At 33.8% G+C, this 72,089-nt stretch overlaps 3 long non-coding RNA genes across 27 annotated transcripts; 2 read left to right on the plus strand and 1 right to left on the minus strand.

Moving 5' to 3' along the window:
- The first annotated feature begins 34,767 nt into the window (after positions 1 to 34,767).
- On the plus strand, positions 34,768 to 43,082 carry LOC147405988 (uncharacterized). Its single transcript, XR_015176245.1, has 4 exons — positions 34,768 to 34,878; positions 39,000 to 39,059; positions 39,761 to 39,884; positions 42,578 to 43,082. It is a non-coding gene; the product is annotated as an uncharacterized LOC147405988 (long non-coding RNA).
- LOC147405989 (uncharacterized) lies at positions 41,058 to 58,638 on the minus strand. Of its 25 annotated transcripts, none has more exons than XR_015176236.1 (10): positions 58,136 to 58,607; positions 57,969 to 58,048; positions 57,254 to 57,309; positions 57,051 to 57,114; positions 55,728 to 55,802; positions 55,555 to 55,636; positions 54,718 to 54,854; positions 54,159 to 54,216; positions 52,916 to 53,169; positions 41,058 to 41,813 (listed from the first exon to the last, which is right to left on the minus strand). It is a non-coding gene; the product is annotated as an uncharacterized LOC147405989 (long non-coding RNA). The 25 variants fall into 25 exon arrangements; XR_015176237.1 differs by having other exon boundaries at positions 57,969 to 58,033; positions 58,136 to 58,605; XR_015176235.1 differs by having other exon boundaries at positions 57,254 to 58,033; positions 58,136 to 58,638.
- LOC147405990 (uncharacterized) lies at positions 43,131 to 43,976 on the plus strand. The gene is made up of 3 exons (XR_015176244.1): positions 43,131 to 43,326; positions 43,455 to 43,613; positions 43,725 to 43,976. It is a non-coding gene; the product is annotated as an uncharacterized LOC147405990 (long non-coding RNA).
- Positions 58,639 to 72,089: the final 13,451 nt, after the last annotated feature.

Here is a 72,089-nt window from a genome sequence, read left to right on the forward strand (position 1 = left end):
ATTTTGTTTCGATTTATTGTTTTATTTATTTGAAAGAGTTTGCCTAAGCGTAATGTAGGCTCTAAGGTTGTTTTGATGTTAGGGGTATTTTGGTAATTTGGTAATTTTTTAGTGATTTTTATCGTGAAGCTTCTTTTTGGTCTGCAAGATTATGATTTCTATGTTTTTGGGGTCGTATTTTCCTAGCGTAGCGTGGTTTCTAAGGTTTTGTCAATTCGAGATACCTCATCCGGATTTCTGAAACATTTCTGGTAACAAAATAAAGCAATGGAAATAACATCCATCATTGGGAATCATTGCGATCGGGTTGACGAGTTGATTAATCAGGCGGATGCAAAAATGGGGTGTCTACAGATGCCCCTCCTTGGCAGAGGGTTGAAGCAAACTAGATAGCAAATCTATTTTGGTAGATAGTGCGATATCTGAATGCCAAAGCTAGTGACAGTTCATTTTACAGCCTGATTTAGCAATTCGTCGGGGTGTTCGGATCTTTGAGGGTAAAGCTCTCCTCGAACTAAAAGGTTGTCAGGTCCTCGAGCTTGAACTCTCACTGACGATGTCAAATCTTCGAATTTTAGAAAATTCTCCCTGACTAATGCAAAAATACACGTGTGTGCAATGGTGTGATGCTTACTGAGTAAAAATGTGTCAGGTCCTAGAGATCTTCTCTCACTGACAATAATGATTCAAAATTGAGATGCACTTATGCAACGAAAACAATCATGGTACGGTTTAACAAAAATAATTGGAGTTATAACATTGTAGGAACTTCGTTAAATCCTATTTGAAATTCTTTTTAGAGTTCGAAAAAGTTTGAGTCTCATTTATCGGACTAGAGCCTATTGTAGCCACGCTTCTCGGGCTAAGGAACTTAAACAATCCTGTTAATTCAATATGATTCAAACAAAGCTGGAGTCTCGTTTCTCGGACTAACTAAGGTTTACAGAAACTTAAACAATCCTATTAAAATTAGAGTCTCGTTTTTCGAACTCGAACTAAGGTTTATAGGCACTTCAAAAAAACATATTCATTCTATGATTCAAAAAGTTGGAGTCACGCTTCTCGGACTCGAATCTAGGTTTGTAGGCACTTCAAAAAGCCTACTCATTCTATGATTCAAAAAGTTGGACTCTCGTTTCTCGGACTCGAACTTAGGTTTATAGGTACTTCAAAAAGCCTATTCATTATATGATTCAAAAAGTTGGAGTCTCGTTTCTCGGACTCGAACTTAGGTTTGTAGGCACTTCAAAAAGCCTATTCATTATATGATTCAAAAAGTTGGAGTCTCGTTTCTCAGACTCGAACTTAGGTTTGTAGGCACTTCAAAAAGCCTACTCATTATATGATTCAAAAAGTTGGAGTCTCGTTTCTCAGACTTGAACTTAGGTTTGTAGGCACTTCAAAAAGCCTACTCATTATATGATTCAAAAAGTTGGAGTCTCGTTTCTCGGACTCGAACTTAGGTTTGTAGGCACTTCAAAAAGCATACTCATTCTATGATTCAAAAAGTTGGAGTCTCGTTTCTCGGACTCGAACTTAGGTTTGTAGGCACTTCAAAAAGCCTACTCATTATATGATTCAAAAAGTTGGAGTCTCGTTTCTAGGACTCGAACTTAGGTTTATAGGCACTTCAAAAAGCCTATTCATTATATGGTTCAAAAAGTTGGAGTCTCGTTTCTCGGACTCGAACTTACTAAGTCACGTTTCTCGGGCTTCGATTTATAGGAACTTAAACAATCCTATTATTTTATTCTATGATTCAAAATCGAGCTCAAAGTTTGAAAGATCAGGCCTTTATTGGCTTATCATACATCTGGATTCATAATTATCATTGGGCTTCGCCGGACTTTTAAGCTTTTGTAAGATTTTCTTTTTATCATGTGATTAAGAATAAAAACTTTGGAATTAAATGACCTTCAAAAATGCCCCTAGTTTCAAGGTTGGCTTTAACTGGGACTTGACTACGAGACTGATAGAATGGATTACGCTTGAAAAATATGGACTCTGATGTATGACAGATAAAAGAACTGACATTCTCTTATATTTAGGACTCTTAAGATTATCATATGTGCAATAAAGAATTGATCATTATTTTTGAGAAATGCTTGAGCTGGACTTAAAAACTCCTGATAAATATTAGAATAGAAGATCTTTCTCTTCAAAGTGGTTGATGATTCTACATCTTCCATTAGCGAATACTTGAATAAGTAAACATACTTTTGAAGATCCTACAATGTTCAAGATGACTTCTGATTTTTTTTACTTCAACATTGTCTTCGTTGGATATGAGCTCTTGACTGAAAAACGAATATTGTGGCTTGAATGGTTCTGTATTTTCTAGTTTCTGCACAAGCTTCCTTCTGAATTTTTCTTTTTGATGGGACTTTTCCTCCCATTTGATGATGTCTTAATTTTTACCTAGATCGCCTCTTCAGGTTTTCAATCTAGCGAGTTTTGTTCTTCTTTATCTGAAGATGTCTTGATTTTTGCCTAGGTGGCCTTTTCAAGATTTCAACCTAGCAGGCTTTCTTTTTTATGGTTATGCCCTAAATTTTGCCTAAGTCGCCTTTTCGGATTTTTGACTTAGCAGGCTTTTTTTTTTTCTTGATGATCTTGAATAACCAATTTGACAACTTCTTGGTTCCCTGCACCTTAACCGAGTCAATTAGCATTCAGGAGGACTTAATAGGTGGGCTTAGGATATGGTTCAGAAAGAAAAGATATAAGGCTCAACTTCCCACAATGCCCCTAGTTTGATATTCTCTCTTTTTTGTCAATTATTTTGATTTTTTTTTCTAAATGTCCCTAGTTTGGCATTCTTTTCTTTTTATCAATTCTTTTGATTCTTTTTTCTAAGGCCCCTAGTTTGACATTCTTTATTTTTTAAACCTTTCAATAGGGGATTTTCCTTTTAAATGATAAGAGAATACACATATTTTTTGCATGACCAGGCCAGAAGTAACTTCTCAGGTTGCCTACGTACCCCAAATATTTCTTTTCTCTTTTGGGATCAGGTCAAAACGTAGTTCATACTAAGATTCCCTCCCAAGGTTGGTCGGCGTGGTTTAGAAAGAAAATGTTATTGAATTTTTTTTTAAAAGGCTACGAGGAGCTAAAGAAGGTTATTTTTTTCTTGGTAAGACAGGAAAATGGTTCGACCAAAAAAGGCCTCCTTTTGTGAAATACTACTCGATTTGGTCAAGGTTTTAGGAACTTGATATCGTGATTGCTCTATCGAGTAAGATGTTCTTTTGAGAATGAATATTCTTCAGTCTTCTTTTGTGAAATCGAGTATAATCGAATTTTTGTGTTCGACTATTCAACTATTCTATAACTCCAAGAAAATCTTTTATTTTCTTATGAATGAAAACTCTCCTCTTTTGAGTTATAAACATGGTAGATCCACTTGTAAGTTTTAGCGTCTTTGTTAATGCTTTCAACTATAAATTTTGGAAACTCGATTTTTCAAAATTCTCAAAATTGAAAGTGGATTTTTGGAAATGAAAGCCTTAAGCACGAGATTTGACACCATATAAATTTTATAGCCTAATTCAAAGTAACGCGAAAGTTATTACATTTTAAAAATTTGTCGAAAACATGGAAATCTACGTTTTATTCTTAAAATCAAAAATTGAATTTTTATCCTTTGAGATTTGGATCTCGAAACCATTTCTATTGTTCTGAAATGGGGGGGTAAAATTTTAATTTCATTAAAGAACTTAAAGTAAGTTACTTAAATATTTTTAATGAAATGAAGGGTGAAAATCATGTACAAGTCATGAGGAAGGCAACCCAAAAGTCAGAAGCAGTTTTGATCAAACTATTTTATCTGTGGCAGAAGCATGATTTTGTCGGTGGGACAGACAGAATGGTCTTCGGTAGGTGTCAGTGGAATCGACAGCTCCTGCCGACAGCACTGAACACATTTGCGAAATTTCTATCTTTCGATCCATTTTTCGGGTCTTTCATTCGTTCTTCGAACCCTTCAATCCACCCATGAGTTTGTTATCAAAACTTGATAAATACACATCAAATCTCTAATTCTAATCATGAATTTGAAATCAACCACAAGATTTGTACGATTTATAGATATAAACAACAAGTTTTCTTAAAAACCTAAATGTACATTTTCGAAATCTAAGGTTACTACTAAGAATTGAAAGACCCTTACTTGGTTGTGATTGTCAGACATGCTTAACTAACTCTAAAATCAAAGGTTGGCAGCAAGGACTCGAGGTTGAAACGACTTCGGGGCCCAATGGTTGGGTCAATTGCAACCTCGATGGAGGTGTCCTTCTTTTCCCAACAACGATGGATCACTCTTCTTCAAATTAGGTGGAACTCCATGTGGGTAAAATCAAAACTCCTATTGATAGTTTTTAGTGGGAGTCTAGGAGAAAGAAAGGAAATGGAGGTTGGATGGGATGAGAACGTGGAGCTCGACAACGTCGACAATATTACCTTCTTTGTCGAGATTCAATTCAGACTTGATCACGATGGGTGAGGGTGAGAATGGGTTTGAAAGCGCCCTCAATCCGCGGGGTGCGCGGATCCATTTTCGACCCTTGAGGTTTGGGAGTCGCCACCTAGTTATTACGATCTTGGAACCGATCAATGACTCTAAACAGATAAAGGACTAATCTAGAAAAGAAAAAACTGAATTTGGAGATCATGTTACGGGGTTGGAAGGTGTTAGGCACCAACCCCACCCGGCCAAAACCGGTCTCTACTAATTTCCCAAATAAGTTACATTGCTAAAAAAACCTAGATAATAATAAAATAAAAATAAGAAATTATACCTTTTCGATAGCAAATACTTTTGTTTCCTCATATCCGACAAAAATTACTCCTTGTACCGTACTTCTTGCTTCGTTCTGTCTCCGAATTTGATTTTCGATCTCCGAGGTAAGGTATCTCTTCTTTCTTGGATCTGAATTCTTTGAGTTTGTTAATGGATTTTGGGGTGTTCTTGAAGGGCTTTTAGATGCTTTTTAGGCTAAAATCGAAGAAGGGATGTTAGGTAAGGAGTTGGGGCTCCAAAACTAGGGTTTATGGGAGGTTAGGGGGGCTTTTAGACCTACTTCTGTTAGGGTTTATGATTTGATACGAAAATAGGGTGTGAGCACCCTTATTTATAGATTTTTTTAGGGGTTGATTTTGATGGAGTTAGTGTTTAATTAGAGTTATTTTAATTAGAATTGTGTTTTAGTTAGACTTGTTTTAAGTAGAGTTGTGTCTTAATTAGAATTATTTTTTGTGGAGTTGTGTTTTAGTTAGAACTCTATTATGACTTTTGGTCTTATTTGATTGACTTTTAATATTTTGACTTTAGTCTTAATTGATTGACTTTTAATATCTTGACTTTAGTCTTGCTTAATTGACTTTAATTTTGACTTTAGTCTTGCTTGATTGACTTTAATATCTTGACTTTAGTCTTTCTTGATTGACTTTTAATTTTTGGAACACCCCCATCTATTATATCTTTAATTCTTTGGACCCCCAAATGGAGGGGTCCTTAAAGAAATATCTCACGAACCCTTAACAATTTTCCATGAGAGCCCGATTGATCGATTTTTTTAGTTTAAAATTTTAAATTAATTTCATTAATGTTTTACTTTAATTATTTAATATTTTATTTATTAATTTAGAAATTTTTAATTACGAAAATTGTGAAATTATCGTTTTGCCCCCGGAGAGGACTTTTCACGTTTTAAGTAAGTTTTTAATGTTTTAGGATGTTTTAGAATCGATTTTTCATAAGGAATTCAATGGAAATATTATTTTGTGTTATTTATGAAATTTGTTGTGTGAAATGGTTGTGAACTTTATGAGGGGCATTTTCGTAATTTTGTCAAATTTTGTGAAAATTGGCAAAATAATTTATTTGGTTTCGATTTGTTGTTTTATGTGTTTGAATGGATTTTCCTAATCGTAACGTAGGCTCTAGGGTTGTTTTGAGGTTAGGGGTATTTTGGTAATTTGATATTTTTTTAGTGATTTTTATCGTGAAACTTCCTTTTGGGTTTGTAAGATGATGATTTCTATGTTTCTGGGGTCGTATTTTCCTAGCGTAGCGTGGTTTCTAAGGTTTTGTCAGTTCGAGATACCTCATCCGGATTTCTGAAACACATCTGGTAACAAAATAAAGCAATGGAATACACATCCATCATTGGGAATCATTGCGATCGGTGACGAGTTGATTAATCAGGCGAGTGCAAAAATGGGGTGTCTACAGGGTTAAAACCCTAGGTTTGGAAAATGGTGCTGATTTGATTTCTTAGAGAAGAGGGGAACAAATGAGAATAAAAGAAGTTAGCTTTCTTATATAAAAGCTGAGGGCATTTTTGGCATTTTCTCTTGTTTATATTTTCGTGGTAATTTTACCATTTGGACTTGGAAAATTTCAAATGAATATTCCATTTCGAATAATTTTTCATTACGGACCTAACGGTGTTATCAAATTTTCCTAGTTCTCGCTCTAACGAACTTTCACCATTTTGCGTCCCACTTAACATGAAATTTGAGGATTTTATAACTTCTTCATCTGAACTCAAATTCGAACTTGCTTACAGGCTAATGTATATATTATGATCCTTTTGAATCTAATGGCGAAGTTGATTTTCCTTAAAATTAATCATAATAATATTCGAGTATTTTACTCTAAGTCCCTCCTCGGTATTTTTCTCCAAATCTCACCATTTAATTTTCTCGAGATATGAGTTGAAAATCTGGGGTATTACATTGTCACATGATAACTACTTACCAGAAAGCACCTACTCCGAGAAGAAAATGATCAAGACTTTACGGATGTAGTACGAGATTATTCATACATGTCCTAATGATTGTATATTGTATTAGAGAGAATGAAAAAATAGATAATTGTCCAAAATGAAACGAGAGTATATGAAAATCGATTAATGAAAAGAAGTCGAGGAAAAAACTTTTATTGGTAAAAAATTGAGGTATTTTTCACTAACGCAAAGGTCGAAACGAATGTATAGTGTGCCATGGATTGCGGAGAATATGAAATGGCATTCTAAAGGAGGTCAAAAATAAAAAGAGTTTATGTGCCATCCAGTGGATTCATCCTATTGGAGAGGAGTGGATAGTAAATGAGAAAATTTTGCTATTGAGCCATACAATGTTCAGTTGGGACTTGCAACAGATAGATTTAATCCATTTGGAATGAAAAACAATTCATACAGTTATTGGCCTATTATGATTGTTCCTTATAATCTACCACCATCTTTATGCATGCGGAAAGACTTTACGCTATTGACACTTTTTATTCCTAGGAGAAATAGTCCAGGACATGAAATTGACATGTACTTGCAGCCATTAATTGTAAAGCTAAATGAGTTGTGGTCTACATGAATTGAAACATATGATGCCGACACTAAACATATGTTTACAAAGAGAACAATTTTGTTATGGGTTATATATGATTTTCCAACGTATAATCATTTATTGAGTTGTAAAACAATGGGAAAATTTAGATGCCCTGTTTGTAGTGAAAAAACAAATTCAATATGGTTAAAACATAGTGGAAAATTTACTTATATGGGACATATAAATTTTTTAACTAATTTCAATCATCATTTCAAAAGTCAAAAATCTCAATTTAATTTATATGAAGAAAAGGAGAAGCAGAATTGATTTATTAAATAAGTTGAAAATAATTCATACAGAGTTTAGAAAATTAACAAGTAAGAAAAGAAAAAAGTCTATGAATAATGAGACTCCATGGTCGAAAAGATCAATATTCTTTGACTTGTCTTATTGGAAAGATTTGCCACTTCGCCACAATCTTGATGTGATGTACATTGAAAATAATGTGATTGAAAATCTCTTCGTAACAATTATGAAGATGAAGGATACGACCAAGGATAGCCATAAAGCTCGATTAGACTTAAAAGAAATGAAGATAAAAAAGAATTTGTGGCTGAAGAACATTAATGGCAATGAGGTTTTACCAAAAGCTCTTTACGAACTGTCTAATAAGGAATTAAAAGTTCCTATCGGATATAATTAAAATTAGAAACAAAATATGAGTTTACAAGAAGTTCAATTGAAATTTTTTAAATCACATGATTATCATTTACTTATGCAACATTTATTATTAGTGTTGCTAATGCACGCATTCAAGATAAAAAATCAGAAGCCGTTATGTGCCACTATTCGACAACTCTCGATATTTTTCAATATCTTATGCTTGAAAAAAATCAATCGTATGGAGCTACAAAATTTTAAAGGACACATTGTACAAACAGTGCGTATTTGAAAAATATTTTCCACCTTCTTTTTTTGTTTCTATGATACATCTCTTTGTGTACTTGGTAAAGAAAGCGCCTATGTGCGGACTAAGTAGATATCAATAGATGTATTCTTATGAATGATATGTGGTGATCAACAAGCAATGAATATTTTAATTAATATCTTTATTTGTTTTATGATTGTGTAATTTGTAAAACATTATTAAGATTATGAAGAGTTATAAATGATACGTAGTGAACCAAACATTCCTAGAAGATTCTATCTCAGAATGTTATTTCATGGAAGAAGCAATGATATATGCTATGCATTACATGCCCGATGGTTTACGTAGAATAGGAAGTCATTAACGAGGCCAACATATAATTATGAATGATGACTGTGAACCTGCCTACCCTATTGATAAAAATGGGAAACGTTATATGTAACACCCCAGATTTTCAACTCATATCTCGAGGAAAGTAAATGGTGAGATTTGGAGGGAAATATCGAATGAAAGATTTAGAGTAAAATACTCGAATATTGCTATGATTAATTTTGAAGAAAATCGACTTCACCATTAGATTCAAAAGGATCGAAATATATACATTAGCCTGTAAGCAAGTCCGAATTCAAATTCGGATAAAGAAGTTATAGAATCCTCGAATTTCGTGTTAAGTGGGACCCATAACAGTGGAATTTTGTTAGAGCGAGAATCAAAAAGATTTGATGACACCATTAGATCCGAATCGAAAAATTATTCGAAATGGTATATTCGTTTGTCGTTTTTCGAGTCCGAATAGTTAAGTTACGATCGAAACTAGAAATAAGGGGGAAATTACAAGTATGCCCCTCAGCTTTATTATAAAAAGGGATCTGATTTCTTTTATTTCATTTTCCTCTTCTTCTCTAAGAAAACCCCAAACGACAGCCACTTTTCCACCCTAGGGTTTCGACCCATTTCCGTCAAGTTTGTGAGCGAACGAAGCCGAGTTGAACCTCGACGAAGAAGGCAAAGTTGTCGGCCACGACGAGGGCTACAACTTCACCACCTTTGGTTGTTCATTCTTGTTCGTTTTCTCCATCCTCCATCAAAAATCAGTCGGGTAGCTCGAGTAAACCTCCACACATTCTATCCGAGGGCTTCATCGAGTTAGGAGCTAGGTCTATACTTCATTGTAGAAGCGAAGGAGAACGTTATTGTCGGATACCTTGCAAACCCTCGCTCGTTTCGCATCCAAGTCAGCCCAACCTCGACTTTTGAGCCATCCAACCTTGAGTTGTAGTGCTAGCTTGTACCCTTGGCGTCCACAACCAAGTAAGGGACTTTCAATTCTTATTGGTAGCTTTAGATTTCTCAAATGTGCATTCAGGGTTTTTAAACAAAACTTATTGTTTGCATTTAAATCATAGAAATTGATGTTTGATTTCAAATTCATGGTAGAAGTAGGTGTTTTGGTTATGCTTTATCGAATTTTGATAACAAAATCGTGGGTGGGTCGAATGGTTCGAAGAATGGAAGAAGAAATCGAAAAAGGGATTGAAAAACCCAAAAATCGCGAGTGAGGTTCAGGCTGTAGGTGGGAAGGGTCGGTGCCACCGACACCTACCGAAGGCATTCTGTCGGTCCCACCGACAGAATGTTGCTTCTGCCACCGACGAAATCAAGAAGCCGCCGAAAAAAATTTGTTCTGTCGGCAGGACCGTCGGTCCCACCGACACCTGCCGATGTGTATTTTGTCGGTTCCACCGACAGCATATTGATTCAGCCACCGACAGACACTGTTCTGAGTCAAAAACAGACTCTGACTCTTGGCTTGACTTCCTCACACCTTATACACTATTTCTCACCCTTCATTTCATTAAAAACATTTAAGTTACTTTAAGTTCTTTAATGAAATTAAGGTTTTACCCCCCATTTCGGAACAATGGGAATGGTTTTAAGATCCAAATCTCAAAGGATCAAAATCCGAATTTTGGTTTAAAGAACAAAACGTAATTTTCGACGTTTTCGGCAAGTTTTCAAAATGAAATAACTTTCGCGTTTCTTTGAATTAGATTACAAAAACTATATGGTGTCGAATCTCATGATCGAGACTTTCATTTCGAAAAATCCGTTTTCAATTTCGAAAACTTTGAAAAATTGAGTTTCCGACACTTAGCCAAATTTTCACCAACTTTCATTATTTTTAACAGCTTTTGCCCCGTGCATCATCGGGACCTTGTTTGTGAATAAACTTTGAAGGTTTTCAATGGAAAGACCGAAATAATGAATTTGAAAGATTGGAAATGGATGGTTGATTTGAAAAGACGAAAAATGAGAATGTTGAAAGAATGGGAAAGGGATGAAACGGTAAAATGTCAGAATCACACCCGCGGGGTGATGTCTGCATTTTACATTGTATGTTGTGTGTAGGTTGGTGAAAGGATATCCAGGTTATTAATGAAAGGGTTGCATGTTTATTTCCGATTATGTTAGCGCTTGCGCTGAGTACTGTTATTTATTTTAGGCCGGGTGGCCATAGTTGCATGGTAGGAACTGGATATCCATTCTCAACCCTGTTCTGTTAATTTCTCTTTTATTTTAAATGAAAAATCATATATGTACGTAGCTATTTTGTGAGCTGTTAAAGGGTTTGTGAATGCCTGAAGGGATAGTGTGTCACATCATCCGGAGGGGTACACTATCCTGGGATGTACGGTAGGGACCACCAAACTCATACGTGGTATGGGTCGCGTATGAGAGTGGAGTCACAACTGGAATCCGGGTCCATTCCTTTCTTATCTTTACCAATGAACGTGTATTGTAAAGGTGGTCGTATACGAGTGGAGTGTCATTTGGGAATCACATGCACGCCTTATAGGCATAGACGAAGATGATTAGTCAGTGATCACTAACAATCTAGTAGTAGTCAAACGTTCTGACACATCGAAAAGAGACCCATTGCTTACGGTCACGTCAAACGGCCAGCCTGAGCCGGATAAATGGTTCCGCAAGCGTGGTAGACACGACCAGCCACAAAATCAGGAACTACGATGTTATTGAGGAATATCATGTCCTGACTGGGAGGGATCCAGTCGTGAATCCCAACTCTTTAATTCCAATACTCCACCACTTGTATTATGTATCTGTTGTTATATTTCGAATTACAAACTGAGAAGCATGTCTATTATTTTAATGTTGTCAACATTATTTGCATAAAATGAAAAATGTATAGTGAGTATGGATAATTGATGTTATGTGTAATTTTTAAACTGTTTAGTTGCTCATCCCTGGCTATATGTACCAGTTGATCGTATTTTATCTTGTAAAACCTTGCATGTATTAAAAATATTCAGTATGCTTTATTCGATCATGCTTAGGAAGGGTTATTGGTAGGAATTGGCTGTGGACTTGCTGGGTAACTTTCGTTACTCACCCTTTCCTTCCTATTTTTTTAGTTTCAGCACTTGCAGCTACCGAGACAGGCGTAGAGTCAGTATTTGAGGAGTATTTGGTCGGTCAGAGCGACGATCAGAGTTTATTGCCTGGTGAGCACTAAGGCTACATCCGTTAGAATTGCCAGTTTCATCAAGGATGTATGTAGTTTTTGGATTGAGAGTTTAGGCCTATGTTAGAGTGAGAGTATTTTGTAAGTCTGTATATGATTAAATCTTCCGCACTCTGATCTACTTACATGTTAGATGTAATTAGTCTTCCGCTGTTCATTCCCTGTATTTACAGCTTTTTATACAGGTTTTGTTATAAATGGGTTTATCAGGTTTGAGTTCCGTGAAACGTTAACATAAACAGAGGAGACCATGCCGAAATTTCGAAGTGTCACCTAGTTCCTTGAGATTTGGCATTGGGATTTGTGTTAACGTTTGGCGGGGCGCCACATTATATTCTAAGTAATATGGAGTACGAGCAAGTTTGCAAATGGGTACTTCGTCAGTCTATTGAGAATTCTCAATGGGAAAAGTATGCAACAACTCAAATTTATTTATATATCATATGAATCTAAACTTCATTAATTCATGCTGTCTTCTATAGGAAATATAATGAATAACTTCAAAGTCTTGCGTCAATGACTAATAGTCAAAAGACCAGTTCATAAGCAGAGAAGGAAATGTTATACGCTCATCAAGTTAGAGAATAACTACATGACGATTTCAAACCCTCAATCACAAAATAGCTTGTTACCGGTCCAAATGCTTCTGCAATTTCATATAATGCATATGTAGTAAATGGGTATGTGTAATGATGGATTGAGTTTTGTATTTAAATTCTTAGCTACAAAATGATGTTATTGTGGGGACAATTAGTTTTTTTAACTATCCATTATTGGATGTTTTGTATTAGTTGATGTGTGGCAGTGTTTCTTATCATGTACCCAACTCCAAAAATGGAAATGCACTCACATATACTCCACTTCTGTTATTTGTATTAGTTGATGTTTTCTTGTGCTTTTAAGTGGTAGCTCCATATAACGTTTAGTTGCATTTGTGATTATGGCTTTAGTTAAGTACCTGATTATACTGTTGAGGATTTTATTAAGTGGGACTTAAATGGTCTGTATTATTTTCTTTGGGACTAATTGGTACATGTTCTTAAAAAAGAGTCCCTCATAGTCATTGTCCCAAAAAAATACCTAAACCTCTCAAGACTTTCATTGGCACTTCCTTCCACTTTTCTCACTAACATAGATTTAAAGAAACTTCCACAAAATAAACTAAACGTCTAATAAACTGAACGATTTAGCACATGTACTGCTTCTTCATGAACACTAGGAACAATACTGATGCCATGTTGAGGAATTATTTCAGTGATTTTATCACTTCGGCCCACTTCATCAATTAGATATGGTATGCACTTCAGCATCGACCGAAAGAGATATCCTTGAGATTTTTCCTTAGTGACAACATCTGCAGAAGTTTGGACTTTTTTTTTCTAAAATTTAGTAGATCATGATTTGGATAGAGAAGAAGGTGTATACAATAATTTCTGTAAAGCAACAAATGAACACCAAAGCTAACATGCAAGGAAAATACATTGAGAAATAAAGCTAAGACTGAGGAGGGGGTATTAGATAGCTAATGAGGAAAACAATACTAAAAATGAATGGCAAAATCTATGAGTATCACCTGATTTGTGTTTTGATGGTTGGATTATTGGTTTCCAATCTAACTTGTAGTAGTTAGTTTGATGGAGCAACTACAGAAACTAAGAAAGTCCATTCATAGAGGATGAAAACATGGTTTGATAATCCCGAAAGAGAACATGAAAGGCAGTACCTAGGCATTGCTCTTTTCATTGTATTTAGAGGTTGCAGGTAGAACTTTGTATAAAATTGAAAATTATCGTAAATGATAGGCAGTTTGAACAAGCTAAAACGTTAGGCTAAGAACTGCTGCAAGTTGTATTGTCCTTTTTATTTTTCTTGGGTTTTCTTTGAGCTAATTAATATTTTAATGGGGGATGAACTTAGTGTTTATGTATCGATATTTTTTGGGTTGCAATGTGTCCATATAGCTTCCCATGAAATAATTTGGTATTATGTATAATGGGTTTCTTTTATTTTTTATCGAAACAAAAAAAGCATAAGACGGGTGGTCGGCAGCCCACAAGAATAGAGCTCTTCATCGATAGTCATACAAGGAGTGATGGTAGCACTCTCACTCCTGAGCTGACCAAATTCCTCGTCATTGATGTCATTTTTTTGGTTAAATTTTTTATTTTTATTTTTGAAAAAATTACTTGTCATCTTAATGTCTTCATTGTTTTGTAAGGTCAATTAAACAATCTTATTAAAGAAGATTGTAGCTTTGCCCATAAAGATATCAACCATGATTCTATTTACATTGTATGTATGACTTATATTATTTAATTTTGATTTTTTATTTACATATATTATATTAATTGTAGTTGTGTAAAGGTGTTTGGGAAAAATGGAAAAGGCAGAGTAAGAGGTATGAGAGATGGAATTTCAAAGACTTCATTACGTTATACAACTCAAAGTCAAAATTATACGGATAAGTTCGAAGGTGACATGATTAACTTAACTCAACTAGTTCATGCACTAATGAAAGATAAGAAGAAGAACAACAACAAGCACAAGAAGAAAAAATCATCTACATTTGAAGTTGGAGGTCCTTATACTTAGGTAAGATATAAAAACATTTTAGCTTTGGAGATTCTTCATTTAATTTTTTATTAATATTTAATTCACATAAATGATAGATTTCAACTTACATATTTAATCATAAACAATAATTTTATTTTATAGGCGGCATCAGATTCCACAGTTCCTAATAGGCGAGGAGGTAAAGAACCAGTATTAGAACCATTACCATCATTAAATAATCGTAGGGTATGCTTATTGATGAATTTTAGAAGGAATGTAATCTACGCCAAAGGAGCACTAGTAGATCTTAAGAAGCCAGCTAAGGGGTATTATTCGATTTTTATCGATAAGATCATTGACTCCTCAGCCGAGCTAATGGATAGAGTTGGACCCTAGGAGACTTTACTTGATATTCTCTATGGTGAGGTGATTAGATGGCCTAGGAGTCATTATCGTGTCTTTTGAGAGACTCATGTTTTGTTATCTTTTCTGCAGCACATTTTCACATATAAGTTTGACTTATATTACTTAGATAAGTGAAAAAAATTTGTAACATGTTAAAATTTTGTTTTAAAGTCTTATTATTCTTTGATTAGTATGGATGGGAGTGGAAGGGATGTGGATGTGGATGTAGATACATGTGATTTTTTGGTAGGTACAATTTGAAAACATTTGGCGTTTGGGGACAAAGAAATAACTTCTGATTAAGCTTTATAGTAATTTGACAACTCAAAGTCGTTGAATTTATCATTCAATGCCAGATTCGACGGCTTTAAGCCATTTAATTTATTGTTTTTGATGGTCCAAAGCCATCAATTTTAAGTATTTCATTGGTTCAAAGCCATTGAATTTATGTTTTTCGACTGTTTTCAAAGCCGACGAAAATATTTTCTATGGCTTCCAGTCGTCGAATTTTTTTTTTTACATGGCCCATTTCGACGAACAATTTTGACGTGTAAAGCAGTCGAATTGTGAAAAAATCAACGGTTGTAGGCCGTCGAATTAAGAGTATTTTCACGTTGTGGGCCTTGAATCATTTGACTAAGTAGAAAGTAAAGGACTCGACACGTAAAAGTGAAAGAAAGGCCCAATATTGGGTTAAATTATAGACTAAGGACTAAGGATGTTAGACTCTACTGACAAAATCAAGACAGTGCATTATTCTTCAAACATCTAAACGAGATTGAGATAATCTACTAAAGTTTGCCAATCTTCAAGTTGATCACCTTCTTCATCCTTGGGCCAATCTATTTTTGAAGAAGATCTCAAAACTTGGTAAATGATTGCCCATGATGTTATCAGTGAACGGTTTTGAAAATCATAATAAGAAAAATATTCTCCAACTTTTACAAAGTAGTCATTTAGTGTTTTGCGGCAAGGTTTTATCTTGATTGTATCCATAGTACAACCTTTCATTTTTGCTTTCGCCACATATCTTTTTGTTTTTCAATATTCAGCCCAGTCTTCTTCAATAGGTTCATATCCAAGTCTAAAAGTGCTAACAGTTTTTTAATAACTGGTGTGGCCCTGATTCCTTGCTATCTATGACCTAAACCCATTTTAAGAAGGAAATGCATGTTCCTAAACATATTGACCACAAAATAATTCAAGGTATCTTTCATAGGAAAGTACTATTTTCAAGGTTCATCCGATTGAACTAAACAAACCTTTTCAAATTCATGAAAAGTGATCACATGGCCTTCTTTGATGAACTTTACTTTCTAATGCAATGTATATGACACAGCCTTGATCGGATGCAACCATAGGCATTCCAACAGTAAATTGAACGAAGACTATATATTCTGAACTTATAATTCTATAGGAAAATCAATAATGGCAGTGGATATCCAGAAATGTAGAACTCCCAATATGTCCAACTTAGAGTTGTTGTAGGCCTTGACTGGTTGATTGTAAGCCTTTTGATTTAAACCCTAAGTTGACAGCAGTTTTTGAAGGATAAACATTAAGCGCACTCCCATTGTCAATCGAATCTAAGGGAACTCCCATTTTATTGCAATCAACGAAGATGTGTAGCGGCTTCGCGTGGTTTGCCCCTTCTTTAGGGAGATTAGAATGAGAGAATGATAGGATGTTATTGGCATAAGTTGGCCTTACTATGCTTGTTAACTAATCTGAAGAGGTGTCAAGAGAGACCTAAGCTTTATTTAGTGCTTTGAGGACTACTTCCCTATGAGCAGTAGAAGTCATGAGTAGACCCCATTCAATGATATTAACATTTGATTTCTTCAAATACTTAATTACTGCATCATCTTCTTCAATAGCTTTTTTTACACAGTCTAGTTTTTCTCCTTTGGCAAAGACTATGGGACTGTAAACACGGAGTTTAGGTGATTTGAAGAATCTCCCTGCTCGAGTCATATGTCTAATTTCATCATAGTCAAGGGAAAATGGTTCTCATCATTAGTTAACACGTAAGTATCCTCACCTCCGGGAGGGACAAACACTTTGGGATTCATCTGGACTAATAAGTAGTTGGAGAATGCGAAACTATCATATCGATGTAGGGATAAATAGTAGGTTTTAGAGGATAAATTGAATGGTTCGAGGTCAGTGGAGAAGGCATCATTGGTGAACATAGATCCAAAAAGAGCGTAATTAGGTGATTTTAAGGAAATTAGATGGATAAAAAGGATTGGGTCGAAAGATAAATGAGAGGTAGATACCATGTTCAATGATTGGGGAGGCTGAATGACATATGTCTAGGTATGAGTAAACACAGTTACTTTTTTCACATCAATGAGATCTTGAATATGGTGGCAAATGGAAATATAACGGTCAATGTGATGATCAAAGTTTTGATGAAATTCACAAATAGGTGGAATGCTACTGAGGGTCATCCTGAGGCTACTGAACTATTTATTAGTTTTCATCTGACGATGGGTTGGTTAACTTGAAGGTGGAGGTTAAGTAGGATCAGCGGGGGTAGCAGATGTGTTATCTAGGTGGAGTTGATTGGTACTAGGTTTGGGTTGACAAATGGCATTTTCCCTTTGTAAGGATCCTAAAATAAATGCTTCCTCAATTTGACTTCTAGCCTATAGTAAGGAATCAAATATGGGGAGATATTGAACCACAAGATGTTGGGCATAGCCTTCAGTAAGATTATTCAAACGATGGCTACATGTTCCTTCTTTTAAGGTCTATCCTACATTTGTGTAGCCTTAGTTCTACATCAATTAATGAAGTTAGTAATGGTTTTCCCATTCTTATTTTCTTGTTTATTCCAAATATCTTTGAGAAATCTCAATTTTAGTGGTATAATTGCATTGATGCCAGGACAGTTTCGACATATCCTCCCATGTCTTGACAATAGACAGATCTTGAGACATGAACCAACGTAACGTTGATCCAAATAATGTACATTGAAAGTCAAACGTCATTTGCTCATCAGTGTAACAGAAGTCGCATATTACTCACATAAACCTTTACATATGTCCTTGCACAATCCACACCGCTAAAATTTTCCATTTCTAACATTATGAACCTATTCGGTAGCTTGGCTTTAAGGATAAGAGTCAGTGCTTCGATGCCTACTGAGATTTCATTGATCCATTTTATATTCTTCAAGGTTGTTTCCAATTGATTCCTTTGACTGACTAGCATAGGATTTTCAATAGGAGTCTCTTCTTTGTTGTCAAATTTGAAAACTTCTTGTGACAACTTGATTATGCTATTTTCTACTTTCTTCTTTGTAATTCATCAGAGGGGGTTTTAATTGATTTTGCAATGCATTCCAATACCTCAACCTTACTTTTTATACTGTTTATTCCCTAGTAAAAGATGTCATGATCTTGCGTATCTCTATGAGCTTATATTTTGATGCCATTCTTGACTATGTTTTTTATGCTAGAACTCATCTCAATCAACTAGACTAATGATCCCAACTAGGTGGATGACGCTTTAACTTTATAACAATGGTAACCTGAAACCCCGTCAAAGGTAATTCGATCATTTTTCAAATTCCGGGCTTCATATTGTGTCTATTCCTACAAGGGGGTGAATAGGATAATTAAAATTTCCTTCAATTTATCAAATTTTAACTTAGATTGATAATTTGACTATGTCTTATAAGTCATTCACCTAACCTCGATTTTGCTCTCATGTCTCTAATTTTTATTTAATGTAAATACACTTGAAATAAAAACATTCATTTTGTCATGTCATTCAAAGGTCCATTCATATAAGATTTACCTATTCGACATTCATGACATCTCATGACATTCAAGGCATTCAAGTGTAAATTGTGAAATCATAAAAGATGCATGAGACATAAGAATATAATGGTTCAGCAATATGTTTACACCAATTCGCATGGCTTATCTTTAGTTTACAATGCAATTAAGGTTTACTTAGAGTCTAAACATTCATGGCATACCGTACATAACATAATATCCATTCATGGCATGCATTCATATAAGTATAAATTGATAGAGGCATTTTCACAAACACAAGACATGCAATTAATTTTATATTGGTTCGGCAGCGTGCCTACATCCACTCCCAAGGTTACCTTGGCAAAGGTCTTGGTGTTCACTAATCAGTGAGGTTTTATGATTTTACCTTGAACCATACATAAAATTTTTATACCTAGGTTAAATTTTAAAACTATAAGATCGAGATAAACACATCATCTCGAAATGTTGTAAGTTTTGTACCTCGGAAACTCACGAACCTCTACTCTTGTCAAGAATTCTTGATTCTAACAATAACTTGATTTTTTAGGACTGAACCAAGTAACCACATACAAGGTTTTGAAAATACAAAAAAAAAATTCACAAGGACTCACTCAATACTTTAAAGTTTTTCAATGGCGATCTTCATATTTTCAAGTCCTTGAGCTCACAAATACATCTCAACGATTGGATCTTCCAATCAAACTTTCGAGTTCGTTGGCTTCTTGTGATTACTCCTTCCATTTTCTCTTTTGGCTTATTGTTCCATGAAAGTACCAATGTGAGCAAGGAAAAGCTTGATGGTTAAAGTAGGATCAAATGAGATATCAAAATAGGTTAAGGGAAGGCTTACCTAATGCTAGACTCTCATAGAAGTTTCTTAAGTTTAGGGTGCATTCAACTAAGGCATGATTTTCCAATATTGTAGAGAAAACTTTCTAAAAGGGAGAGGGGAAAACACAAGTTTTCTTCGGATTGATCCAACCCACAAATGAACTCAAGCGATGAGTTTTAAAAGGCATTTGGAAAACAAAAATTACATATCGATGGCATTAGGTTAATTCCCAAGGGCGCCAATAAGCTCCAATAGCCATATTTTCAAAATTTTGGATCATTAGAGTGATTCACCCAGCGGTCTTGGTGCACAGTAGGGTGGCCTTTGTAGATACCTCGGTGGCCCTGGTGAAATAAGAAGCTTGTTGCCAAGAGTCCTGGTGAAAGCGCCCTCAATCCACGGGGTGTGCGGATTCACTTTTGATTTTTAAAATTTGGGAGTCGCCACCTAATTATTACGATCTAGGAACCGAACATTGATCCTACAAAGATAAAAATAACTAATCTACGAATTGAAAAACTATAGTCCGAGGATCAAGTTACGGGGTTGGAAGGTGTTAGGCACTAACCCCGTCCAGCAAACGCCAGTCTCTACTATTTCCCAAAGAAGATTACATTGCTAAAAGACCTAAAACAAATAAATAAAATAAAAAAAATAAAAAAATTTACCTTGATGATCGCAACAATGGTTCCCTTAGAACTGATGGAGAGATTCTTTGTTTGTGATTCCTTGCTTCGTTTCCCTCACTAGATCCGCTTCTAATCTTCTAAAATGAAGTATCTTCTTCCAATATCTGAGTATTTTTTGATTTTATTTTATTATGGATTTTAAAGTGTTTTAGAAGGGTTTCTGGGTGCTTTTTGAGTAAAAGTTGAGGTTTGGGCGTTAGGTAAGGAGTTAGGACTTCAAAATTAGGGTTTGGGAAAAGTTAGAGAGACTTTTTGACCTACTTTTTCTAGCGTTAATTTTTTCATACGAAAATAGGTTGTAGAGACCCCTATTTATAAATTTTTTAAAGAGTTTTTTAGATAAAGTTAGAGTTAGATTATGTTTCTTTTAGATAGTTTTAGAGTTCTATTAAGGTTAGGGTTTGACTTTGGTCTCACTTGATTGACTAAAATTTAGGGTTTTGACTTAAGTCTTACTTAATTGACTTGATTTTAGGATTTTGACTTAAGTCATACTTGATTGACTAGATTTAAAAAAAAATTAATTTTAATTAGGATTTCACTTTACATTAATTAATGTTTTAATTATAAATTTCAGAATTTTTAATTATTAAAATTATAAAATTATCGTTTTACCCTCAGAGAGGACTTTTTACGTTTTAAGTCGTTTTTCAATGTTCCAAGATGTTTTGAAATCAATTTTTCGTAAGAAATTCAATGAGAATATTGGTTTGTGTCATTTATGAAATTTTTTGTGCGAAATGGTCGTGAACTTTATGAGAGGCATTTTCATAATTTTGTCAAATTTTGTGAAAATTGACGAAATGATTTATTTGATTTTGATTTTTTGTTTTATGTGTTTGAAAGGATTTTCCTAAGTGTAATGTCGGCTGTAGGGATGTTTTGAGGTTAGGAGTATTGTGGTAATTTGGTCATTTTTTAGTGATTTTTATGGTAAAGCTTTTTTTTGTCTGTAAAATGATGATTTTTGTGTTTTTAGGGTTATATTTTCCTAGAGTAGCACGGTTTCTATAGTTTTGTTAGTTTGATATACCTCATCTGAATTTCTGAAACATATCTAGCAACAAAATATAGCATTGGAATAAACATCAATCATTGGGAACCGTTGCAATTGGGTTGAAACAAACTAGATAGTACGATATCCGAATGTTAAAGCTAGTGACAGTTCATTTTTCAGTTTGATTTAGCAATTCGTCTGGATCTTCAGATCCTTGAGGACGAACTCTCCCCGAACTAAAAAATGTTAGGTCCTTGAGCGCAAGCTTTCATTGACAGCGTTAGATCCTTAAATTTTAGAAAATTCTCCCTAACTAATGAAACAAATGTGCAAGTACGTGCACTTAAAATCTAAGATAAATTTCAAAGAATTTAAGTGAGAACTGAGTAAAATCTAAGCATAATCTGAATATAAACTGAGCATAAACTATGCATAATTTGAGCATAATCTGAGCATAAACTAAGCATAAATTGAGCATAAACTGGGCATAAACTAAGCATAATTATGAGAAAATCCTCTGCGGCATTTGAGCATAATTTCTAGAAAACCCTCGACGGTCTGAGCATAATTCCGAGAAAACCCTCAGCAGTATCTGAGCATAATTCCGAGAAAACCCTCGGTAGCATCTGAGCATAATTCTGAGAAAATCCTCGGAGGCATTTGAGCATTATTCCGAGAAACCCTCGGCGGTATCTAAGCATAATTTCGAGAAACCCTCGACGGTATCTGAGCATAATTCTAAGAAAACTCTCGGCGATATCTGAACATAATTCCAAGAAACCTTCGGCAGTATTTGAGCATAATTCCAAGAAAACCCTCGACGGTATCTGAGCATAATTCTGATAAAACCCTCGGCGGCATCTGAGCATAATTCCGAGAAACTCTCGGCGGTATTTGAACATAATTTTGAGAAAGCCCTCGGCGGCATTTGAGCATAAGTTTGAGAAAACCCTTGGCGGCATCTGACTGAATAAAACTGGGAAGGAAAGAATGAATCTGAGAAAAAATGATTGAATCTGGGAGTGAATAGATCTGGGAAATGATGATTGAATATGGGAAAGAAAGAATGCTCTATCTCCTATTCTAGGTGGAAGGGTAATGAGTTAATATCTGGGCAAAACTAAATATGAGATCAAAAACGCTTTTATTTGACCCTCAAAGTCTTTCAAAATTTTATGAATTTTAACTTCTTTTGAACCTCAAGGGTTTTAAGAAAAATTGCTGTCAAGGGGGTGACCTTAAATTTGGGGTTCTCATTATCCTTTAGGATTAACATTGATCAAGTTTGAGAACAAAATGCTCCTAGTTTGATAGGAAACATTTTATTGAACACATCTTGTAAAAAAAATGCCCCTAGTATAAGGAGGAAAACTACATATCAGAGAAGAAAGAAAGTGCCCATTGTATGCAGGTTTGGAATATTTGATTACCACAAGCGCAATAAAGATTCAACTTTTAATTTCAATTTTTTATATTGAAGATTTTGAGTCAGGCTCAAGAAAAAAAAATATTTTCTTTCGAGATTCATTGTAGAATCCACTATTTTCCCTCTTGGTTCACTTGGAGAAGTAGAAAATTTTTAGATCAATCGTAGACGATGCTCGTGACTTTTGAGTCTTTACTTGGTTTAAGCTGAGTCTTGAACTTGATTATTCAGACTTTTGATGTTTCGGCTTGAATCGCCTTTTAGCTTTTCAATTCTATAGAGATTTTTTTTGTTGCTCTAACTTTTGCCTAGATTGCCCCTTCAGATTTTCAAACTAGCGAGCATGCTCTAGTTTTTGCCTAGATTGCCTTTTCAGATTTTTGATCTAGCGAGTTTTTTTCTTTACTCTGATTGTTGCTAAGACCGTCCTTTCGAATTTTCAACCTTGCGAGCTTGCCTTAATTTTTGCTTAAGTCACCCTTTTCGGGTTTTCAACCTAGCAAGCTTTTTTTATTTTTTTCTGAACTTCTGGACTCACGGTCTGATTATGCTTTGCTATCTTCTTTGAGTTTTCGCATGGTACTTAGGAGGACTTTTATGGGTAGGGTTAGGGCAGGGTATAAAAAGAAAGGAATTCTAAGGCTCAAAAACTCGAATGCCCCTTGTGTGGCATTTTCTCTTAAATTTTTTTTTCCTTTTAATTTTGTTCTCCATTTTGACAATATTTGAATTTTATTTATGGGAAAAATTTTATTTTTTATTTTTTTTATTTTTTATTTTTGATGTTGTCGGGCCTGAAGTAATTTCTTAGGTTGCCTACGCAACCCAGAATTTTGGGATTAGACCAAAATGTAGGTCGACTTCTTTCTTCCCCTACGTTAGGTGATCGAGTTGAGAAAGAAAAACAAAATTTTTTTTTAAAATATTGCAAAGGATTGAGAAAGGAGATTTTGAACTTGGTAGCAGGAAAATTGATTCGGCTAAAGATGGCCTCCGTAAATGTAATACCGCTTGATCTGGTCAAGGTTGGTTGGTTCTGGTAATTCGGTTCCATCATAATCTTGAAGTCTGATGGTTGAATCATTGACTTGTAAGTAGCGAACTTTGATTTTCTTGTCAAACGTGTGAGTGACTCTTCTTTGATAAGTTTACACTTGGTACAGAACTTTTAAGTTGTTTTTCTTTGATCAGGTTTACTTCTTCATACTACTGACGAATCCAGTCTGTTTCTAACAATTAACTTTCTATCAAGACCTTGAGATACGGGATTTCAATTTCAACTGTTAAGTCTACTTCCATATCATATACTAGAGAGTAGGAAATAACTCCAATAGAAGACTGATATGCCCATAGTGTGAATGGTAATTTCTCTAACGGATCCTGGTGCGATTGACACATTTTCCTAATGATTATCTTGAGATTTTTTTTTATTGACTGTTTCAACCTTTCCATTAATCTGATAACGTGGGGAGATGATTTGTGATGTCGAATCTTGAACTTTGAACACGAAGTAATGACCTAAGCTTTGAAGTACGACCCATTATCAGAGATCAACTCAAAAGGTACCCCCATTTCAATTGATAACATGTGCTTAAATGACCTTTTTAACTCGAGATGTAGTGGGGATAGTGCTAATATATTTTCTAGCATCTTCTTTGATTCCATCGATATAGACGAGTATCTATTCCGTGTTGAACAACACCCAAGCTTGTACCTAACATACCCTCATATGATCACACGAACAAGTCTTTTGAAATTTCTAAGTAAATTCATTATCCCCTCGTGTTCCTCTAGGGATAGGATAGTTTCTATTTGAATTTCTTAAAAATTATATTTTGTTCTAAGGTTCAATGACCTTTGCTTTCTGCTTGAAAGTTGTTGAACCCGACTCTTATCTTCTTGTTCAGGAGAAAAATATATCCTTGAAGCCAGATTATTAGTTAATTCGTTAATGCGCTCGAGGTATTCAAAAATTTTCTTTATCCAATAAAATTTAGAAGGGGCGACAGATACGTCTATGAATCGACAAACTAACTTGACTCAATAGAAAAAGAGTAGACTCGATCTAAAGAAAACATGATATTGATGAATTGAAAAAAAACTTGATTCAAGACTCATGAAAGACAATTACCCACACACAACGGACTTGACTATAGGCTGATGACTCTGGATATTGCTTACAATCAGCAGAATTGAGGCAATGTGATCTTCAGGGAATAACTGTGTAATTTTGAGAGATTTCGCGGCCATTTTTGATTGTTGACTTGGTACTAACGTTTCTTCTAGTTGACCGGACTTTCAATCCTTACTAGACAATGGATGATTGAGCTTAGGTGTAATGATAATCCTGAAACCTTATCAAAGGTGGAGTAGGCTTTTAGCAATTAGAAATAGAGGTCCCTCTTGATAGCATTGTTAACCCCCTAGATTCAAAAACTCTAACTGATGAAATATTCCAATCACGAAACATTACATGAAAATGATTTACCGATCAATCATAAATCTTAGAAAATTTTGAATCACGATTAAGGTTTGTACAATTTTTTAAAAGTAAGATCCAGATTGTACTAATCAATACATCCCTTAATATGATTTTTTTTACTGATCCTGATCTTGTTAAATATGAAATACTCAGTCCATTGAATTAAATTGGTTAATACAAAGTGATTGGGACTATGTACCCATTTGAATTTGGGTCGGTTTGACAATGGATCTAAATATTCTACTTGAATCACTTTATCAATTATTTTTTTAAGCTAATTAATCCAATCGATCCATGTGTTGATTTATAAGATCCATTTACCAATTGGGTTAACAAGTTTAATTTGATATTGATCGATATGTCTCATCAATTAAGTTTACTGGGTTGGACTAGTATTGTAGGTTGAATTGAAGCTGTGTGGACCGGTCCACCCACTTACCTTTGGGTTGGATTAAATAGAGCAACCTAGGAACACCCATAGTCAGTTCGGGTCTTGACCTATAGGAAGGCTCCTAGACTCTAGGTTTATTACGTGCAATGCAATTTATCTGGCCACCCTTGCCCAAGTATACCTATATACCTCTCGAGCGTACTCAATCATACGGTATGTGGTGACTTGATTTTATATACTGTATGGGTGATAATCTAAGACTCCAACCCTCATCTCTGAAGTCAAAAGCAACCAGTTTAATCTCTAGTTGAGAGGTGGCGCACGATGCTGAGCAAGGGTCCTATTAAATACCTCTTGTCTATAATAGACATAATCTATCCCCATCATACAGTAGGGTACAGCAGGACAGGATCTCGATTAGGTACTGATTTTGACCAAGAAGTGCAATTGGTGAACTTAAATTACCTTTGATATACCTTTTAGGTACGAGTCTAGGATTGTAACTTTCATAAATGGTTTAGCATGCCACAAGGGGACCGACCATGTACTAGTACTACGTTGGCAATCGGGACATGTGACTGTGCAGCTTACAATAGGACAAAGGCTCAGGTCGCTCCAGCATGGGTGCATCGATATACCTTTCAGAGTCACCTGATCAACCGGTACTGATGCCCCAATTTTATATACCCTAAGGTATGTGACTGAAGCTGTGATTTTCATGAATGATGTCGCATCTCCGAGGAAACCGAGCCACGCACTAGTGCCACGTTGGCTATAAGGGACACGCAACGTGCAATGCAATAAAATAAATGTGCTAATGGTGTGTGCAAAACAGGGTGAGGTGTGCCCGGGGCCTTTTTAAGATAAATGAGTCAATGGGCTTGATTAGATCACACATGTATAGATATCAACTAAATATTGATTTGAAAACACAAAAGTATCCATAACATCAAGATTAAGATCAAGACATGCACATAAAAAATATATATCAATGAAGATCATGGCATGTTAGATATGCAATCAATTAGCATAGCACCGAAATAATCAATCATTGAACAACCATTGAAATATGCACAAGAATTTTTTTTTTTTAAATAAACTAAAACAAAAAGACATTTTTTTTGTGGTCCAATCAATGTTCGCTTTGAGTGACCCAAAACAATTCGGGATTTCAATGAATATTGAATATTGAATTGAAAATAGAATGATAGTTGTTGAGATTTGGAGTGATGAATCCCTTTTTTTATTTTTATTTTTTGAAAATTAAACAAAAAAAAAAAAACTAATTGATTTTAAAGAAAAGAAATTCTTTTTTTTTTGTTGCCAACACACAATTTTTTATTGCTGCCAAAACATTTAACATGCCATCCGCACACACAACACTCATTTTTTTTTCGTATATGTTGCTGCCCAGCAACACACAACAACAACAGCACAATAGCAACACACAACACAGAACAGCAACACCCAACAGCACCAGCACAATTTTTTTTTGTTGTTGTTGTTGCCAACAACACACAACAGCACATTCATTTTTTTTTTTGCTGTCAACGAACAGATCAACATACGCATCAAGAAATAAATAAACCCCATTTTTTATACTGTCAACGGACAGATCCATACGCTTAAAAGAAAAGAAACAAAAAAAATAAATAAATAAATAAACTCCATGCTTCAACAATCATTACTCCATCCTTAATAAAAGTAATTTCTTGAAATCTTACATTATTTGGGGTCATTCCAAATGACCTTGATTGAACCATAGAAAATAACATGCCAAAGACAAATATTAAAAGTCTAAACAAATTTTCAATAATTGAGCCAACAAGAATAATAAAAACAAAATAAACAGATAAACAAACAACTAAAAATAAATAAATAAATAAATAAAAAAGTAAAATAAAAAATAACTAGGTCGTTTTGGCAATGCTCTCATACTTGGGACTTTTCAAGTTTGATCCTCAATAATCCCCAGTGGAGTCGCCACTGAAAGCGCCCTCGATCAGCGGGGTGCGCGGATCCACTTTTGATTTTTGAGGTTTGGGAGTCGCCACCTAATTATTATGGTCTAGGAACCGAATATTGCCCCTTCAAAGATAAAAATAATTAATCTACAAATAAAAAAATTATGGTCCGGGAATCACGTTACGGGGTTGGAAGGTGTTAAGCACCAACCTCGCCCGACAAACGTCAGTCTTTACTATTCTCCAAAGAAGATTACATTGCTAAAAGACCTAAAAAAAATAAATAAAATAATAAAAAAATAAAAAAATTTACCGTGATGATCGCAACAATGGTTCTCTAAGAACTGACGGAGAGATTCTTTGTTTCGTTTCCGTTACTGGATCCGCTTTTGATATTCTAAGATGAAGTATCTTCTTCCTATATCTGAGTATTTTTTGATTTTTTTAATGGAATTTTTGGTGTTTTAGAAGGATTTCTAAGTGTTTTTTGAGCAAAAGTTGAGGTTTGGGTGTTAGGTAAAGAGTTAGGGCTTCAAAATTAGGGTTTGGGGAAGGTTAGGGACACTTTTTGACCTACTTTTTCTAGGGTTTATTTTTTCATACGAAAATAGGTTGTAGAGATCCCTATTTATAAATTTTTTTAAGAGCTTTTTAGATAGAGTTAGAGTTAGAATTAGATTATGTTTCTTTTAGATAGTTATAGAGTTTAATTATGTTTCTTTTAGATAGTTTTAAAGTTTAATTATAAGTATTTTAGATAGTTTTAGAGTTTAATTAGAGTTAGGGTTTGACTTTGGTCTCACTTGATTGACTAGAATTTAGGGTTTTAACTTAAGTCTTACTTGATTGACTTGATTTTAGGATTTTGATTTAAGTCTCATTTGATTGACTAGATTTTAGGATTTTGACTTAAGTCTTACTTGATTGACTAGATTTTAGGATTTTAACTTAAGTCTTACTTAATTGACTACATTTAAAAAAAAAAAATTTAATTAGGATTTCACTTTACATTAATTAATGTTTTAATTATTAATTTCAAAATTTTTAATTATTAAAATTATATAATTATCGTTTTACCCTCAAAGAGGACTTTTTGCGTTTTAAGTCCTTTTTCAATGTTCCAGGATGTTTTGGAATCAATTTTCGTAAGAAATTCAATGGGAATATTGGTTTGTATCGTTTATAAAAAAAATTTGTACGAAATGATCATGAACTTTATGAAGGGCATTTCATAATTTTGTCGAATTTTGTGAAAATTGGCGAAATGGTTTATTTGGTTTCTATTTTTTATTTTATGTGTTTGAAAGGGTTTTCTTAAGCGTAATGTAGGCTCTATGGATGTTTTGAGGTTAGGGGTATTTTGATAATTTGATAATTTTTTAGTGATTTTTATCGTAAAGCTTTTTTTTGTCTGCAAGATGATGATTTATGTGTTTTTGAAGTTATATTTTCCTAGAGTAACGCAGTTTCTATAGTTTTGTTAGTTTGAGATACCTCATCTGAATTTCTGAAACATATCTAGCAACAAAATATAGCATTGAAATAAACATCCATCATTGAGAATCGTTGCAATCGGGTTGATGAGTTGATTAATCAGGCGAGTGCAAAAATGGGGTGTCTAAACATGGTCATTTTACTCGGTGACACCGAATAAATTACCAAAATACCTTTTAAGCCATTTTGGCCATATTTTGCTATTAGAAGCTCTGATAAACAAACTGTTCAGGGAATTTTCAGATCTTGCCAAATAAAAGGTCTTCAAAATTTAACCAAGGGGTGGGCTATGGCTTAAGTGGTTAAAATTACCAAAATACCCTTTTAGTCATTTTGTGGCAAATTGAACTCTCAAAAGGTTCAGTTATTAAACGTTTCGGGGATTTAGTAGAGCTTGACTATATAAGATCCCCAAACACTCACCAAGTGTGACTGTTGATCTAAGAGTGGTAAAATTATCAAAATACCCTTGATAACCATTTAGGACTTCGAAAAGTTTCAATGAATGAATGGGTCAAGATATAAGATTTCCTTATTAATATAAGCCGATCATACAATCATCTAGGTGTTAGGAAATAGTTTAGGTGGTATCATTATCTTTTAGGTATTATGTATACACATTATGAGCATTATGTCGATGTGCTTGAGGTTGAGCAGCTTTATCGAGGTATTCACATGGCTTCAATTGTAAACTAGTCTGACACACAACTTAAGTCTCGAGATTGACAAAATGTGGAACTAATAGGTAGATGACACTTCAACTTTGGAACAATGGTAACTTGAAACTCCATCGAAGGTAATTTGATCATTTTTCAAATTAGGACTCCTCTCTTAATAGTTTTCGATTGATTAATCCCCCTAAATTTAACATTAACTATTGGTGAGTAATACCGGTCAACATAATTTTAGATGAAGATAATTTATTGAATGAGAGTCATTTGAGAATTTAAAAACAAAAAACTTTATTGAAGGTGTATGAATTATTGAACTTTACCCAATATTTTAAATGACTTGGCATAAAACAAAGAAAGAAACTACCCTAAGAAGGAAAAATTAACAAAAAGGAGATTCCCCTCTTTCAAAGAAAATATAATGCTGATTTGATCAAAAAATACTACCAACTCTTGGACTATGTGCGCTTCGAATTCTTCTTCCGTTTCTTGGGTACTCATTTGATTTTTGAGTTCACCATTACTTGATAATCCCATGTGGTCACTATGTGATCTACTAACTGAATAGTCAGTCCTATGATAGGATGTCTATGTTCAAGGTAGACAAGGGTCCTTAAGGGGAGTTCCATCTACTTGTACCATTCCTGAATCATAGAAAGACACATGCAACAAGCCTGTGAGAGACACATAGTTGTGTCCTCTTGAAGCGAGTACAATATCTTCATATGCTCCGTTTACTGGTTCTTCCCAGTTGACGTCCCATTCTACCAAAGTACCAAGCCAATCTCTCTAGTCTTCTATAGTTGTGAAGTCCACTAACACATCCTTATTTAAGAACCTATCCCATTTGATTCTTTTGATTTGGGAAAATGCTTCAATATGAAGTCAAATGCACAACCAAAGATAGAGTAAGTATGGACTTCCTCTGAATCTTGTTCCCTCATTTCTATATATGTTTGTTAATCCATCAAAAGTTTCAACGACTATTGTAGGGACTATATTTCTCTTGTCTCAAAGTTGTCCAACCACATCTAGAAAGAGCACATGGTAAGTATTCCCCCATCCTGAACGATACCATGTAGAATTCTTATAACACTCTTAGGCATAAAGTGAAGTCTCAGACTTTCCTCTAAGGTTCTACAGCTAGATCCCAAGGGGATTGTGATAGTCTTGAAGAAGTATGCCCAAATTTAAAGAGTTGTTTTCAATGAATCTTGCTTTCATCGCGTTGATCCCTAACCCTTTTGCAAGTTCATTCATGAACCCATTTCGTAGTGACGGTCTAATCACTGGTCCTGATGCATTTATCTCCATGGACCTATAGAAATCTTTATGTGTTGGGCATAACATGACCGACCTAAAATGGAACACATGATAAGTAGGGTCCATAAAGTTGTCATGGCTCCTAAAAGATTTTTGTCAATATTCAATGTTCTATGCGAGAATGACTTTTTGAGTTAGTATGTGTCAAAGTTGTACTTTTCTATAGTCGTGAATGAGTTGAAAGCTTGATTGATGTAGAATCTTATAAATTCCATCTAGAAAAGAATTATTTTCTATTACATTGTTATAAAAGAAAACAAAGCCATTTTAATTGATTAATTTACCAATGTGTGATTTAAAAAGTTGATTCTAATATAATAATGTTGTGATCCTAGATCCATTGGATTGAACTGGTCGATATGAAATGTTGGGACAGTTTACCCAATTAAATTGAATGTGGGCCGATTCAACCTAATCAATTTGAATAATTCATTTGAATTATCCTATATAAAAAACCTTAAGCCAATTGATCCAACCAATTTGTATGTGATTTATGAGATTAATTTACCAATTAAGACAATTGGTTTAGGCGATACTGTCTAGTATACCATAATAACTAAGTCTCTTGTGTTGGATTGGTATTACGAGTTCAATTTGAGTGGTGTAGACCGATCCACCCACTTACCTTATGGTTAGATTGAAAAAATGCAACCCGACAACACCCATAGTTGATTTGGGTCGTGACTTATTAAGATCGCACCTAGGTTTGGGTCTCTAGGCTCACTACATGATTGAGGTTAGGTTAGAACAAAACTTAGGTCACTTCAACCTAAAATACAATATACCTTCAAGTTTCACCTGGTTATACTATACGTGGTGTTCTAGTTTAATATACCTGAAGGTACTAGACTGAAGTTGTAGCATTCGTATGCGCCACTTGTGTCTCAAGGGACTATGTTAGCTATGTTTTAAGTACGAGATTATTGAGGAACAAAAAATGATGGAAATTTAAAATATGCACGCTTGTGAGTGTGTGCAAAAGGAAATGTGCACCTTAGGCCTTTTCGCGAATCATGAACATTCAAACATATAAGGCATCACATCAAACAAACACGAAAAAAAGGTCCCATTGCATTAACATAAGTCGAGCCAAAGAAAAGTCAACCAAAAGGATAATTAGATTAGGTCAAGTTTGACCCTAAAGTCCCCAGTGGAGTTGCCATTGAAAGCTTCCTCAATCTGAGCACGCGATGCGAATCTGATTTTTTTGGAGCCGCCACCTATTTCTAAGTCTAGGAACCATAAGTTGACTCCGTATAAAATTCAAACCGATCTACGATAAAGACAATGAGTGAGAGGTCAGATTATGGGTTTTGAAAGGTGTTAGGCATTGTAGACACCCCATTTTTGCATCCGCCTGATTAATCAACTCGTCAACCCGATTGTAATGATTCCCAATGATGGATGTGTATTCCATTGCTTTATTTTATTACCAGATATGTTTCAGAAATCCGGATGAGGTATCTCGAACTGACAAAACTTAGAAACCACGCTACGCTAGGTAAATACGACCCCAGAAACATAGAAATCATCATCTTGCAAACCAAAAAGAAGCTTCACGATAAAAATCACTAAAAACTATCAAATTACCAAAATACCCCTAACATCAAAACAACCCTAGAGCCTACATTACGCTTAGGAAAACACATTCAAACACATAAAATAATAAATCGAAACCAAATAAATCGTTTAGCCAATTTTCACAAAATTTGACAAAATTACGAAAATGCCCCTCATAAAGTTCACGACCATTTCACACAAAAAGCTTCATAAATAACAAAAACTAATATTTCCATTGAATTCTTTACGAAAAATCGATTCTAAAACATCCTAGAACATTAAAAACCGACTTAAAACGTGAAAAGTCCTCTCCGGGGGCAAAACGGTAATTTCACAATTTTTATAATTAAAAAATTTGAAATTAATAAATAAAACATTAAATAATTAAAGTGAAACATTAATGAAATTAATTTAAAAATTTGAACCTAAAAAATCGATTAATCGGACTCTCAGGCAAAATTGTTGAGGGTTCGTGGGATATTTCTTTAAGGACCCCTCCATTTGGGGGTCCAAAGAATTAAAGAAATAATGGAAGGGGGTTCTCCAAAAATTTAAAGTCAATCAAGCAAGACTGTAGTCAAAGTATTAAAGTCAATCAAGTAAGACTAAAGTCAAAAATTAAAGTCAATTAAGCAAGACTGAAGTCAAGATATTAAAAGTCAATCAATTAAGACTAAAGTCAAAACATTAAAAGTCAATCAAATAAGACCAAAAGTCATAATAGAATTCTAATTAAATAATAACTCTATCTAATAGAGTTCTAACTAAAAAATAATTCTACCTAAAACAATTCTAATTAAAACACAATTCTACCTAAAACAATTTTAACTAAAACACAACTCTAATTAAAAGATCTCTAATTAAACACTAACTCTATCCAAATCAACCCCTAAAAACATCTATAAATAGAGGTGCTCACACCCTATTTTCGTATCAAATCAAAAACCCTAAGAGAAGTAGGTCTAGAAGCCTCCCTAGCCCCCCATAAACCCTAGTTTTGGAGCCCCAACTCCTTAGCTAACATCCCTCCTTCAATTTTAGTCTAGAAAACACCCAAAAGCCTTCTAAAAACATCCCCAAATCCTCAACGAACTTGAAGAGTTCAAATTCAAAAACAAGGAGATACCTTGCCTCGGAGATCCGAAGTCAAATCCGGAAGCAGAACGAAGCAAGGGAGCACGGTACAAGGAGCTCTTTTTGTCAGATCTGAGGGAATAAAGTCCTTGCATCGGAAAGGTATTTTTTTTTATTATTTTCTATTTTTATCTAGGTTTTAGCAATGTAATTTACTTGGGAATTTAGTAGAGACCGGCTTTGGCCGGGCGGGATTAGTGCCTAACACCTTCCAATCCCGTAATATGATCCCCGAATTCAGTTTTTTTTTTTTGTTTTAGATTAGTTTTATCCGTTTAGAGTCATTGATCGGTTCCTAGACCGTAATAACTAGGTGGCGACTCCCAAACCTCAAGGGTCAAAAGCGGATCCGCGCACCCCGCGGATCGAGGGCGCTTTCAGGCATCGAATCTGCTCAATCGAAATGATCAGCGTTTACTATAATCTAAGACTATACTACAATCAACGAGTGAAGACTTAAAGTCAAACTATGCCTAAAATTCAAAGTCTTTCGAAGTCAAACCTAAGGTTAACAAGAAGACTATAGTCAAAGCCAAAATAAGCAACGTCAAAATCATCGCAAAAAATCAAAATAAAAAATACTAAATTAATTATCATTCAAAATTAGGCCGAGTCAATTTGTAAATATTTGAAAATCAAAATAATGAATAAAAAAAGGAAAAAAATTATTTTTGTTGGGGTCGAGCCTAGTTTGACTTTTCAAGTTGCCTGCATAACCTAATTTGCTGTAATATGACGAAATGTAGTTTGAAAAATGACTCTTGAAATCTCGAATATAATTTTCTAGCTTAATTCAAAGTAATATAAAAGATAACGTGATTTGAAAATCTAACAAAAATGTTGTAATTTACATTTTGTTCTTAGAACCAAAAATTAGATATTTATTTATACCTAGAATTTCCTGAAGAATCAGTAGTAAACACAAAGCTAAGAGTAATGAACTGAAACTAGAAAAAAAAATCAGAAACCTTGGCATGCAGCCCAACAAAATTCACAGAAGCAACTTCAAGAGGAGGGATGGAAAATCTGACAAATTTGTTAAAGTCTAAGAGATAAGAAGGTTACAACTACAAAGTTCAAAAGTTACTTGTAAGGGTATTTATGTCTTTTTGCATGTTATAAAAAGTAAAACCCTAATTTCCCAAAGATGAAACATGAAACGCTCATTTATTATTTAATGGAGGTAAAATATTAAAAAAGCCAAATGCTAACACTAGGTGATGCATTTGGGGATTTTGATTGGAGATTGTGATGGAGGTCTTGGTGAGCACTTGGAGGCCTCAAACAAGTCTCACTTTTATAACTCTACTTGGGACTTCCATGTTTATAGGCGATGGAGCTATGGTTCTTGGTTTTATTTGTCAAGTAATCTTCAATTATCTCTCTTTTCCTTCGATATTCCTTTCAATAAGGTAGATTTATTAAAGTTAATATTCCATTAGCTCGCTCTATTTCTGTATTGCTTGAAATTCATTTTATACGTGGTATTTTTGGTAAATATCTTTCATGAATGTTGTTTAGGACACTTTTCAATGTAAATTGTTGATTTCTACATCATTTTGGTTTGCTATTTTGTTTCTTCAATTTCTTGAGATATTTTGTGAATTCTTCTTCTCTAATCGGTTCATCGAATTTTCTTTTAACGCTCTCATTGCTCTATAGTTATTTGTGTTTCTAACTATTCTTTCTTTGGGAATGTAGATCTAGCAACATTAAAAGTAATTGTCATGTTGAATGGTGAAGATCGATTGATCCTTTCATAAAGAAATATTGATTCATAATCCTTCTTTTGAACTTTTCAATTTCTTGGATTTTTTCTCAAGAACGTAGTTATTATAGTCCCTATTTAGTAACTTAAATAAAAGTAAGATTTATCAATATGTATTATAATATGATCATCCGATTGTATTTGATTACGAATCTTAAAGATTTGATTGAGGATATGATTGATTTACTTTGTAATTATATCTTTAGAAAGTAGGCTATAAAGATTTAGGGATTTAGGTTGAAAAGAGGGAGGGAAGAGAAGAACTAGTATTGGGAGAAATCCTTTAGGGGTTTTGTCCCTTTCCAAGAGGCTGGCTCCTCGAAGTGTCCATGTCAGTAAAATATATTTGTAATGTAGTATATTTTATTCATTCATTTTTAGGTTTGTAATAAAATCTTCCAATTTATTGATGGCTCTGATTCTTTTTTGTTGTTAACTTTTTTGCCTTCTTTTCTTGACAACTGATATTAGGAAAAAAATATAATAAAACAAGCAGATAATCATTTCAATACAACAACTCCAAAAGTATCCTTTTTAGAGACAAAAAATGACACCATTAAAGAAAATTAATTACAATATTAACTTCATCATTATCATGATTAAAACCTTATCCTTCAAATTAATTGGGGGTTAGTAGTACAATTCTTGTTCCAAAATTCACTTATCCTTAAAGATGAGATTTGAATTTGGTAAGTGTTCAAGCCGTAGTTATGAATCAATACGAATAATAGAACAAAAATATAAAAACCTTGGAAAGTAAGGGTCAATCTGCAGAGATGCTTTCCAATTATCTTTCTAACTTAAAACAGATTAAAGACTATGAGTAACCAATTAAAAACTAATTTATGAATATTTAATTAAACTAAGGAAATATAGAAATTATAAAAAAAAAAGTTAGATCAGTCAAATCCACCCTAGAAAATATAATAAATAAAATAAGTTCGAATCATTTTTATCTCTATCTACTCAAACAAAGCTAATGCCCATAGATCGGAAAGTGAATCTGGTTTAGCACACACAATAATTAAAATTTATGATTTCCTTTTCAAATAAACAAATATAAACATCTAAAATCCGTTATCGGAACTAAGCATGATTTAAATTGACCTTATCTAAGATTAAACCATCAAAACTCTCAATAATTTAAAATAAATATTCAGTACTTATAAACAAAAAGTAAATCAATTAAAAATATTAAAGCATGATAGATTCAGAACAAGTTCATTTATTATATTTTTCTTTGGCTTCATTGATCTCTGTAATAGAGGTTTAGCCAATAAACATTGCAAAATCAATATAAAAAAAAATTAAATAAAAAGGGAGAAATGAGAAAAAAAGAATTTATCTTTATTGATCTTGGAACCGAATTTGACAGAGTCTTCTTACAAAATCAAACTTAAGAAAATAATAGAAAAATAAAAACTTATTCTAAATTATTTAGAGATTTTTCTATCTTTCTCTACATCTTCCCTCTCCTCTCTTGAGCTCTAGTCTGATTCCCTATTTATAGAAAAACCAAACTAGGGTTTTTTAAGGTTTTGGATAACTTTTTTTTGAATTCGCATGATTTTGTAACTTGATTTCAATCAAAACTCTTTTTCGCAACCAACATATTGTACAAATCTCAAGGAGAGTCATGCACTATTCACGCGTTGCCTACCCAACCTGGGCGTTGCGATTCATGAGGGCTCATTTGGTCTAGGTCTTAGTTAGTTGACTTTGTTCGGATCCTAGATATCTTTGGATGCTTCGAATTCTGCTGATTTTTTTTCGAAACTTTGCAATTTTTCCTGTTACATGAAAATAACTGTAATTACGTGCAAAATACATCATTTATTCGAAATCAATAATAATTATGGGATAACAATGAATTATATCTAATTAAGGGGTTTAGTGTATAATTTACTCGTAAAGTCTATGTAATTAAGGCTCTAGAAATCACTTTCTAGACCCTAATCAGTAAGTTAAACATATTTGTAATTGTTCTAACATCCTAAATATTACCACACAAACACACATACATATGTGAGGATGATTTCTATGGTGAGGACTGAGGAGATCATTCTCCTAAGAATTCAGCCCATTCAAACTTCTAACCTCATCAAAAGTGGTTTCAAAGTAACAATCTACAATTATTCAACTTGTACACCACTTTTGATTGGTTTAAAATTTCAAAATGGGCTGATTTTTTTGTGAGGATGATCTCCTCACCAGAAAGATCATCCTCACAAAAAATACACTCATTCTAAAACTTCTAACGCATATAGGACAAAATATTGGCTCCTAATGTTGGTAGCTGAATAGGACTATATATACTAGTGTTACATTTATCACTTTACTTGGGATTTCCATGTACATAGGGGATGGAGCCATGGTTCTAGGTTTCATAGTTCATCAGGTAATCTTCAGTTATCTTTCTTGTCCTTCGATATTCCTTTCAATATGGTAGGTTTGTTATAGTTAATATTCTTCTGGCTTACTCTTGTCATGTATCACTTGAAATTCATTTTGGTAGATATCTTTGATATATCCTGATAGATAAAGGTATCCTTTCTATGTGAATTCTAGTTTTCTACTCATTTGTTCCACTTTTTTTGTTTCTTCGATTTGTTGAGATGTTTTAAGAAATCTGCTTCTCTAATGGGTTCATCAAATTTCGTTTAATGCGTCCAATGCTTGATAGTTATTTATGTTTTCCAACTATTATTTCTTTGGAACATGAAACACTCATTCATGTTCTTTTCGAAAGGAAATATCGATTCATTGAAAACCCATCTCATGAATTTTTCAAATTCTCAGATTCTTTCTCAAGAACCTATTATAGTCCCTATTTAGTAACTTAAATACAATTAGGAGTTATTATAAGATTAATCAATAAATTATAATATGATCAATCAGCTTTATTTAATTTCAATTCTTAAATATTTGATTAAGATTGATTTACTTTGTTATCATATCTTTAGGAAGTAGGCTATAAGGGTTTAGGGATTTACATTGAAAAGAGGGAAGAGATAACTACTATTTGGGAGAAATTCTGTAAGAGTTTTTGCCCCCTCCAAAAGGCCAGATGTATGAAGGTCGGCTCCTTGAAGTTTCTATATCAATACGATATATTTGTAATTTAATACATTCTATAAGTTTATTTTTTAGGTTCATAATAAAATCATCCAATTCCTGAAGGGTTTTGTTTTTTTGTATTGTTTTGTCTTTGTTGGCTTCTTTTTAAGTCAACCAATAATGGAAAAAAAAAAAAAAAAAACAGATAATATCCTTTCATGGTTAAAGCCTTATACTATAATTGGGGGAGGTTAGTTGTATAATTTTTGTTTATAGATGTATTTTTAATTTAGTTAATTTATGCATATTTGTACTTGTTGGTAATACCTAAATTACCCCCCCCCCCCCCCCCGGCCGCAACCCAATACACACGTACACACATTACTTTTATAGAATTCCTTGAGATAAATTTCTTTAATAGATTGACACACAAAAGAAACAATACTGTTTACACTAACCTAGAGTGAGAGTGAACTATGCATTCTCCACTAAAGTTGAAACATGGTTTTGCAAATGACAAGTTTCTAAGGATAAATCTTATTGAACTTGGTTGTTAATTTCTACTTGATATATTGCCAAGTATATAAATTTTATTTTCATTCTATTAAATTATGTGACATGATTTATTTTCGCTTATTTCATGTTGGCTTTTGATCTGTAGGAACATTTTACTATAATGATCTACTCCCTCAACATATTTTTGGAAATGCTTCGAAATGAGGTGAAATTATACTTTTTTCTTTAACTTTGAACTTATTTTATTTTTGCTCACTACAAGAAAATTGCAAAAGAAGAACAGACGTTTAAAATGGCATTAAGCAGTTTTTATTTTAGAATGGTATTAAACCGTTTTACACTTTAAAACCGTTTTATTCAAATTTTAAAAGTCGCAATATCCGTCTCATTATATTGGAACGAATTTGTTCAAGCCCTTCTCTCTCTCCCTCCCTCCCCCCCCCCCCCCTCTCTCTCTCTCTCTCTCTCTCTCTCTCTCTCTCTCAGTCGGTCCTTCGATCGAACTCTCGATCTCATCTCTCTCGATCGAACTCAGTCGCTCTCTCGATCGAACTCTAGATTGAGCCGTTATCGTGTAAGAGTCTCTCTCGATTGATCAGTCAATCGATTTCTGTAAATTTCATGCGAACGGTTTTCTCATTTTAGTTCGTCTATTTATTTCCGTTAAAAATAACTTATTGTGATCCGCTTCTTTGACTTAAGGTTTCTCCTGTTTGAAGTTTTGTTGATTATCCTCTAATGGCGAACTCTCATAGATCCAATGTTCCGTATGGCGCTACTCCATACAGATCTAGGTTTTCTAATTATCCTTTTTTTAGAGAAAAAAAGAAAAAGAATTATCAAATCGGATTCATTATATTCCAAATTTTTTTCCCTAAATATCATTTCTTTTTTTTTTTTCTTCAGAGAAGGCCTTAGCACGAGAGCAGTATCTAATTCCAATGAAATCCAGTTGCGGATCGATCCTATGCACGTAGATTTAGACGAAGAGATCACGAGTCTTCATAGAAAGATTAGCCTACTAAAAAACGTAAGCTTTTAATTAGGGTGATATTTTTGTGTAAATTTTAATTGGATAACATGAAAAGAGAAAGTAAGTGTTCTTTCTAATCCCCAATTTCAAGTTTGAAACACTATAAATGTCCTCAATGGGCTATAGAAACAAGAAAGGCATGAACACCCCTGATATAAACCATATGTTGTTCCATCCAAAAAATTAGCAGTAGTGAAGACTCGTCTTGCCGATTTTGGGTTGGCTAATCAAACCTTGTTCCTCCATTCAATTTTTGCTTGAGTTCTACCTTCTATTATTGAAAGTGTGTCCATTCAATTTTTGCTAGTGAAAAAACTACACACATCTTAAATTGCAGTCGGACCTTTGCCTAACTAGGACCCTTTATATGTCAAATAAAAAAACATTCTATATTTTTGTGAGATTTTCATAAAGTAATAGAATTTAGTTTCGTGGAGTTTTCTATGCTAATTATAACAATGTTTTGTAAAATAGAAAACTTGATGCAAAGTAGAAGTCTTGCTAAGTCTTGGCTATGGCGATGCCAACATTAGTCTTTTGGTTGCTGATCTTAGTTGCTTAGTGATGTAGGACATCTACAATCCTAGTTAGAGTTTTACTAGGATTTCTATTTCTATTTTTATTTCTAGTAGGATTTCTATTTCATAGTTAAGTTAGGAGTTGAATTCTTTTTTAGTTTCTAATTTATTTTAAATTCATTTTTATTATTTAGATCATAATTAGAAGGGCATAGAAGTCTTCAATTTGAGTTATAATAGGATTAGAAAGTTAGTATTATATTTTTGATAGGTTAGGAATATTAATTTTTAGTATTTTAGTAGGATTACAAGTTATTATGATGGAGATATCTATATAAAGAGCTCCAAATCCGAAAATTCAAACAATCAATCAAAAATAAATTTAATTATCTTTTCTCTTTTAAGTATTTTTTTTATCTTTATGCTTTATTTTCTTTCAAAACTAGCAAAGGAAAACTTAGAATTGAGCGGTTTTGAGCCAACCTGAGCGTATCTTAGTTGATGCTTTAAAAGGTGGTGATGGTATGCACACCTTAGGGTGAGGCAAACCCAAGATGCCCTGGAGCTAAGGTGAAAGGCATACAAACATCCTTGGTGAACTCCCTAGATCGAAAGGCATATGGTTCTCATGCATAAACATTAGATCTTAAAATAGAAAAGAAAATACAAAGTAAATAGATACATATTTGTTATTAATTCTTTTATTTTCTTCCAAGTAAGCAAAGTGTATATTGAACGAAATATAAAGGGAAAATCACTTATTTTACAAGTCTTATAATAGGTAAAGACAAAAGATCTCCTTTGAAAGACATTTTTTCAGAATAAGGTAGATCCTCAAAGTTCGAGAAGCGAGAAGATGTTTTAGAGTTGACTCCATGATTCACTTAAGCATCAGCAACCGAATTGGCTTGTCTCCATACGTGCTGAATAATCTGTTGGCAATTAGCGAGCAACTCTCTTATTTGACACATCCAAGAATCAAGCCGCCAAGTGGTATTACCATTCGTTATTTGTTCTTTCTTAATTATATTAAACAAAAAAGAAGAAAAGAAGAAAAAAGCTAACTATTGTTGGGCGACCAGCTGTGACAGTCAACCCTAGCTATCAAAAGGTACCTCTCCAGCGACATGTACTGCTGTTGTTTCTGTCTGGTTCACTAGGTGATTCCTCAATAATTGAGAAAAATGCAAACTAGCTACTTATGAGCAACATGAAAATACCTGTCTGGTTCACTAAGTGGGCCAGATTCCCCAATAAGATCTTAGTAGCAATCTCGCATAGTGGTCACTAACTTGATGTTGCCCTACCCCTTCATATACCACATCTTGGTGTACGCTGATGCTTATTTTCACCGAGTGCCCAGCTACATAGGGGTTTACTTTGACATCTGCATTCACTAGTAAAGCTCCTACATGGAAATGCAAGAAAAAACAGACTTTTCTATTGAGCACAGAGGCTATCATATGATATTGCATTTAGATCAAGTGATTCTGGTTGGTGCTTATTGAATTTGGTGTTACAATTTTCAAATTCATGCAGATAATACCAAAATTGTGGCCAACCTTTTGTTTCCTGGGCTGACTAGCCCGTAAAGGTGGCCAAGGTGCATTGCCAATTGTTTATTGAAAGGCTCAAACTTCAGTGCAGCATGCCTTTATGTGGTGATTATTTGAATTGGGCACTGTTCTATATTGTTAAACTGAAGCTCACTGGCGTTTCTACGTCACTGTTAAGGATGATATATGTTAAAAAAATTGTATTAATGTATTTTTCTTTTGAAAGTAAAATTAGATTACTTTTTCTCCTCTCTTTTCCTTAAATCTATTTTTTTCCCTTTATTTCTTCATTTCCAGAATGCCCAAAGTGATCATATTTTTAGCCTTTGCATTACAAAAGATTGTGTTTGGTGCATTGTTATGAATTTCTAATATTATTTGGATTCTTCTCCATCATCAAAAAACTGTTTGAAGGATAGAGGTACATGAATTTCTTGATTTTATTTGCAAATTTTTTTCTGCTGTAGTGTGTGCTTTCCCATTGCATGAAATTAAAATATGGGAAGAAAAGGAATACCTACATAAGCTTTACATTTTTTATGTTTCGCATCTGCACCTTACAAGAATCCATAAACTTTTATACTATCTAACATATTATATTTTGTTGTGGTTCCAGGCTGATGGAGACTAACTCAAAAGACAGTTGTATAGTACCCTATGTCTAGTTTTCACTTTGAGTTAGTCCCAAATGGTAAGTATATAAATGGAAACTACCATCATATAAGAAAAATATCTGGATATGGGAGCACATGCAGGGGAGCAAGACCAACCATTCAGTGTATCTTCACTAGAGATTCACACAGATCAAAAAAATCTATCTGATCAGATATTGGGAATGCCTAATCTATCACTTGATGATGATGATGATGATGTTATTATTATTAAGTCTACTGTTTAGCCTTAAATATATCATATATTTCGTTGCCATTGTAAAATTGTCATACATAGCCTTATGTCCATTTCTGCAGAATGATATTACTAATGTTTTAGATCTTACATTTAGCATGGATGCTGATGAGGAGAAACTGATTTTGTATGAGAGGGCAGAGGTAAATAATTGCCATTAATCCCCCTTAAATTTTTTTTTACTGTGATCAAAATTACTTGTAGTCAAACTTCTTTCCACTAATTTAATGCAGGTCACTGATTATGAGTTGACTTCTGGTGGCTAAAATATTCGTGCTACCGAGGAGAATAAGCATGAATATGTTGATCTTGTTGCCAAGCATTGGTTGACTACTGCTATTTGTCCCCAAATAAATGCATTTTTGGAAGGTTTCAACGAGTTGATTTCTCGGGATTTGATATCTATTTTCAACGATAAGGAGTTGGAATTGTTGATTAGCGGGCCTCCAGATATCAATTGTGAGTTCCTTTAATCAATTCGACCAATTTAAGTATGGCACACCATAGTTTTGGGCTTTTATCAACTGTTGAAGCACTTAAAAATTTGGACCCATCATTCTTTTAACTATTTGTATTTTAATTTTCAGTGGACGATATGAGAGCAAATACAAAGTATTCTGGATATAGTACCAATGCTCCTGTTATCCAATGGTTTTGGGAGATTAATGAGTGTCTCGAAACACTGAATTATATGCACGTTTCCCGGACATTTATCTTGATTTTTGTCCCTATTTCTCCGTATTAGGGTAATAATCATGATAAGCCTCGAAACATCATGTTGCATGTTAATTAGGCTTAATTATACATAAATAAATTCATTTACTAGATAAATCTAATTGCGTGTGTTTCTTGTGCAGAAAATCAACATTTTGGAATCAAAGTCTCAAAGCAAAAGCATTTTGGCCCACTTTGGAATGTCCTAATCCTAAACTCATGTTTTCCTCTTTTGTCATTTTGTGCAAAGAAAAGTGGAAGTCACTTTTGGACTCTAGTACACACATTCTTCTCTATAAATAAAGCTTCAATCTCTAGAGAAACCCTCTCTCTTAGTTCTCTCATCCAAGACTCATTAATCTAAGGCTCTTAACATCTTCTCTTATATTTTTGTATTTTTATCTTCTAGTTATTTTCTTTTTGACTAAATAGTCTTGTAAGAAGTAGAAGAAGACAAATTTGTAAGTTTCTCTATGAAATGAAGAAAAGTTCTTTCATCTCTTATTTTCCCTCTCTTGCGATGTCATTAGGCTAAGCTCCCCTCCATTGGAGAGTGGAAAAGCCTAGAGCAAGTTCTTGTGTTGTTTCTAGTTTCATGTCTTTCATTTATCTAAAATGCTCATGAGTTCTCTTTATGATTTTTTGCACTTTTTATTCTTAATATATATACTTTATGCTTAGATTACATCAAGATAAAGTATGCTTAAAATATATAGTTGGTAGTAAGAAGTTTAAGGAATTATATTTTGTTTATATTCCTTCATTTGATTTCATGTGTTAAATTTTTCGATCTAAAGAGCTAACACCAAACCCTTACGATTAAGTTATAAAAAAACTAGAAACTAGGAGTTTTTCATTGACATGTTCTAGGTAGATCCAACCCCAATGGTGCTTTAATTTCATAAGTTTACTTGCTTTTAACTTCATTTACTTTGATTTATTTTTCCGCAACTTTAAATTTTCTTGATAAGTTCAAAAATCCATGAGAAGAAAAAAAAAACAGTTTTTATTCTCATTTGGTTGAGACGAATTTTATCCTCTTAACTTAACTCTACTCTCCCTTTCTCTTGGGTTCGATACCCTACTTACCCCACAAGTAAGGTAAAAGTAAGATTAATATTAATTCTGGTGGGAAGAACAATGATAGTACCACAAGAATTTTGGCGCTGTTGCCGGGAAAAGGTAAAGGTAGTGGTGAGTTTTGATTTAAAATTCATTTCTTTCATTTTTTTTCCTTTGGTTTCTTGTTGTAAGTTCAAGTGTTCTTGAGGGTTCAAGAGAAAAGAAGGAATAAGAAAAAAAAAAGAGTCATTCTCGTTTTTATTTCACCCTAAACAACAGAACTTAAACTGACTGTAACTTTCTGCTCCGATCTTCGATTAACTATTATAGTATATCAATTTGGGGTAGAACGAAGTTTTATATCGAATGTAATAAAGTGAGCAAGAGTTTGATAAGTTAGAATCTATTTTTGAGTCCATTTACTATCATTTCTGCTAACATTTTTGTTCTGCCCCTTGTAAGTGTATATTTTTTTTCTTTCTTTTTTTCAATTTCCTTTAATCTTTAGTTAGGTTTATTTTTCCATTTTAGAAACTCTTGTATAGGATTCCTTGTATTTTTTTTAATTATCTAAGAAGGCTTGGATTGTAATAGACTAAGGAAAGACGACAAGTGGACAATATCGTCATGGTTCCTTAGGTTCGTACACCAAAATTGGAATCGATGGCCTAAATCGACTCAAATCGTCTTCACCTGTCTAGCACGGGAGGAAATCCCAAAACACCTACGCCTCTCTATGCTAGTAGGTAACTCCTTGTCTTTGTGAGTTATTTTTGCAATTTGCACACACTTGGAATAGTTAATTAAGTAGTAAAGAGCACTCCTCTCTTAGAGATGACATGATAAGGATTGGAAGCCATTACCAATTCCTTTCTCTAAGTAGGATAATCAACTCACTAATCATCTAATCAGATTAATTAAAATTGGTTAGACTTGACTTTAGGCTCCATCGAGCTCAATAGGCAAAGCTAATCTAAGTTAAACCAATTGCACTTCTTAGTCGAAAATAGTGCCTAAGCGCAATCTTGCCCCGCTGTACCTCCTGTACTAGGGGGATAGACGACGTCTATTCTAGATGAGAGGTGATTTAAGAGTGCCTTTGTTAAATATCGTGCACCACCTCTTAACTGGGGATTAAACTGGCTGTTTACGATTTTAAATATTTGGAATTGAGGCTAAGATTACCACTTTGAAATAGTTGGGAGCTGTTTAGTCGTAAGAACCCAATATCACATGTGAATTCTTCCTCTCTTATGTGCAAATCAATAGTGTATAGATATATAACCTCGAGCAAATTTTGCATCGTCATGGAGTTTATGAGAGAATCGTGGATCCCGTGCATTCTATGTGATAACTACGGTCATTCTCCCGAGCGTTGGCCAAGTCTATCCATGCTTCGTGCTACACAGGCCAATATACATCATTCTCAAAATTCTTATTGGATTCCTACACCTAGTTCGTTCGACCAACCATACTACATAAATAATTGATTTTCTTCGAATACCATACCTAATCAGAACGAGTTCACTCAAGGTAGTCATTTTGGTAACCATGAGGATTTTTATATGCATAATACCTCGATGGTGAATCTAATCATAATTCCCCAACAATCCTATGATTCTCAACATTTCTTTGAATATAGAGCTGTAGAGCCATAGTCAATATTCAATGACTCATTTTTTTCCTCTCCTCTAACTTCATCATTAGAGTCCTTGATGACTGAGTTGTTAAATCAACAACAACAGTTCATCCAACAACAACAACTCCATCAACAACAAGACATAGGTCAAGCTTTAGCCAGTATAGGAATACAATTGAGTCACCTAGCGTTATCTCTAGAAGAAGGAAATTTTGATAAATTCAAAAATGATGATATCTCCATCTTAGGAAATCCACCATTCTTTTAAAATAACCTTAGTGACTAGTTCTACTCTTTTGAAGATTTCGATGATTGTCCATCAGTAATTGATAATCCCGTCTCAATTGAAGTTCAAATTCAAACCAATGAGGTTACAATTCCAATCGAAACAATAATGTAAATCCAACTAGGTCAGCTTATTCTACCCTTAGAAGAAAGAGATAATGCTCAATTTTCAAATGAGATAACCCCCGAGAGCCAACCAATGTTTCAAATTCCCAATGAGCTAAGCAATTGTATAAATTTGGCTAAGGAAACTTATCCACCATCATAGGAATTTGTTATTCAGAAAGAACCAAGGATGAACTCTAATTTGTTAGTCACACCAATTCCAACCATTACTAATCTTACCTTATACCCCATCCAGTCTATCCTTTCACAAGATTGTAAAGACTCTTCTTGTCTCACAACTTCCATTCTCTTAAGAAATACGATGGTTGAAAATTATTTCGAAAAGATAATGACACTAAGAACTAAGGATAAATGAGGGATGTTGATCATTTTAAAAAATCATTTTCATGTCCCAACGATGATCAAAATCTATTTGCTATCATTTGGGGTGGGAAGTCAATTGCCGTGTTTGTCAAATTAGATATTAGGAAAATTCCTAAAAATAAGACGTTTTGATAGGTCCAACTGAAGACGTTAAACTTAGCACTGGTTGGGAGGCAACCCATGTACTTTTGTTTTAATAAGTAGTGTAGTTAGGAAACAAACTTTTTCAAAAATAAAAATATAAAAGTAAAAATAAAAACTCTAAGCCTAATCCCTTTCTTTTTCTCTTTCTCTTCCAGACAACTCTTAACCAAACCAATCAATCAGTGCTACTAAGACTGTAGACTGATTAACAATTGTTGATTAAGTAAAAGAGATAAATGTTGACTTATATTGAGGAGAATAAGGTACAAGTTACTGAAAGTTTAGATTCAGATTGGGATGAGTTTCATTCTTAGATTAGGATGTTTTTAGGTTGTTTCTTAATTTTTAGGTAGGATTTTATATATGCAAAACTATTTCGAAAATTATAATTGTTATAACTTTGAATCTTTTTAGATTAGTTGTAACAAGATTTTGCACATTAATGCCCAATTCGTTTTAGGTGTGATCTAACATTTTTCTCTCCTTCCTTACTATGTGTATATTGATGACAATATTTCATTTAAGTTTGGGGGTATTAGGTTAGCTCACAATTGCATTACATAGCATTTTAGTTTAGTTTCATGTTTTTTGAAAAAAAAAAAATATTTAACATTTTTGAAATATTTTCTTCAAAATCTTTATATGTACTTTTTACATATGAATTTCAAATATCAAGCTCATGTCCTAACTTTTGATCATAAATTTTTTTTGTTCCTCATTAAGAAAATCATGAAAAAATTACTTTGAAAATTTCACTTTTGATTGAGTATATGAAAAAATAAGATTTTATGGAACAAGAGTTGACCTTCTTCTTTGTCTAGAGTGTTAGGGGAAACCTAGTCTAATGAACTATGACTTCCCTGTCATTTGGTTGTCTGGTTGAAAGAAAAACAAAACTGGGGTTAATATGACTTGGACAACAACCATAAGATTAGACTGGGTACCTTAAAAAGGGCTACCTATTTTTTGTAGAAAGAACACCAGAAAATGGTGAAATAAGAAAAAGTTGAGAAAATAATAAGCAAAAAGATGTGAAAAAGACCAAAGTAAAGTAAAAAGGTTATAATAGAAAAAGTACAAAAATGAAAAGAGTCCAATGAGACCAATTAGTTTAGTAGGGTGAAAGCCGTCAATGGTAAAAACGTGAGTAAACTGGAATATCATAGATAAAACCCCTTAGAGGTATTAAAGTAAACATCCATACGTCTCACAATTTAGACATGATGCCTAGTTTCGAGTTAGAACTTAGGTAGAACCGACTATTCTTAGCAATTAGGAGGTGAAATCTTATTCCAAAAAAATGTTGTTTTAAAAAGAAAAAAAATCAAAAAATCACACAAGCACTCAAGTTATCTTTGAAATTTTCTAAAATGAGGAATAAAAACTTAGAACTTTATTCAAACGTAAATGACCTTTGACAAATTTGTGAAATATCATTATGTCCACCTTACATACTTTGATTTTTATTTTGGTATTTCTGTAAAGTGTTGAAATTTTGTGGGTATATTCTCTACAAACCCTCATGAGTCAAACTCGTCTACTATGGATAACCTAATGGTTCAAGGGCTTGTTACATTAGTTAAATGCAGTCGAGGTGCATATGAAAGTGACAGTTTTATTTTCTAGGGATTAGAAAAAGGTAAGTTTGGAATATGATGAGTGTCTCAAAATACTAAATTATAAACACGTTTCCTAGACATTTATCTTAATTTTTGTCCCTATTTCTCCGTATTAAGGTAATAATCATAATAAGCTTTGAAACATCATGTTGCATATTAATTCGGCTTAATTATATATAAATAAATTCATTTACTAGATATATCTAATTATGTGTGTTTCTTGTGTAGAAAATCAACATTTTGGAATCAAAATCTCAAGGCAAAAGCATTTGAGTCCACTTTGGAATGCCCTAATCCTTAACTCATGTTCTCTCCTCTTTTGTCTTTTTGAGCAAAGAAAAGTAGAGGCTACTTTTGGACTCTTCTACACATATTTTTCTCTATAAATAGAACTTCAATCTCTAGAGAAACCCTCACTCTTCGTTCTCTCATTTAAGACTCATTTAATCTAAGGCTCTTAGTCTCTTCTCTTATATTTTTGTATTTTTATCTTCTAGTTATTCTTTTTGGCTAAATAGTCTTGTAAGAAGTAAAAGAAGAAGAATTTGTAATTTTCTTTATGAAATGAAGGAAAGTTATTCCAACTCTTATCTTCCCTCTCTTGCGATGGCATTAGGCTAAGCTCCCATCCATTGGAGAGTGGAAAAGCCTATAGCAACTTCTTGTGTTGTTTCTAGTTTCATGTTTTTCTTTTATCTGAAATGCTTATGACTTCTCTTTAAGATTTTTTGCACTTTTTATTCTTAATATAGATACTTTATGCTTAGATTAGATCAAGATAAAGTATGTTTAAAATAGATAGTTGGTAGTAGGAAGTTCAAGGAATTCTACTTTGTTTATATTCCTTCATTTGATTTCATTTGCTAAATTTTCCAATCTAAGGAGCTAACACCAAGCCCTTACGATTAAGTTATAAGAAGACTAGAAACTAGAAGTTGCTTATTAAATGTTTTAGGTAGATCCACCTCCAATGGTGCTTTAATTTCATAAGTTTACTTGCTTTTAACTTCATTTACTTTGGTTTATTTTTCAGCAACTTTACATTTTTTTAATAAGTTCAAAAATCTATAAAGAAAAAAGTAGTTTTAATTCGATTTGGTATAGACGAATTTTATCCTCTTAGCTTAATTCTACTCCCCCTTTCTCTTGGGTTCGATCCCCTACTTGCCCCATAAGTAATGTAAAAGTAAGATTAATATTAACTCCGGTGGGAAGAACAACGATAGTACCACCAGAAGTGGCTCATGGTTTTAGTAAAGAGTATAAAGCTTGTTTCTCACCACTAAAAATAAGAAATTTAATGGAAAAATTGAATTGCTTTTACAAATTGAAAATTTTACTTGTGGTAATAATCGAGTGAGTAGTGACACAAAGAAGTGCGTGACACTTACTAATTACTGTATCAAATAGTTGTTGTTTATTATGTAAAATCTACCCCCTAGTAGTCAAAAAGAAGATACGTGTGGCACAAATTGAAAGGGATTGGTACACTTACACTATTGTCTCGTGTATCGTAAAAGTTGGACTCACTTACTCAAGTCTCATCATTTCCTCCTATTTATTCAACTTCTCAATTCTCTCCACCTCCCCTTCCTCAGTTCACTAAACCTCCTTCAAAACCTCTATAACTTTAGCTGAACTTTTGGTCTTCTTTTTATTCTCTTAATCACTTAATAATCCTCTAAAGATGGTGAAGCTTTTGCTTGTTATCTGTGTTCTCTCTGTGTGGGCAGTTGCAGAGATAAGTTGTGCCACACCTCACAATGCACCAACACCCTCTGTTGACTGTTCTACACTTATCTTAATATGGCTGATTGTTTGACATTTGTGAGCGATGGGAGTAAAGTTCCAAAGCCGAAGGTGGGTGTTGTAATGGGTTGAAGATGGTATTAAAGGCTGATGCTGAGTGTCCATGTGAAGCATTCAAAAGTAATGCATAGATGGGTGTTGTGTTGAATGTAACAAAGGCCATGACTCTTCCTTTTGCATGTGGGGTCAATGCTCCATCCATGAGCACCTGTGGACATGAGTGTTTTTTTTTCTTTTGGGTTTCTCTAGTTTGATCTGTGGGTTTTTCTTAGTTTTGATGATTATTGTTGGATTCTTTGGGTTTGGAGGATTTTGATTAATAATGTTTTTTTTTTTCTCTTGTAGTCTCTGGTGTTCTTGGTGCTTCTCCAAGTATGTTTTTGGTCATGTTCTAGATTAATCTTGTTTTGTTTTATTTGTGCTTATGGAATTCAACTAGGTTTGATCTTTCTCTTTGTATAATGGGTTTGAGGTGGTTGTTGGTAGAAAAGTGAAAATTGATTCCATATATTTTATAATGGGATAGATTGTACCTGATACTATTTTGAAGGTGTAGAAGCTCATCGTGAGAGTATACAATGTGGTGACAGGAAAGGATTCTTTTATTGGCAGTTGCGGGCATTGTAGGGATCTTAAAGAAGATAGGGAGAGATGAGAGTGATAGCATTGCTTTCTTGTAGGCACTTGTGGTTGTGTAATGATTGGAAAGGGTTTATCGATGCATAGTAATTTTGGATTTGTAAATTATGACTCATTGTAACTCTTTTTGTGTATAAATTAATGTGATGGAGAACCTCGATGTTCTCCATTTGATCTATTTTGACCTTGGGTAATCGGTGCGTAGAAAAAAAAATTAAATTTTTTTTTTTTTAAAAGTTTAGATATCAGTTTATGACAATTTTAGATATCTATTTGTAACCGATGTCTAAAGCCTCAAACTTAGGACATCAGTCTATAAAATCCGATGTCAAAGATATAAATGCAGATTTGGAACTGTTTTTAGCCGTTCCAAAGTTTGAGTTAAAAACCATTCCAAATTCTGAGTTCTGGAACAATTTTTAACCGTTCCAATTCCTAAGATCTAAAACAGTTTCCAACCATTTAAATTCATTAATGACGCCTCGATTAAAGACGGTTAGCAAACCGTTCCTAATTTCCATATAACCGTTCCTAGTTTCCATATTTGTTGTCGTGGCTGGTTATTATTTGTTACCTATACATTTTATTTTTGTATATCAAGAGTTGCTCGGTTTGATAAGAAACAAGAAATATGACAATTTAAATTTTTTATGTTGTGCACAGAAGCTTTTTAAATTCTATGCCATGTTATTTCATCATCATTGTAATAGTTGATGCATATTCAGAATTAAACTCTGATTGAAAGATGGCGCCTAGGCCTGTCTAAAGGGCAAAACAAGTGCTTAGGAATCTAGGCACCTAAGTGGCAACTATCTTAAGTTGAAAATTATAAGTGAAGGCTTTTGTAAATAAAGCCCTTACTATGAGAATTACGCATGACAGTGAATACTTTTAAAAGTCACGCTTCACATCATGATTAAATATGTGTTTCTCATCTCATCTCTGTACCAACTAAGACCAAGCTTTCTTGGATGAGACAAACCGTACAAGACTATATTAAACTTCGTTTGACCATTATATTTCAAAGCAATCAAGGAAAGATTTTATATAGAAAAGGAAAAAATTGGGGTTTAAGGTATGCGAAATGTGTTTAAATGATGACGCAAATTGTCACACCCCAAATTCTTGGGACCCAAGACCTAGGAACCCAAGAGTGAGTAAAAATATGATCTCTTGAAGACTCCAGAGTAAAATTGTCTGATGACTAATGAGTCAACTTGCCTGACTACTCGACGAATAATCGTTTTCCCAATATAGTTAAACATTCCTAATCTAGTGGGTACATTGATGTTTGGTCAATCACGACTATCGGGTTTGTCCCATTTCAAACGATTCAAGCCCAATTCTTGGGGAGAACTAACTTAAAATGTAGTTTAAAATGTTTTTTTGGGTATTTATTTCTCTCTTTAAAAGTAGGTAAACTTCCATTTGAAAGTAGTTTCACGATGTGCAACAAGTTGGAATGAGTCGTGCATAGACGATTACTGTGAGCAACAGAGAAACAGAAACTTAAAATTCATGATGGAATGGAGTAATTGTCATATAATGTTACGAATGCAAGTGAAAAATCAACAATAATTAATTTCAGCATGAGTAAATTTAAAAAAAAAAAAAAAAATCAAGAAAATAGAATATACATGTACCATACCTCAGTTCATGCCAAAATATATCAGTCCGATCATGCAAGAAAGGTCTCAACTGTTCGAAGAATTTATCTTCAACAACAAGGTGCATTGATTCAGACTTGACCTTTTCTTCAAGGCTTAATGTATAGAGTGATGAGGCTAGGTGAACAATAACCGATGGATCCAAGTCCTGAAGGATAGCCTGCAATTCCCTTCAAATCCATGGTTTTATTCACCATTGCATTCTTTCCTTCACAACATCATTCCGTGGTACGTTCTACAAGTAGAATGAAATGAGATATTTATCAAATGATGAAGATAAAAAGTTTGGGGATGCTAGTCATAACTCATAATTAGTTTCTCAAGTGAGATTCAAAGCATAGTTTTTTCCTTAAACCATGTATGTTCAAGGTGAATCATGTTGAAACTCAAGATTAAATAGTAAGAGGTCTATGTGAGAAAAAGTGCAAAGTTTCCATAAACCCAAAACCTCATTTTCTTATGGTGCAATTTCTTTTAATGACTTCAAGGACCTCTTTTTAGGGTGTTATCTTCGGGTGGGAGGTTGCAAGTAAAGATTTTTGGCATTTAAGGTATCCTTGACCTCATTTCTCTCTCTGCTTTGATTTAATGAATCTTATACTGTCAAAAAGAAAAATATAATCTCAAAATTTTTTTGAACCAAAACAGAAGTACAAGCATATATACCATTGAATAAATTGATAAAGACGAAACTTCAGATCCTCCACAACACAGTGTCATTTTATTTGACCAAATCCAAGAATAAATTGCACCTTCTGTGAAATTCTATAAGTGTGAAAAACAAACACAAATAGTTAAGTCAATCTTCTTAACATAACTATAGATGTCTGCATGAGAAAAATGTAGAAGAGCACCATAATTGCAAGCAATGTTGATCAATGTTTAAATATCATATAATAATTAGGACCTAGGAAGAATAGACTAACCATGGAAACTAATGTTCACGCATTTCTCTTTTCAGAAATAAAGTTAATAGAATGACCAATAAAGCATTAAAAGTAACACATAAACTAGGAGATTTCATGGTTTATATTTGCTTCTCGAATTCTACTCAAATAAGTACTTTTAAAACTCTGTCAATAAAGCAGTTGAAATAGTGAAATTTCTTATTTGTGTAATTGTACACACTCAAACCATCTAGAGCAATTATGTTCTTTCTAAGAATTAAAGTGACAATTCCTCATGCATTAGAGATTGCTTATGTAGTTAAGTGAATTGACATACCTGTTGTTGGCAATTCTTGGAAGGAAGAGGAACAGCTTGCAAGTGTCGGCTACATATGCTATAAAAACAAAGAAACTAGTGTAAAAGCAATGAAACCAATCAAGCTATCAGATCAATTGTTAAAATACCTAAGCCAGTATAAAGCAGTTGACCAAAAGGTTTATATTTATGTCTTCATTAAATTTTTATTGTCAGGATTCAATAAAGATCGTTTTGAAATATAGAATGCAGCACCTATGATCTTCACCACATAATCTTTTAGTTATTTCTGCCATAAGCTGTTAGACATGAATACTTCAATGGTAACACTTAATATAATATAAACAGTAAAAACTTGCTTAAATAAAATAAATTCATTAGATCTACAACATTTTTATATTGCTAGTGTTCCACATGTGTATAGATGCCCACCGCCAACCCCAAAACACAAATTGAGGAGAAAAAAATATATAGAAGCATGAAGTAATGGACCAAAAACTTGCTATAATGATATAGTTATAAACAACTAGAATTGCCTATTGTTAAGCTCAGATATACAAGATGACAGAGCTTCTCTTACTTCAACATTGTTAGAGTCCATGCAGAGTGCATCTTCAAGAAGCCTCTTCGCCTGATTGAGCAGCTTCACCTTCTCCTTACTATTGCTTGGCCACAGGCGAGATCGTTGCTGCAATGCCACACCCCATCTGAATAAAGCTACAATCCACACAAATGTTTAAAGAGAATTTTTTATTAATCGTTAATTTAAAAAACACTTATGTAGTTAAGTGAATTGACATGCCTGCTGTGTAGGGAATTCAACACGAAATTCCCAACCTGTGAGAAACAAAAAATAGAGAAAAACACACGTCGAAAAAGAAAGCAATCACACGCACAAAACAATATTTACGTAGTTTGGCAAGTTGCCTACGTCCACGGAGTTGCAAGGAATTCACTATTATCGAGAAGAATTACAAAGTGCAACTCAAGTCCCAAAAACGATAACCAAGACCTTAAAAAATCCTAATCACCAAAAATGGCATCTATATACTGTGCACAGGATTCACAATGGGTTACAAAACGGGCCTAAAATTTTTTCCCAGGGCGTTGCCCTCTGGGCCCCCAAGAGGCTTGTCCATGAGCACTCCGGCTTGGGCCGATATGGAGGCCTAAGCCGGAGCGCTCGTGGACAAGCCTCATAAAATATCAAATCAAAATACCACACAAACATTATTCAGGTCGGGTCGGGTCAGGTCATCAACTGGATCAAACATAACTAGGCTCCATAAAGCCCAACATGCTGTTGACAATTCATGACTCTTTCTCCTAAATGGGTAAAATACAAAAAGTTTTTATTTATATTCCTTCACCATCCTAGACCAAATGAAGCAAACCAACCATGGAAAAATAAACCTACATTGTGGCTTCATCATTAGGATGACTTTTTCTCCCTCTTTTCATCGTTTTTACAGCTTTTGACAGTGCGGGGCAAAAATGTCCTAGATGAAACAAAACACTTTCAATTAGAATTGTTCATACAAACAATTAGAGAACTTGCATTAAGCGAGAGATTAGGTATTAAAAACAAACCATCTCTGACTGTGAACTCCACTCCTTCAGATTTTGAAACCAAGATTCCATTTTCAAGACAAGCTTCATATTTAACTTCATTGACAAAGGAAATAAATGCAAAAGTTCAGTCAATCCAATTCATCTCACTAAATTGTTATTCGGTTAGATATTTAGATTAACTAAATACAACACAAATAATTCAAACAAAAGCATACAGATTCATCCAATACTAGCACATACATTAGACCTGCATAAATATGTGCATGCATCCATGTACATAAAAGTAGAAACAGATGCAAGAGTGTCGATTTACATGAATATAATGATAGTTTTTGAGAAACATCTTCTTTTTTGTATTGTTGAATATCAACCAATATGCAAAGGCCCTAGAAACCAACTTGTCTGTCAAAAAAAGGTTGAACAAAAACACATGCTGGAGAAGATGTGTATAGAGTGACCAAGGAAGCAATTGAAGGTTAGAAAAATCTCTTTGGGATATAAACTTTTGTATCGACATTGATAGCATGGATTTCTCTTTTTTGTTTTTTTTACTAGTGTTAAAACATTTGTTGAAGGAACGTATGATCAGTTGAAGGTTCTTAAAGAGTGAGAGGAGACCAAAATGAGAGCAGAGATGAACACAGTTGAATATATAAAAGACATGCCTTCAGAAATAATTGAATGAAGGAACAAAGATTTGTTCAACATATAGTTCAACCAAAGCTCTGCGAGACACAACATATAGTTTATCTGAAAAATATTTTAAGCCATGGTCAATAAGAACAAATCCTCTTAACAATGTTAAGTCAGTTTCTACTTACCATAATAGAGTCAAATTTTAATAAGCTCATATAATGAACCTTCTTCTAATTCAACAATGTGAATCAATCACAGAGCTTTGAGTTGCATAACTTCAACTATGACCTTTTGGTTGCTTATTATGTCAACATAACTCAAACACAATGGAATAACATATCAACTTGCAATTTTCGTGGTATTTCACTAAGAGAGCTTATATTGTCAATCAAACTTTTTCTTTGTAATACATCATGCAATGAAAATACCAAATAAAGATATAAGCATGCCATGAAAGGGGCTACAAAGCAAATGAAAAAGAGAGTAGATCTACTCTGATGGCAATCCAACATAAGTCAATCTTCAATTTCATCTTTGAGCACTCTCATAAATAGTATTTTTGAGTAGAAACACAAATTGAAGAACTACTTCAGAGGAGAAGAAGAAATGAAAACCGGTGCAGTAAAAAAAATAATTGGATCTAGTGAAATCAGTAAAGAGGTGTATTGCACAAAAATTAATGAAACCATCTTCATCAAGACCTACCTTCATATAATAGGCCAACAATCCAGGTTCTCTCTGACTAGGTTCTACATTTTCTTGAAATGTTCTTCAATCAGAGCTCATCCCAGTATTAAAAATAATCAAATGCATTTCAAAACACAATCCACAGTATTAAAAAATTACCAATGAAGTTCAAAAAAATTATCAAAAATACTCAAACAATCAATATCAAGTTAATAAAATACCTTTATCAGATTCACCATCACCATGAGAAATTTACTACTGCCCCATTTCCTCAAAACTGTAAAGGGTGAGGATGAGTTTTCCTTTTGAGGTCCAATCTATTTTAAAGATTCTAAAGTAGCATGGATAACATAGCTGGGAGGAATTTGGATCATAGAAAGCCAATTTGGAGGTTGATCGAAAAACCCTAGAAAGTTTCACTAAGAACCAAACTAAGATGATCTGAGAATATCCAATGAAGAAAACGACTATCTAACCTCTAATATGTAAATTACAGAAATCTAGGGCTCGAAAGCTCCAAAAATCGGAAGGAAACAAATGAATTTGAAGTCAATTAGTTTCAAAAAATCAAAATTTTCTAAAAATTAGGAAACAAAGCTAATTTAAGTCCATGAAATACTAAAAACTAGGATTCTGAAGATCGACAAATCGAAATGAAACAAAGGAATTTGAAGATTATTAAATCGAGGCACTAAAATGCTCTAAAATTAGGGGAAAGGGGAGATTGAAGTAGAAATTTGATAAAAACTAAAGGTTTCGAAGATCGAAAATTCGGTGAAACACAGAGGAAATCAAAATCAAAATCAAAATCAATTATAGAGAAAAAATTAAGAATGAAATTAAGAGAGTAAGAGAAAAATTCCAACTCCTACTATCACTATTATTAGATCGAAATGAATTGCTCCAAAATCCACTAAAACCAAAATTCTTACTTACTAGTAACAGGAAAACCCTAGATATTTCAACTTATATGTTCCTAATTGCTCCAAAAATTGCAGCTCCTACAACCACCATTACTAGATCGAAATTAAAAGCTTTTTCAGAGTTTCATGGTGGAATCGAAGGGACAAAAGCTCTGAATGAGAGAGAGAGAGAGAGATTACCTAGAAAATCGCTGGAGTTGTTGATTGCAGGCCCTAAGTCGAGGAGAGACAGAAAATGAGAGAGGGGTGACTCTTAAATTCAAAGATCGCACATTTAAGCAAAAATGGACATCGAGAGATGGAGTGTTGGCCTACACGAAGGAAAGATCAAGCTTCTGAGATGATGAAGGAGATGTTGAGAAGCGGAGTAGTTTAAGAAGATGAAGATAGAAAAACTGAGACTCTGAGAGGTCGTGGGTACCAAGCTATTTGTGCAAAACGAATTAGAAAAAACAGCGAGTCAACTCACTAGAACCATTCCACCATCAGTAAGAAACGGTAAAAGGCCGTTTCCAATTTGAATATAGGCATGCAGGAGTTTTTTTCACTATCCAATTGTTTCTGTCTTTTGTTTCCGATGTGAAACCCCATACAGAAAGACAGACCATGATCCTTGACTCATGAGCGGAAGTGGTAAATGAATTTTCATTGCTGATAATGATAACTTAAATCGAAATATTGCAATAAAATTCACTACAATCGGCTATTCATTACATAACAACATCATAAGACAAAGACCAAAATTTTTTTTTTTTTTGTGGGGTCATTATCTTATCCTCTCTTTAGCTTTCCACAAGAGCTATGGACATGAAGAGTCCATGAGCTGTGAAGTCTAGCAAGAAACACTACTAAAAATAGTTCAAATCAGTAATTGACAAACTCTAAAAACACACATTAATGGTATTATTTGTTGCAGTGGTAGGTACTTTATAAATTCATTTATCTTAACAACCTTTAAGAAAACTTGTGCTAGTCAAGGTATTTAACCAATCAAAAGTTTCTTTGACTTGGATCAACCTCTTTGAAGGAAACCTCTGTCTCTCCAGGTATTTAGCCAATTAAAGAATTTTTTTCTGAATTCCCGAGAACTTCTTACCTCCATTCTTTCGACCAGGGAGTAACCATGATCAGGTCAACCTATCTTGGTGAAACTTCTGCCCTTCATGGTATTTTGCTAGTCAGTATGTTGGATTCAGATAAACCTTTTCTTGGTTCTCATTGTCCTCAAGGGATCTCACACTTCTTTATGTTTCATCATGTACGATTTTGTTTAATACATTGGTTTTAAACTCTAAATACGTTCAAAAATCACAACTATACTAACAAACTTTCTATTACCATATTTTATAATAAAAAAGACAAAGAATAATATAAGCAACAAGAATCAACATTGAGCAATAAGTTTAATATTATGGACTAAATTCACATGGGAGTAAATCATAGAAATAATCTTAGAAAAGAGTACTCTTACTTAGGGTGACTACAACATGAATCCAATTAATTGCTAAGTGTTTTTTGACACTAGGGTGTTTTCACTTCCACCTAAGTATTTCTTCAATAAAGGTGTCTATATATGTGGTTGCCAAATGACATTTAGGTAGTAGTCCATGCGGCATTAAGTAATGTTTATTTTATTGTATGATGTCTAACTTAAAAGTAACATCTATAAACTCGATTAATAACATAACTACATATTATATTACATTATCAAGTTAATATAACATTAAAATTATATTAATAAAGATATCCTAACAATCAATATTAATAAGTAATTTAGTATGAAGATAAAATACATTTTTACAAGGAAAATACCTAGGATTCATGAATTTGGTCTACTAATTAACAAAAATAATAAAAAAGGATACCACAAATATTTGCCTACCTATCAAAACCTTTTTTTTTTTTCTTTTTCATTTTGCTAATTAAGTGAGCAAAAGAGTATATTGATCAAAGACTAATGTACAAGGGCTGAGACACCCTTAGTTTACAAGTCTGAAGCAGGGAAGATTCAACTCATTTCCTTTTAAGGCACTTCTAGCAATAAAAGGAACATAATATCATTTACAAAACTAGAAGTGGACTAATTTCAGATCGCATAATTCACTAGTGCATCTGCCACTTAGGTAGCTTCTCCCCAAGTATGTTGGTCAGTCCACGAAAATTTGGCCAAGGAGCTCCTTATTTTCTGAACCCAGGTAACTAATCTCTAAGGTACTTGTGAGCCCTTCAAAGCATTCACTAATATAAGGGAGTCTAACTCAATCATCACATTAGATGCCTGAAACCTGAAGAATTTCAAAGCTTGACATTCCACTTCATTGTCTGTTGCTTGTCAAAACGTATAAATACATATATAAAATATTATATGTACCAACTATCTATATTTATAAAATTAATCATATATGCAATATTTTTATTGATTATAGAAATTTTTGGGTCTTGAGAATTTTCTTTAGTAATGTTTTACATCTCTGTGCGATAAACAGTAAAGAAGAAGACGATCAAAGTCAGGGATATATAGTTTACTTTGTGGACTACTTCATAATATTTCAACTGTTATTCCATCCAATTCCTTAGTAAAGAGAGAGACACTAGAGATAGAACAAAAAGATTGGGACATTTTGGATATTTTTCGAGTCAGTGAAGCATATTTTTATTCAAGGGTCGAGTCTTATTCTTCTTGGTGGGAAATGGAGCGTATTATTAGAAATATTTTTTTTTAAGTTGATTTTTCCTTGATCATAATTTCACTTACCTCAGCATTTAATTAATAAATAAGAGTATGAGACATCCACAAGGGAAGGAGCCTAGGCTGTATACATACATCAAAACATTTTGTTTTATGACTACATGTCAAGAACATTAAAAACTATTAATGATCTGAGACACTCATCACTATTTTGCCACACAAAACCAAAACCATTTAGCCAAAGCTCAAAAATACCTGAGTCCAAAAAGATGGGCTCAGATCCCAGAAACTGATGTTAGAACACCTAATTGGGCTGCGCTTAGACCAGTTAACATATAGGAATACAAAAAAGGATAGTCCCTTATGATTCAAACTTCAAACAATGCCTTACACAAACTAAATCTACCCTATCTAGCTATGCTTTCTACCATTGTTTGTTATAAATTATAGTCTAAGAGTGGTTTCAGTTTGTTGATATTGCTTTCTTTTTTCAATTACCTTATTTATTCTGCTTTTCTCAAAGTTGAAAGGTGTTTCCATGTATACAGGATCAATGGGTGGAAGTACCATAAGAGAAAATGGAAGCAATGGGTTGATCAAATAAGTCTAATATGCGAACCCATTTGGAGTCATGAGACAAATACATTTGTATTTCTGTGGGGAGAAGCAACATTAACATTGGAAGATATGTCAATTCTCGGAGGGTTTTTGGTGATCGGAGAACCAATGACTTATCCACTTACAAGAGATTTATTGGCGATCGAAGAAAAATTAATGGAAGACACAAGAAATTCTGGAGATAAATTAAAGCCGATAAAGCCATGCCACTTAGAATGGATCGAACGTGTCATGGATAGCAATAGTGAGCTGGAGCATGATTCCTTTCTTTGCATTCGGTTGTCAAGGTATGACTTTGTCATTGAAAGATTTAGTGAAGTTTCGTCCATAACTCTTCAAGCAAACAAAAAACTAGGGTATGACAAGCAAGCAAGTAAGGAATTAAAGAAGAGTGAAACTAATTATTCATTAAAACATGAGGAGTGTCTTCCAACATCATTGAGTTTTTGTTTTTTCACTTCTTTTTTTCCCTTGTTTTCAATCCTCTCTCAGTAAGGAACAAAAGCAATCACCCTTACACGGTCATGGTTAGTAAAACCACTCATTAATATTTTATTTTCTTAATATATAGCTTCTTTTGCGATGTATATTGTTCGAAACTCATAGAAATCTTAAGAGGAACTGGTTGGGTGCAGTTCCAGTAATCCTGAAGATTTTGAATTCAATTACTTTTCACTCTTTTTTTTAATGATTCTAACTGATGTAAATTTTATTAATTTGTTACATAATTCCAATTTCAATAGTTCTTTTTTTCCATATATCCGTCTTCTATTGCATGCGAACAAGGTCTTCTATTTCTTTAGTAACATTATTCAAGAAATGGTTTAACTACTTATATGATATTTTTAATTCAACAGGACAATTATTCACTCCCCCTTATTTGTCCAGATTGTAGTGCAGTTGGAAGAGATATTGCTTCTAGAGGCATTTCTTTTTATTACCTAATTCCCATGGTCAATGCTATATATCAGTTGCGTTTGAGTTTGCTTATCATTACATTTTGATGTTGAAGGCTCAGTTTGTTGACCACTATACAATTTCCTACATGAACTCGCCATGAGTTCAAAGAATTTTGCTCACAAATTACAAAACTAACTTTATGAAGCTTGCCGTGCACGCACCGTGATTGAAAATTCTATGAGAAAAAAATCACTCTTTATTTTGTCTTCTTTCATTTTCTTTCAGCTCACAACTTCTGATACTGATAATTTTGTTTTTGTAGGACATGTATCATGTTGTTGGAAAGAATAGAAAGGACCATCTTGAAATGAGAACCCGCACCCTGGTTTGAAACTGTAAATAAGTTCTATTATGCCTTGAGTTTTGATTGTTCTCTTGGGTTTTATTGTATCCTGTGCATTAGAACTTTATGGTTCTAGATCCTTTACTCTAGCCTCAAAAGCTTATTCTATATTATAGGATAATTTGATTTTTAATTTTGTTCTCTTGTAAGTTTGTTTTGTTTTTAATGAAAGGTGGGGTCTTTTAGAGCTCCAACTTACTAATAAATAAAAAGAAGTCTTGTTAGTAATTTTGCATTTTCTTTGAATGCTCTTCTCTATAATGCGACTCACTTTCATGATGTGGTGACTCTTGCTTATTTGCCTATGCTTTAGATAGCCATTAATGATGTGGTTACTCTTGCTTATTTGCCTATGTTTTGTTTTATTTATTTATTTTAAATATAGAAAAAAAAAAATCATTTGATTGATCGACCATCGCAGCCATAAGTGGAATTGTACTGAATTTAAAGTTGAAACCTGGTGCAATGCCAATGGCCGGATAAATTTTTCCTGTGTGAATCCCCATCCCATAATGATAGGTTCTGTTTCAGTTTGATTGGCAATCGATAACCACCTAGTGTATTCACTAGTCTTATAGCATGACCGTAGGTTGTAATGGTCAAACTTGCAGTAGTCAAAATGTGCCTGACCAGTTTGTTTGGTTCAGGTATAGCTAGACAACATGATCAGTTAATGAGCCCAGTGGTTCGGGTTGCATACATTACATGAAAAAAGGGGTAAATTCAATCCTAAGGTCAGTAGAATTTGCTTGGACTTAGCCAAATTCGACAGAATTTGACCTGAAATTAACCCCTTTTTTTATGGAGTGATAAAATGGTAGGTTTTATTATTCTTTATTCATCACATGGATTAACCCAATTTCATAATGCTCTTTTCAGGAGATCGGATTTCCCCATGGTTTATTATATGTTGGACTCAGGGCATTGTAAATTCTTAGGTTTGTTTTAAATTGACTCTAGCCTATAAAACAACACAAGATTCTAGCTTTGTTCAAGGTTTCCAAAAAAGGAAAGAGAGATTTTTGGATTTTGGTCAGCACTTTCAGAGCCCCAGGTTTCAAAGCATTAAAAAAATTAGATTTTGATAACCTATTTGAGGGCCCAAGATTGTCTCATGTTGTAAATTTCTCTCGAGGAACCTATAATCTTAAAAGTTTCAAAATGTGGTTACTTGATAACTTTATTTTCTTATAGTAAAAACCTAAGGTTCTACTGTTAGATTGGATTTTGATTTTTGAAAAGTTGGGGTCTATATGGTTGCTTGATCAGATCAACTCAAAGAAATTTCTTAAAGTTTAGATTCCATGTTTTGATAAAGACCCATACTGCTGTATATAGGACGTGGATTTGTTGAATAACATGATAAAATGTGCCCCAGTCTAGTATTTTGTGGTTTAAGTCAAATCTAGTTGAATAGAGGTCAGTCATGATCGTTGTAGACACCAACTACCCAATCGGACGGGTTCGGCAACTTATCAAAGGATGATTTCTCAAAATCAATCAATTCTTCGGTGGAGTTATCAATTAATTGTTGGCTCAAAGAATGGGTTAGACATGAAGAAAAACAAGGACAACTCAAGATTTTTATTAGTAAGTTACCTGATTCATTAAAATTGATTGCTTCTAAGAAATCATCCTTATTCAACCAGGCTGCACTATTTAAAAAAAAAAAAAATTTAGCTTTTGTTAACATTAATAGGAAGACTGAAAATGAATGCAAGGAGTTTAAAAGTTATTTAATGCATCTAATTGAATTAAGATCATTCATAGAGAAAATAAGCACATTCTGAAAAAGTAAGGTGGAATAACCATAAGTCTCTTTGAATTAAAGGAAGGATGAAGGAACTAGATTTGACTTTACATTGGATCAAAGAAGAAACGGTTCCATTCCCAATGTGAATAAATAAGGAGAAAAGGAATCTCCTTGATAGAGGACTTTTCACTCTCAATATAACCAAAAGATGAACCATTAATATTAATGAAAAATCTAGGAATTGTGACATTCCATCACTCATTTGGTCCAACGAATAAGACAGACCACTTGCAAAAGGATATATTTTTAAGAAGGACCAACATGATCAAAGGCTTTTTGGATATCAATTTTGGAACATAAGTATTAATGGGATTGATTAAGATGAAAATTTCTAACCATTTTGTGAGACAAAAGGATATTATCTTAGATTTTAGTACTTTTATAGAAAGTCAACTATAGATAGAAGGCATTTTTTGTTGGCAAGGATTTTGGAGATGATCTTATATAAAAATAGCAAAGGGATATGATTCTACAATTTTCAAGTTTCTTGACATTCAATTCCTTCTGAATTAAACAAATAAGGGTGGCATTTACTTCCCTCAACAATTTACTATGCTAAAAAAAATTAAGCATTGTCTCACAAACATCAAATCAACTAAATTCCCAATAAGTTGTAAAAATAAATCTTTTAATCTCTTCAGTCGTGATAAGATCAATTAGGGTCTGGGAATGACATGATGACAATATATTCTTAAAAGGGATAGAAGTACTCATAGTAGGATGAGCTTTGAAGATTTCAGTGAAGTATTACATAGTCCCATTTTGAAGACTTCTTTAAGAACTTCCCCTTGAGTATTCTCAAGCTTTGAAATCCAAATTAAATTTTTTCCCTTCTTATTATCCTTTTCGAATAGACTGGATAATTGCCTAACATCTTCCAAATTCTTTAACCAAATCCCTTATCCAAGATTCTTATTGTAGACTAAGACAAATCCATATTAAAAGTTAGGTTTGGCTCCTAGACATAAACTGGATGGCGAATCCTAACAAATCCCAAATTTCTTAAATTCTTTAATTACAAATCGGCCTAGCACAATAGAATCATGGCCCAACTGCATTGAAAGCTTCCTTCTAATAATCAATTTGATTTTAAAATGTGATGCATACAACTGTTGAGTGTTGTGTTATCCGCCTCTGCTCCCGGGTATCATGTGCCCATGTATCGTGCCCCAATTAGACTTGTGAGCCTCTTATATTCATCGGTGTGCCTTCCTCATCAGATCGGTCTTTTGGGGCAAATGGTTGTCAACATGGTATCAAAGTGCTAGGTTCATATGGGTCACGAGTTCAAGTCTCCTTGAGAGAATTTTCCACCCTTGTAGGGGAGGGAGAGTGTTGAGTGTTGTGTTATCTGCCTCCGTTCCTCAGTATCACGTGCTCATATATCGTACCCAAATTTGACCCATGACGCTCTCATATTCATTGTTGCGCCTTCCCCATCAGGTCGATCTTTTGGAGTAAATGATTATCAACAACAAGATCAATAAGACCCTCAAATTCGTAATTTTGGGTAACAGGGATTAAAACATCCACTCCATTCACCAACTTAAGTTGTGGACACTTCGATGTACATCGAGGTTTAAAGAATGGGTATCCAAAAATCACCTTCAAACTTGCATGCATTAAGGCATATTTAATAGACTTAGGATACCAAATTTTTCAAAGTTAAATGTGTATCATATATTTTTGTATAATTTTGTAAGCCCACGAAGGTATGTTGTATAGTTTTAGCTTTCATTATTTTTCTTTTCATGTTCTCTTAGGTAAAAGGGGAAATCTGATTTTTTTCCTTAAGTTGTGCACATCATTATAAAAAAATGTGTTTTTTTTCGCTAAAAAAAAAATCAGAGGCAATGTCCTCTAAAACCCAGAAACAATGGCCCAAAATAGGACAGTGTCCAGAATAGACAGTAGAAATAATTTTACTCGAGCAGAAAAGGTTCTGATTCGTGCTTCATACACAGACTTAAGAATCACAAGTTTATTTTGGAATAACTTTGATTCCTTGGATTGTCAAGCCTTTTTGGGGTCTTCTCACTGATGTTCTTCCCATTGTCGGATATCAAAGGCGCCCTATTGCCAGTCTTTTTTTTGTTTCTGATTTTTAGGGTTATGATTTTTTTATGGCTATAGATAGTTTATTAGAATGTAGTTAACATTATTTCATTGGATTTTGAGCGATTTATAATGGATTTTAGAGATCTAATGGCTTGCCCTATGGCCTGTCCAATGGCCTACCCAATGGCCGAGAGTTTGACCTATCCAATGGTCGAGAAGATAGCCAAGAGGGTGGCCTGTTCAATGGTCGAGAGGATGGCCTGCCCAATGGCCTGTCTAATGGGCTGTTAAATATTTGGTATCATGGATTTCATTTTTCACAAAGAGTAATTATTACTAAAAAGAATCTTCCTTTAATGCATTGATTGTGATTTAATGTATCAGTGAAAATATTTAATGGATATGACTGGCGTTGACAAGTGTGGAGAAGCGACTATTGGTGAAACTATGGGATTTTCACTAAGATTCCAAGTAGATAGTGGAGAACGTGTTGATTGCGAGAGTCCTATAAAAAATGTTGAAAAGTTGAATGTACCATATGTGGGGATGATCTTCGATTCAATTGAAGAAGTCGAGAAGTATTATGAAGATTACGGGTATCAAGAATGATTTTTCATTCGTATTTAAACAACTTCTAAATGTTGACGAGGTTCAAATGAGATAACTGGAATGACATATATTTGCAACATCAACGAAAATATAATCACAAGGTAGTTATACTATCAAAGATAATGAGGATGAGATCAAATCATTGTATGCATACAGTAGCTAAGGATCTAGTGGAAATATTTAGAAGAAAAAATATTCAAATCACTAAAGTCCATTCTTAGTAGAGATCTAATCGGCTTTGATGGTAAGAACTGTTACAATCACTTGAGGAATGTTAGGCATAGGGAGTTGGAGGTAAGGGATCCACAGTCAGTATCAAATTACTTCATAACAAAACAAACTGAAAATCCACAATTCTTTTATGCAATACAATACGATAATGAGATGAGGGCAATGAATTTCTTTTGGGTGCATGCAAGGTCTAGATTGTCATATGAATATTTTGGTGATGTTACGACATTCGATACGACTTATTGGACAAACAAATATGATATGCCGTTCATTTCATTTACTGGAGTTAACCACTACTTTCGGTCTATAGAATTTGTGTATGCTCTTCTACAAGATGAGACAGAGGTGACCTATGATTATTTGAGACTTGGCTCAAGGCTATGGGAGGATGTTATCCAATATTGATGATCACCGACCAGGATTTGACAATGAGAAATGCGATTATCAAAGTTTTTCCCAACACACGTCATCATTTTTGCGTTTGGCACATCATGAAGAAGTTTCATGAGAAGTTGTCTTATAAATATTTTCAAACATGTGATTTCAAAAGTAAATTGAAGAGGTGTATTTAGTCGACATACACGAGGGAAGAGTTTGAAAAGAATTGGAAGAACTTGATTGTAGAACATGCATTGGAAGGAAATGAATGGCTTGAACAATTATTTGATTTGTGGGAGTCTTGGGTGCCTATGTATAATCAGAGTTGTTTTTTTGCTAGCATTAATACTGTGGACACGTGATTTATTCAATTTTGAATATATCAACCACATTGGGGGATTTTGGAGTCGCCACCATTCATATTGCAAAAATGGTATGAATGGTCACCCGTGATGTATTCTTTGGAAAAATCTTTTGTTTTGGGCATTTAGTGACTCATGTAAAGATACGGCTCATTTGATCCAACTTTGTATTCTTTAATTTTTGTCATTCATAGTTTATACTCATGAAGGTCAGGAGTTCTTCAATTTTTTTATATTTTTCCTTATTGTCCCTGGTGCCAGTTACGATTTTCACCAGACCCGATTTCCACATTTTTGCGAATTGACGCCTTTTTAGATTCTCATCATGCCGGTGGCTTTGATCTTGCCATACTCTGATTTTTTTTACTCATAGCGCCCTTTCGAGTTTTCATTATGCTCATTCAGACTATGCTTGTATTTTTTAAAATTTTTTCATTACAAATCTTTTTTGGAGTCTCTGAGTCTTTGTGAATTGGTGATTCAAGTTGAGTTGCGAGATCGACGACTCTATTCTTGTAGTGGTACTCTTTCTTGAGTAATCAATCTCTCGAGTTTGCTGATGACTATTCATGGTTTGACAACTTAAGTTGAGTCACGAAATCGGCTACTCTACACTTCGAGTACTCTTGTTTTTTCGAATATTTGATTTGAATTCCCCTCTCGAGTCTTCCAATGACTAATAAGACTTTGAGGTCCGGATCAAATTACAAGTTCATTGGTACTACCATCGTCATAGTGAAGCCTAAGAACATTCCTTGATCCAAAAAGACTTTTAGTGGGATAAATCGTTGGCTTAGGTTAAGGGATTGTGGAAAAAAATAAAAAAGGTTAATGTCTGGATCTTTCTAGACATGGGGTTTGTCTATTTTTGTTTCGGAAATGTGATTATGTCTCCTTCCAACGTCTCCCAAACTTGTTTAGACTGGAGATTTGGGTTGAACTCAATATCAAGTGTCCAATTTTTGAATCTTTTGATTTTTTTGTATTTTTTTAGTCGTTCACAGTTTATCCTCATGCAGGCCAGAAGTATTTTGATGCTTTTGATTTTTCTGTTTTTCTCATTTTTTTTTTTTATTCTTTTTGTTTTGTTTTGTAACGTTGACTTGCTTCAGTCTTAGGTTACGAAATGAACGTGATGGCTCAAAATGACTAATTAGGGTTAGATAATAATTTTTGGGATAGCAAAGATGACATTTCGACATCTCAAGATTAGATCTTAAGCGTAGTATTTCTTGATGGTGTCAGCATTGATCGGTTGAGGGAAGACTTGTCCATCCATCTTTGTAAGAATCAGAGCTCCTCCTGTCATTACCTTCTGCATAATGAATGGTCTCTCGTAATTTGATCTGAATTTCCCTCTAGGATCTTCTTGGATCGGTAGAATCTTTTTCAAGACAAGGTTTCCTAGTGACAAATTTCGTGGCTTGACCTTCTTATTGTAAGCACAGGCGATTCACCGTTGCTAAATTTGACCATGACAAGTAGCTGTGAGACGTTTCTCTTCTATCATATTCAATTGATCGAACCGAGCCTGAACCCATTCTATTTCATCTAACTCTGTTTCTTTTAAGATCTGGAGGGAGGAAATCTCTGTAGACACCTTATTTTCACACTCGCCTGATTAATCAAGTCGTTAATCGGATTGTGACGATTCCCAACGATGGATGAATATTCTAATATTTTTTATTTGTTACTATATATGCTTCAGAAATTCAGATGAGGTATCTCAAGTAATCAAAACTTTAGAAACCACACTACGCTAGGAAAATATGACCCAAAAACATAGAAATCATCATTTTTAGACAAAAAGAAGCTTTACGAGAAAAATCACCAAAAAATTATCAAATTATCAAAATACCCCTAACATCAAAACATCCATAGAGCCTACATTACGCTTAGAAAAACATTTTCGAACACATAAAACAACAAGCTAAAATTAAATAAATAGTTTCGTCAATTTTCACAAAATTTGATAAAATTACTAAAATGCCCTTCATAGGGTCCACGATTATTTCACACTAAAAATTCATAAATGACACAAACTGATACTCCCATTGAATTCTTTATGAAAAATTTGATTCCAAAACATCAAAAAAATGACCTCGAAACGCAAAAGTCCTCTTCAAGGGAAAAACGGTAATTTTTCAAACATAAAAATTTTAAATTTTGAAATTAATAATTAAAACATTAATTAACGTAAAGTGAAATCTTAATAAATTAAATTAAATTATTAAACAAATAAAATCAATCAATCAAGCCTGCGAGCCAAATTTTAAGTAGTAACCCACTTGTTCAAATAGAGCCCACCTGATATTTATTAAAAGATAATTAAAGATATAATTAAGGGGGATTCTCTGAAAAATTTTAAAAAATATTCTTTCATTGTACGTAAAAATGAAAATCCTAAATTAAGACCATAATTACACAACCTAATCTTATCTAAAAGAAACTAAGTCAAACTAAAAAGCTCCCAAAAAACTCTATAAATAGGAGCCTCCAGAACCCAATCTCGCATGTTAAGATAAACCCTAGGAAAAATAGGTCAAAAACAACCCATAGCCTTCCCTAAACCTTAAATCTAAAGCCCCAACTCCCTACTTAACACCCAAACCTCAATTTTTGCTCAAAAAATGTCAGAAATCCTTCAAAAACACCTAGAAACCCTCCAAAAAATGTTAAAAGGAAAAGAAAATACTTAGATCTAGGAGGACGATAGCTCATCTTGAAGATCAAAAGCAGATCCAATGACGAATAAAAAATAGAAAAACTCACACGAGGACGCTCTTTTCCAACTCTGAGGGAAACCAATTGTCGCAATCACCCGGGTAAGTTAGGTTTTTATTTTAGTTTTATTTTTTTAGGTCATTTTTAGTAATGTAATAATTTTTGGGAAAAGTAGAGACCGGCATTTGTCGGGTGAGATCTGTGCTAACACCTTCCGATCTACTAACGTGATCCCTGGATCTTTTATTTTCGTAGATTAGTACATTTTTTCAATTTAGAGTCAATATTCAGTTCCTAGACCATAATAACTAGGTGGCGACTCGCAGACCCCCCAAAAAAGTAGATCCGCAACCCATGGATCAAGGGCACTTCCAATGACGACTCCACTGAGGACAGTTTGAGGATCAAACTTGAAAACCTCAAAAATTGTCGCATTGCAAAATTAGCCTATTTTTTTATTTGATTTTTATTTTTTTTTGTTTAATTAATTTTGTTATTTTTTAGGGTATGTTAGTAGAATCTTTTGGTTAAGTAGTTTTCTTTTTTATTATTTTGGATTTTTTATTTTGTCGATTTTAATAATAATGAAGGATTCAAATTAACATATGAAATGAGGATAGGGCATCTATGTGGAGAAAAAGGACCTCACAAAGTGAAAAAAGAGTGAGCAAAATTCAAATAAAGAAAAAATCACAAAATCACGGAGAGGAATGTGCAAGTGTGTAAGGGTGTGAATGTGTATTCTTTTATGCATAAGTATGTGCACACTGTAAGGGGCAGCCCCTATTTTGTTAAAAAAAAATGTCAAAAGAGGTCAGAATGCTATTGATGGGGATGATAAAGAAATTGAAAGTAAAAAAAAAAAAAGGGTCTTGTGGCTAGGGAGTGATTCGAAAAAAAAGAGATAAAAAGGGGATTCTCTTTATCGCCCTATTCAACCACATTTCTTCCCAACAGTCTCCCAGAATTTGCACTATACGTTGGGCCTCTTCATCCCCCTTTCAAACTTTGGTGTCTCTGCAATTCTCTCCCATTTCTATCCTTTCCTCTTTTATAAAGATGATGCACATGACCTTCTACTGAGGCAAAAATGTCACAGTCATGTTCGACTCATGGAAATCTGATCCATAGCTGAGTTTAAACCTAATTTTACTCGTTTGCTCTCTCTTCTCTGTATTCTACCAATACATGGAAGATTGATAGATCAGGTTCAAGATCATCGTAAAATCAAAGCCAGCTCCTCCATCGATCGATACTCCTCTGTTGTTCTTAAGGATCAACGTAGATTGATTGAGTAATCCGGTGAGATTCGGATCGACGATTGGATATCTTTTGATGTTGGCGGTCAT

The sequence above is a fragment of the Akebia trifoliata genome, chromosome 3, assembly GCF_017979445.1.
Source record: "Akebia trifoliata isolate Shusen 1 chromosome 3, ASM1797944v1, whole genome shotgun sequence".
NCBI lineage: Eukaryota > Viridiplantae > Streptophyta > Magnoliopsida > Ranunculales > Lardizabalaceae > Akebia > Akebia trifoliata.